The 72,089-nt window shown below is 35.5% G+C and overlaps 2 protein-coding genes across 3 annotated transcripts; one reads left to right on the top strand and one right to left on the bottom strand.

The window, feature by feature from the left end:
- The first annotated feature begins 15,262 nt into the window (after window positions 1-15,262).
- On the top strand, window positions 15,263-21,918 carry LOC131161263 (uncharacterized protein At2g23090). 2 transcript variants are annotated; one of them, XM_058116905.1, is made up of 3 exons: window positions 15,263-15,476; window positions 15,619-15,659; window positions 21,398-21,918. In XM_058116905.1, the coding sequence occupies exons 1-3, from the start codon at window positions 15,401-15,403 to the stop codon at window positions 21,515-21,517; spliced, it is 237 nt and encodes a 78-aa protein (XP_057972888.1). In that variant the 5' UTR covers window positions 15,263-15,400; the 3' UTR covers window positions 21,518-21,918. The 2 variants fall into 2 exon arrangements, with proteins under 2 accessions (XP_057972888.1, XP_057972887.1); XM_058116904.1 differs by lacking the exon at window positions 21,398-21,918 and adding an exon at window positions 19,100-21,253 and having other exon boundaries at window positions 15,271-15,476.
- Window positions 21,919-24,106: 2,188 nt separating this feature from the next.
- On the bottom strand, window positions 24,107-64,634 carry LOC131161262 (casein kinase II subunit alpha-2). The gene is made up of 10 exons (XM_058116903.1): window positions 64,263-64,634; window positions 59,155-59,284; window positions 56,188-56,382; window positions 43,391-43,548; window positions 31,551-31,641; window positions 31,355-31,420; window positions 25,744-25,826; window positions 25,594-25,657; window positions 25,432-25,500; window positions 24,107-24,586 (listed from the first exon to the last, which is right to left on the bottom strand). Exons 1-10 carry the CDS (start codon window positions 64,346-64,348, stop codon window positions 24,527-24,529), a joined length of 1,002 nt encoding a protein of 333 aa, XP_057972886.1. The 5' UTR covers window positions 64,349-64,634; the 3' UTR covers window positions 24,107-24,526.
- Between the last annotated feature and the right edge of the window lie 7,455 nt (window positions 64,635-72,089).

Here is a 72,089-nt window from a genome sequence, read left to right as displayed (position 1 = left end):
GCTTCGTGTGAACTAGGTCATTTGATTTTCAAACTTTGTATTTTGTTGGTGTATATCTTGCATGATATGGTGGTTGTTATTGTAATCCGATATCTCAACTGTAAAGTCTATATAAGCTTAATGATACACACGATTTCGGTATCTTACCCAAACCATCTTTTCTATTTTATCTTTCAAACCATTCCTAAAGTTTCAAAAATTCATGTCTCTCTTAACCTTTGATTTCTGGATATTTATATTCCCTTTTTAATTTACCCTTAAGTAATCAACTAAAATTAAATATTACTACTTTTCCCATTTTGCCTTTGACATATATAAAATGGCATATATTTTTGAATTTTTTTAAAAAAATTGTGTAATTCTCCTTCCAAAATGCAAAGTTCATCATTGGAGATTAATTTCTATCAAATATCCAAAGAAAAAAAACAATGCTTCTCCCAAGAAATGTAAATTTCCATCATTGGGGATTAAAATTTTGCCGATGCGAATGCGTAGTGGAAACCTCGCAAACTTGAATCAATCCAAAACAAGAAATGCAAGCATGTAACGATGAATATACGTAACAAGAAATGACTCACAATGAGAATAATGGAAAACAATAAAATCGATGACACAATAAATTACGTCGTTCAATAATGTGCCTACGTCCACAGGAGCAAACAACTGATTTTCACTCTCACATTGTCTAGCTTACATCAAGGGTTACAAATATTGATTAAATACTAACCATATGTGTACAAAGGACTTAGACTATATCTAAAACATTCCTGTAGCAATTTGCGAAGGAAAATCCTCTGAAATCTCCCAATCTACTGATCTCTCGATTTAAAATCCGTAACCTATGCTGAAAAAAAATCGTTGATGGTTTCAGGCAAACCGTCTACGGAAAGATACAGAGAGCAGAAATCTATAGACGATTGAAACCGTCGACGATTTCAGGGAAACCATAGATGGTTTGATACTAAGAGCAAATTGTTGATGCAACCGTCAAAAGTTTTCCTCCTGCAACCTCCTTCCTTGTTCTTTGCATCACTATGATTCCCCGGTGCATGCGTCCCACTCAAATATGAGCCACATCTCCAACAATCTCCACCTTGGCAAATATTCACTACTTATGAGAAATATGAAAGCATAACCCGCTGCTCCACCGGGACAATAGATTGGGACCGCCTCCCATCTAGCACTTGGAGATGTAAACCAAGTCCAAAAGACACTTAAACTTTTCTGTGGTAATAGGAACTCCACCTAACTGAATAACCAACTCCTTGAATGATCCTTTAAACCAAAATGCTACCTTGGCAGCCTCAGCCACTGCCAAGTACTTCGACTCAGTTGTTGAAAGTGCAACCTAAGACTATACCCTAGACTTCCAACAAATAGGCTCTCCCACAACATACTCTGTTGTAGACCTTCTGTCATCCAAGTATCCCGTGTAGTCTGTATCTGCAAATCTCACAACTAACAGATGACTCTACTGCCTTCTAAAACACCCATTGCACTGGCGTAGGGGATCTTTGATATGACCCGAGCATCACCATCCATCCTTGGGTACTGAGTGGTAAATAGTTTACATCGATTCGCCACTGGTGTGCCACCCTAAGATAACCACAATCTCCTGTAGTTATGTCCACAAAGCCACTCTGAGATAACCCCAATCTTCATGTAGAAACCTTCATGTTAAATTCCTTTCTCAATAGAGTTTCTAACTAATTAACCTCAGTTAAAATGTTCCCAACAATTAGCATGTCATACACATAAAATAATAGAATAATTACCCACTTTCATTCTATCACCCCCTCACATTTGATTCTTATGCAGTAACTCCATCTCCTCTACAATAGCACTCATCCATCTAATTTTTCCATTTACTGTGCACTGCATTTTGAAAAGTAGTAGGAACCTTACTGGTAGTAATGAATGTATATGAAATCAGATCATCAAATTTATACCTAGGTGTTAGTCTGATAGTGCATTTAGGCCCATTGTGATCCTGCTGGTCCCCCGAGCTAAAACTCCCTACAATATGAACGATGTCATATCTGCCTTGAGTCTGTAACTCTACCTGCATCACAATCTCCTTTCTGTTGTAGTTTATATTGTGATACTGTAGGTCTCCTCAACTAGAACTCCCTACACTTCTGCCTCGAGTCTCCAACTCCACTTGCACAAAATGCTCGTTGCTATTGCGACTTTATGGCACCTATTTCTCTTCATTTACCTAAGTACGTTGCACCATAGCTTTAACATCAAAAACCATGTCTCCAATGATCACCACCTTGTTTGTCATTGGATCCCACAACTTGAACCCCCCCCCCATCTCTGATACCCTAAAAAGATATATCGTTTGGACATTACACCAAGCTTTTGTCTCACCTCACTTAAAACGTGCATGGCTGGACCTCTAAACTCTCTCAAACCAAAGAAGTCTATCGCATAACCTGTCTAAGTCTCTCTTGTAACTCTCTCATCTAGTGATACCCTTGGCGATCTGTTAATAGAGAAACACGTCATGCTCGCTGACGTTATCAAGAAGTTACTTGTAAACCCTGTATACAACCAGCCATGCTCACAAAACTCCTTGAATACTAGCATCCAATGTTTGACCTGAGGAACTTTCTCTCGGTTTGGTAGTCCACCTCAACCACAAGTTAAACCTGGCAAACATCTCCAACGTTATGTCCAACTCGTGATGTTGCCCTCACCAGTCCCCAAACATCCAAAACAATATAGTTAAGAATACCATCTGTTTTGTATGTTGTTGTTTTACGTAAAATGGTATTATCTAATTTAGAACTTTCAGCTACAGCTCCACCTACAACTATGTTACCCAGTAGTGCATAGAGATTCCCTGCTAACCTCTGTCCTTTCATCACCATCATGACGCCTTTACACACCTTCATTGTCCCACTTTCAGACTTGTAACTATACTTGTTACAATCCAAAGTGCCCAATGATATCACATTCTTTTATAGATCAGGTACATGCCTTACACCACTTAACGTCCTTACCACGTCATCATATATCTTGATTCTGATATCCCCCATTCCAACAACTTTGCATGTAGCATCGTTTTCCATCAGAACGGAACCAAAACTCACCAATTTATAAGTGGTGAACCAGACTTTGTTGGGCGTCATGTGAAAAGAACATCCTGAGTCTAGGATCCAAAAATTCGTGAGGCGTTCTGAACCCGATGAAATAGAAAGCATATCACAATCATTGCTCCCTAAGTCTCTTTTTTTCACTACATTTGCAAATTTTGACGAACCCTCTTGAGTTTCTGCGTTCCCCTTCTTCCAATCCAAATACTTCGGTTTTATGTGCCTAATTTTTCCGCACTTAAAACAGTGAACGTCCTTCCTTCTCCTAGATAGTGACTGAGTTTTATTATTACTCGATCCACTCCAGGAGTTACCTCTCCCATGATCCCGATAACCCTTCGCCATGAACCCTTCGCCATGAACCCTTCACCTTATGAAGTCTCATCGTTGGCTATCATCGCTGGCCTTCTTCCTTTAATGGAACCCCAACAATGCACTTGTGATATCCTCCAACTCCAAGGTTTCTTTCCTCCATGTCAAAGTTGTAACCAGATTCTCATACGTAGGAGACATAGGTAGGGAATTAAGTAGCATCAACGCTTTGTTTTCTTCCTCGAACTTCACATCAATTCGCTTCAAATCACTAATGATCTAATTGAATATGTTGATGTGTCGAGTCAGGTCTGAACCCTATGCCATCTTAAGTCAATATAATTTTTTCTTAACATACAACTTGTTCATTAATGACTTGGACATGTAACGGCTCTCCATTTTCAGTCAAATCGCTGTCGGCGATTCCTCATCCATTACGTGATGCATCACGTCATCGGTTAGACAATGTTTGATAGTGGACACAAGTTTCGCTTCTAACTCCTTCCAACTCATGTCGTCCATGCCCTTTGGCTATTTTCCATATTGTGTCTTCACCATACCTTGATGTACCAACAAGTCCTTAACTCTCCTCTACCAAAGTCCAAATTTTATGTTCCATCGAACTTAACAACATCGAATTTCATCGAAGAGATCCCAACCATTGCAACCTGGTTCTAATACCAAATTGTTGATACGAATGCGTAGCGAAAACCTTTTAAACTTGAATCAAGTCGGAACAAGTAATGCAAGCACTCAACGATAAATATACAAAACAAGAAATCACTCACAATGAGAATAATGGAAAGCAATAAAATCAATGACATAAGAAATTACGTGGTTCGGCAATGTGCCTGCGTTCACAAGAGCAAACATCTAATTTTCATTAGCAAATTGTCCAACTTACATCAAGGGTTACAAATATTGATTAAATACTAACCCTATTATTAGGAATGGTGTGTCCCAAAAGGGGGGTGTATTCCCAAAAGGGGGGTGAATTGGGTTTTAAAAGATTTTTGGCTAATTTAAACATTTCATCGATTCACCACAATTCATATCCCATTGAAAGTACATGCGTGTATGTAGAATAACTTTAGCAATGAACACCAACATACACATATGCATTCAATCTTATTTAAATTAAATGTGTGTATTCAAATGATTATGACAATGAATGTAAATAGGCATACACGTGCAAAAACTAAAGTAGGGGAATTTAAATAAGATAGACAGAAAGAGAGACACACATAGATTTGTTATCAAGATTCAGCTAAACCAGCTTACATCCCCACCTTGGGCATACCCCCCAAGGATTCCACTAAATGCTTACTTAAACCGGGCGAAGCAATGCCACTTACAATCCTCTCCTCACTGAGCGAGGAATACCCCAGATCACATTACAAGGCTGATCCCAAACTACACACCTCTCCTTACGGGGCGAGGAATACCCCAACTCAATTACCAAGCTGAGCTAAATAGGTCCCCCTTACGATGCGGAGACTTCCTAGTTCAATTATGGGCTGAACCCAACCGGTCTCTATTTTGGGGTAAAGACTTCCTAATTCAATTAACTGGCTGAACCCAACTAGTACATAAAAATATTTTTGTATATATAAAAATGCTTATGAAAATACAATTAGAGATGTACAACATTAAAGCTCAAATATACACTCTATGATGAGATGAATTTATGCTTAGTAGAGTAGGGGTATTTTTCAAAATAATTTATGTAATCTTTGAATATGATGTATATGATAAAAACTTCAAAGGTTTAAACCCTATAAAAAATTTCTTTGAAAATATTTATCAAGAAAATAATCGGGAGAAACCAAGATTTACTCTCAAAATTGATTTTAAAACAATGAAGGCATTAATGAGAGTAAAATGTTTTTGATGATATAAATGCCCTAAAAAATTTGTCTTTCAAAAATAATGTTACAAGAAAATGGATAAGTGAAAGAGAGATGGAAAGAGTGTTTAAAAATTTTCCCCAAAGAAATTTTTGCAATGAAAACGCAAGGAACTTTGATTAAAAAAATATTTGAGAGAATTTTAAAACAAATCAAAGTTGCTAATTGAAGTTATATGAGGGGTATATATAGACTTTTGGAAAATTATGACCGTTGGGGACACGCTCAGTATTTTGAAAATGTTTAATTACGAAATTAATTACATTTTAGCACTTAAAAAATTTCCAACCCAAGAGGTTCGGTTGGCTGACCTTTAGCGTCGGTCGACTGAACACACACAACAACTTTGAATTTTAGGACAGGTTTGGTCGACTGTGGGAGGTGGCTGGTTAGCTGGCCAAGGCGATTTCTCGAGCCTTCATAAGTTCGGTTGCCCGGGCAAAGGTTTAGTCTGCTGAAGCCCTTTTGACTTATAAGGTTGGTCGGCCGAGGAGCAGAGAACGAACCTAAAATGTATGTTTGGTCGGCCAAGCATTTTAGTTCATTTAGGGGCCGGTCGCCCGAGCTTGACCGAAATTACATATTTGCCCTCAAGGCGAGTTTGGTCGGCTAAGGTGTTTTAAAATGAAAAGAGTCGGTCGATCGAATTAAGCCTAAAAAAGCAATGTCGGTCAACTCTTTGTAAAATAAATTTTGGCCCTATTTTTGCCTCAGTTTTGACCCTATAGTTATTTCAAAAACCCTGTTTGATTTTAACTTTTATGAAGAGGATTTTTTATGAAAAAATCAGTGCCCTAAGGTCTATGACCTTTGATTCCCTACGGTCAGTCTATGGTGCTGTATGAGCATTCAAATCATATCATACAAGATGTATGCATTATTACAGACTAGATATGAAAATTAAAATGCAGATACAAATTAAATTAAATGTCTTCTTTTCCTTTGTTTTTCAAGTCTTCATAGAACATGCCAGGATGAGGTGAGCTTTAAGCGCTTCATTGCTTTCATGTTTCCTTGATCTTATGTGTGGTCTGAAATATTTACCTATTCACGCACTTAAAAACATACATAAGATACGAATGTTTTGTCAGCATCAAAATAAGGATCAAACTTAAAAAAGTCAACACCTATGCATACAGAAAGTTAGACTATATCTAAAATACTTCTGTAGCAATCCCTAAAGGAAAATCCTCCAAAATCTCCTAATCTACTGATCTCTCGATTCAAAATTCGTAACCTGCATAAAACAAAACTGTCGACAGATTGATACTAAGAGCAAATTGTCGATGCAACCGTTGATGATTTTCCTCTTGCAGCCTCTTTCCTTGTTCTTTGCATCACTATGCTTCCCCAGTGCATGCGTTCCACTCAAATATAAGCCACATCTCCAACAAATTTCAAGTGGTTGTTATGTTATTTTATGAATGTTAATGGCAAAAAAAAAGAAAGCAAAATAGTCATTTAAAAAAATAATAATAATAATTTGCTTGTTTGACGATAAGTTAACAGACGGGGTATAATTGTTTTACAAACCCAATGTCAAGTCAAGTTCATGAGATTTTTAAAATTTTAGGAGAGATTTTTTCGTTTTTTTTTTCTTTTAGCAAACTTTAGGGAGGTCATTGTCTCTTATCCTTAACAATATGATCATGTACAACTTATAAGGAATTACCTTAAGCATATATAAAGTATACATAGTATTAGATGTGCGAGTACTGAATCACTTACAAGTGATTATAGCACATTCTATGTGCTATGGAGTTAAGAGACCAACTTGAATATGAAACCTTCAAGTTTTTTTGGTAGTTTCTCAAATATTGTATTTAATATCCAAAACCAAGACTACATAAAAAACATTTTACATTAGGTGTTTCAAATTCAAAACCTTGGGAATAGAGTAGAAAATAAAAAATAAAATATAAATTATTATGTGTATAGTTTAAATCCAATGAACTATTAGATGAATTTAAAAAATAAATAAATAAATTCTATGCCCTAGAGTCAATTAGTGAAATTATTGAACACGTGGCCTGTCCCCAACATAGAGCTTCCAATAAACGTTAGTCAAAAGTGGTTGGGGCATAAATGGGAGATGACCTCATCAATGGCCAATGGGTGCGGTGGGCATTCTTAGTCTATGCATGTTCGGTCATCCATCATTCATTGTCCCTCAAATTTCAACAGCTCAAACTCAATTTCAAACACCTATCCTTCGCCCCGAAGAAATTAAAGTTGAATTCAACCACGAAGGGCAAGGGATGTCGATGACTGGCCCAACTTAATCTCGCTAATTTAATAATAACAACATTATTATAATTATACATATATATATATATATATATATGTATGTATGCGTATGTCTGTGTTAAAACTTGATATGCATTGTTGGTTCACAATCTAATAATTTAAACTTTTATATAAAATGATAATTTAATATGGTATCAAAGCTAATTAGTAGAAGGTTTTGGGCTCTAATCTCGTTGTCCGTATTTATTATATAGGTTAAAACTTGATATACATTGTTGAAATTTATAAGTATATGTACATATTATGATCGATGTAGATCAGCCTTGCCGGTAGGAATGTTCATCCATGTTCTCCAAATTTGATAAATGAGGCACATTGAAATTATAATTAACGCCTATTAAAATATATTCATTAACAAGTGTTATAAAAATATAGTCATATCAAATTTAGGGTGACTTATTTTCGAATATTTAAGTTTGTGAGTTTGAGAGTATTGATTTAGATTTCGAATTTAAATAAAATGTATTTGTTAGATTTATGCGAGTTTCGATATCTAAATTCCAAAGTTTGAAACACAATATATATATATATATATATATATATATATATATATATTTCAAACTCATTGTTTTTTTTTTCTTTTCTTTTTAATGAAAATTAGGATGAACATTTTTCATTGCCCTATAAGAGTAGGGCCCTGACCTTTCTAAGGAATAGTTATAAATAAATAAAAAACTTATTCAAATTGTATTATGAGATGGTATCTTTAGAAAATTTTATTAATAACACAAATATTGTTGTAATAAAATTTTGAGTGAAATGATAAGTTAGCGCTTATACTATTAGTTGAAATAGAAGAATAGAAATTAACATAAGATCTCTTCGCCATTGGATTATTTGGTCAATTCGAGGCTTGAATATAATTGATTATGAAAAAAAGTATATATTATATTTGGATTATTTTATTCTAAATATACACTTGAAACATAATCAGTTCAAGTGTAACGCCCCGAACCCTTAAACTCGGGTCCGGTGCGTTATACCTGATAGAATTCCTAATAATCCATAATATATGCAGCGGAAATATAACCATAATCTCCACATAACATAATACCAGAGTTTACTAATTCTAACTACCAACCATAATAAATTAATCATCCACCAGTATTCAAATATATACATGTCTCCAAAACATAATCCACTGATACCAGTATGTTTCACAACCATCCATATCTTATAAAACTTAAAACATAAATTATAAAACATGAAATATACACATCAAAATTAACATAAAAATATACCATTTTCTCTTTCTATTTATCAAAAATGCTATAAAATCTCGAGTTCTCTAAGCTCGATCTCGAGAAAATCTTGAAAAAGATAATTTCATATTCGGGTGAGACACATCTCAGTAAGGGAAGAAACAATATATTAAAACAGTGTGTGGCAAACATGAGTTTATATATGACATATTATTTAACATTTGAAAATCGTTAACATAATTTCTGAAATCATTCCCTGAACCTAATCAAACACATGTAAATGTTTAACCCACGAGATTACCCGAGAATAGGGGTGATTACCCGCCCATACAAGTAGCACCCCTCTGCTCTGATACCTAAGCAACCCAAAGGGCGTAGTTAAAGCATACCAGGGCACTCACCTTACTCAGTAAGCCCTCAAATGTTAAATTAATCCCGTACTCACGCATTCAACAATAGTTTACCGGCAAAGGCCCCAAGGATAGGGAATTCTACCCGCCCATACAAGTAGGTTCCCTCTGCCCTAGTACGTTATGTAGCTACTGCCACATCTGAAACTATTAGTGCACTCGCCTTACTCAGCAAGCCCTCAACCGAAAGGTACGCCTCACCCAATCGTGACATGTTCTACGTACATACATACTTCTATTATCATAATACATCATTCTTTTCTGTCATTATACATTCATGCACATTCATTCATGTTCATGACTTAACTTTGCATTTTGTTTCACTTTAAGTGACTCTTTCCCATTTACATCATTTACATTTTTCATTTCATTTCATTGCCATTTCATCGTCATTTCATTACATAACATTTCATTTCATTACTTCGTACTACAGCTGGTCTTTAGCCATCATCGGTTAGTTTACGTAGAAACGTGCTAAATCTGCTAACACAGCTCCTTTTAACTGTCATCAGTTAGTCTACACAGAAGTGTGCTAGATCTGCTAACATGACTCTCTTTCAACTGTCTTACGTTTACATGGTTGCATTTAACATACACAGGCAACATTGTCCATATTATATTTTATTCTCAATGTTTTACTTACTTAGCCTACATCTCATACATTTAACATATAATTTGCACAAATTCTCATGCCACACAATTTAGTAATAAAATTCATACACTGCCTGTAAAATAAGCCAACCAATATTTAGTGTTTATATACTGAAAATACCTTTCATTTCTTACTTAATTATCCTGAAAATATTTTTCCACTTTCATCAGTTCATTTTCGTATATATATATATCTAATAAACAATCCTAAATTTGAAAGAAATATAATTTAAACAGTTGGCATTTTACCCATACCGAAACATATACACGTACATATAACACAATTTATTTTTTCATTAAATTCGTAAAAATTCTGATTTAATATCTATTTTTCCCCTTACCTAATTTCTTGAACTACGCCAATAGGGACTTCGAAAAATACCTATGGCCTTCACCCGGATCTTAAAATTAAATTCCTAATTTCAATAAATTATTCTTGAATAAAATATTATTTAAATATTTCTTAGGGTCATAATTCTTAAATAAATAAATATACCCTTAAATTTAGCCAAATTGCCAAATTTTCCAAATTCTACTCTCGCTTTGGAGTAGGGCCTAGAAAACCCCAATTGAAAAAATTACCTACGTCAAAATGACGACAACGACGATTAGGACCCAGTGGTGGTGCCTGATCGTCGATTCAATAGTAGATTTTACTAGAAATTGAGAAATTGAGAAAAAATTACCTTTCCCCAGGAGCAGTGCCTAAGCCGTTCTCACGACAAATCCGCTCTAGTAGAAATGTCGGTGGCGGAGTTAGGAACCCAACGGCACCTTCTGTTTCCCGATCGGTCGAATATTTATCAAGAAATGAGGGGAGAGAGAGAAACGGAGACGGAGGAGTGGAGAGGCGCAGGAGAGAGTACAGAGAGATGCAGAGAGAAGCTGGCGCAGAATTTTGCTTTCTGCAGACTTCTTCTTCTTCTTTTATCTTTTTTTTTTTTTTTTTTTTTTTATACTTACTTACTTTAACTTAAGTTATATATATATATCTTTATTTCATTTTTTTTTACTATTCCTTTATTTATTTAATTAATTTAATAATATTTAATTAATTAATAATTACTTTTTTTATACTATATATATATTTTTATTTGTTTATTTAATACTTTAATTTTATAGTGTTTAACCAATTAATTAATTACTTTTATTTTTATTTTATTTTTTATTTTAATTTTTTCTCGGGTTGTTACATCAAGAATTAATTTTTTTGAGGTTTTTTTAAGGTTAAACTCATAAAAAATAATAGTGATACAATGTGTAATGTCAATTCAACAATTTATACATGTAACGAAGATTCACTAATATTTTTAGATTTAGTTAGGAGGATAAAAAAGTAATTGTGCGAAACCAGTATGCGCAAATCCTTAATTCCACTAGTTAAAAGTATAAAGATTAAATTAAATTTTACTTAATAGTATAAAAACGAAATTTTAGTTTCACTCTAAATTTTTAATTGAACAATCTAGCCATTTTATCATTTTAAAATTTTAAATAACTAATCAAATCTTTAAATCTTGAATAATTTTAAGATTGATTTAATTTAAATATTTATACAGTCACCTAATATTTATAGATTTAATTAATTGTCTGTCTAAACTATAATATGATCAAATAGCTTGATTTAATAGTTTTTTATTTTCACAAATTAAATATATATTTTATTAATTTATTAGAGACCCATCAACTTGTGCTCTATGCAAAGAGGGTCATTCCATCTTACTCTATTTAAATTTTACGAAATATTTTAACCACAAAAATTTCAAATTTTATCCATTAAAAATATTTCCTAAAAAAAATTAAATTATGATTTGTTTGGTTGGAATCCAATTTTGATCGGAATGAGCATTGTATCCGATTTTGATACACTTGTATTTAGGGGTGGAAAAATAAGTTAGCGGGCTAGGTTTGGGTAGGTCACAAACGGGTTGGGATTAAACAGGTTCAAGTTCGGTTTGACCCGTTTATTAACGACTGACTATTATATAAACTCAAACCTATCTGTTTAATAAATAAATCACCCGTTTAAAAAAATATAATTTATTATTTTAATTTTTTGTAAACATTTTATATAAATTGACATTAAAAAGAAAAAAAGCACTTCATTCTATTTTTAAGCGGGTAACCAATCGGGTGACCCGACTCGAAGCCACCTAACCTATTGAATAAACAGGTCAAGTCTGAATTGATCCGTTTATAAATGGATCAATTTATATTAAATTCAATTTCGATTTAAATGGACGGATCGTAAATCATCCATCGAACCATTTTACCATCCCTATCATTGTGTCACGAGTTAAGCTTATTTCATGGATAAATATTGGTAAACGATAGACTAGCTAACTAAACAAGAGTGTTTTAACTAGCGCCGCACGACCCTTTCATAATGGTATGAAAATAGTTCGTGACACATTGTTATTCCATAATTTCGCTAATAAATTAATAGATTCCTAAGATTTTTGAAAAATTCCCAACCGACACCAACCCCGCGGCCCATAAAAGCCCAATTGCCATTTACTTCCGCGACCCGAAAAAAGAAAATAAAAACAAAAATAGGCTCTTCATTTATTTATTTATACTGTTAGAGAGGCCCACCACATTGTTTGTACAAACCCGGCGAGAGCCACTCACAAACAAGACATTAGTGAGCTCCAGCTGGCGGGCAGCCTCCTAACCAAAGTCAATCTAGGCCCACCGAATCAGTGTCAGCCTCCTTGACAAAAATGAGTCGGTGCCGATTGGGTGATCCCTTTATAATTTAACGGGTTACATAATTTAAAATAAATATTAATTAAGATACTTGAACCCATATTTGTGCAAATACTGAAGAAAAAAATAGCCAAAATATTTATTTTGCTTAAATTCTAGCTCGTATTTATTAAATAACTAATATGTAAAAATTAAATTGTAACCATTCAAAAATTCAACTATTTTTTTTCTTTTTTTTATACTACTAAAAATATTAAATTACTCTGATATTAATAATAATATCCATAACGTCATCCAGGACACAAAGTGGGTACCGGGGATACCTGTCCATAAATACATACTATCTATGTAGAGAAAAACATAATATACCTGAACCTTATATACAATATTAGAGTTTTACTATCTCCATAAATATACATGTGCATCCCCAAAAATCGTAAAACGTCCTAGAGATTATACAAAACACATCTCTCAGCTCAACACTTCCCTTGAATTTAGAACTATACCAATACCTCCTCTATCTCAGAGCTCGTTCCACTCGCCTGTCAGGATATCCTGAAATGTTAGAATTGTGGGGTGAGACACCTCTTAGTAAGTGGAATAGACTATCATTAGTGTGTGACAACGAGAGTTCTATTGTGCATTATAAATATATGTTTTACATAATTAACTATAACATAATTATCTGTATCTGATAAATCAGATAAAATTGTACTCTTATATAAGTCTAGAGAAATCATATTTTCAACATAAACATACTGTGCTATAATAAATTATTAAAAACATGTAAATCATCTGTTATAACTGTATAATACTAAAATTTTTCCCTAAATGGATAATTAGCTGATATCATGTATTACTCCCACATGATTAAGTTGTGCAACTCGTAAGCGGGACCTAGCAATGGTTGACTTACCATGTTAAGTCAAAACTGACTCGTCTATAAGTACGATTAGTCTGCCCAGCCTGGTCCAGACTGTCAGGGGGGCACACTACTCTTCTTTGGACTCAACCGAATATCAAATCACCAACACTCTATTTGAGACGTGTGGTGATATTAATCTGAACTAATAGTTATGGTACCATGCTCTGAAACTAAACTAAGTTATCAGAATTCTGCTATCATATAACACTTTTCATAAATAACTGTAACATAACTCGTTTCATGTTTCTGTGTAAAATTTGTCATATTAAAATTTATGAGTAAACTGTTATATTTATCTGATCACGACACTAAGCCAGCTGAATTGTCATGGCACTGGGTTAGTTGAAATATCACGATACTAGGTCAGCTGAAATATCACAGCATTAGGTCGACTGAACTGTAATAATATACTGTATAATGTTATATTTTTTGTGATATTTATATCATTTCCGAAAATCTTTATCAAACTGCACTGGTTCTGTATAAACATAAAATATGTTGGTTTGTATATACATACTACAAAATAATCATACTCATGCCACACGAGTGAATATTAAAAAAATAATATTAAATCTGTTTCTAGGGTTTACTCAGTTCAAACAACAAATTTCCCAAAAACGTACATTAATTTACAAACATCATTTCCATATGCCTTATTATTCAGAAAAATTATGCATATACTTTTTGAAATCCAAAACTGCTTTTTAACTGGTAAATTTCCTAAAATACCTGACATAATCTATTATCTTGTCTGATTCTTAAAGAAAAGCTTGCAGGGATCATAAAATTGTGCCTGCGGCGTACCCACAGGGCCCTGTATCCATAAACCCTAATTTAATCAACTTAACCCTAGAATAACAACCATTTAACAATCATAAACCCACATACTTTCAACAATTAACTAAACTTTTAAAACAACTTTCTTATCCTAGTTTTGGAGTGATGCCCGAAATGTCTGATTCACGAAACCGCTCTGGTTAAACTGCGGAGAATCGTCGCCAGGATCCTGAAATGACGTTTATCCTTTGATTCGGACTAAAATCGGGTCAAAAATCTAAGAGAGAGAGAGCTGATTGTAGCCCTAGAAAGAGAGAGGGAGAGAATTTAATTTTTAACAAATAAAATGATTTCAAAACCTTTATATAGGTATGCCAGCGTAGGGGAAACCGTCGACGATTTCCCTTTTTAATCAAACCATTTATACTGTTTTACTTTTATCCAGCCACGGTAACTCAAAACCATCAACGGTTTTCTGAATTGACGGTTTTCTGAACTCCACCAAAATCATCGACAGTTTGGTCTTACACCAAATCAAAACTTTATTTTTCTTTATTATTATTATTATTATTATTATTATTATTTTCCAGATCTCTACATAAATTGTCATACCTAAACATAAATAACCGTCAAATTTCTCTATTTTTATTAAGTCATAATGAATAATTTGAAAAATAATATTTTTATCTCACTCATCTTGATCCTTTCTCACATAGATGAGAGCTTTGTGCCTAGACTATCCATTTTTTTTTTTATGCATGATTAAATATTAATTATTTTAATTTTAAATTATAGTATAGTACATTTTCATTTCTAGTATTATTTAATATAAAATAATATAATAAAAATAAATTTTTTTCTTATATTTTTTTTAAAACAAAGCCTTTATACAAACGAGTCCTAAGGGTTAATTGTGTAATTTACTTTATTTATTTATTTATTTTTAAAGGGAATGGCTGCGTATTTCCGCTATATATATACACCGGGCTTTGTCGAAGACGATTTCTCATCTGCTTTTCTGCCTCTTGAGTCGGCTTCTGCTCTGCAAAAGACCCATCTTCCTCTATCGGCCGTCTGTTGTCTGAATCTTCCGGGACAAATGGGAGGAGGCAACGGTCAGAAGTCCAAGATGGCTCGCGAGAGGAACTTGGAGAAGCAGAAGGCCGCCGGCAAAGGTCTCTCTCTCTCTCTCTCTCTCTCTCTAGGTTTATGCTTTTCTGTTTTTGCTTGCGATCTTTTGTTTTAATTTTTGGCTTCTGAGTTCTTGCGGGGGTGTTTTGTTTTTTGATTTGATCATTTTTATCTGATCCAACGCAGGAAGTCAGCTGGATTCAAATAAGAAAGCCATGACCATCCAGGTGCTTTCTTTTGCTTGTCTGATTCATGTAGTTTATTTGGACAATTTTGGTTTTCAATATTGCCCTGTCGAGTGCTAATAGAAGCTGAAAATTCAAGCTTTGTATATTTCAACTTCAAGACTGTAATTACCACTTGTTTCAACTAAGCATGTAGAGTTTCTAGCTAAAAGACATCGACCTAATTAATTTATAAATACGCAACTATCACTGTCATCAGTAAAAATCAGAGCAATGCAATTGGCTTCGGAACCTCTGATGATGCAGAAATGAGTGCATTTGAGTTGGGTTTTTCTCCCTACAAAATTTTCGAGGCTTTATGATCGTTGACCATTTATAGGAGAGTACTTTTTTGGAAAGAAAAAACATTTATCTAAAAGTAGTCTGAAATTATTGGAATTACTTGTAAGTAATTTTCCAAAATATTTTTTATTTTTTATTTCAAAAAAATACGTAAATTGTTTTTTAGAAAATTGTTTAGAAAAAAATGTTTTAAAATAAGTACTTACTACGTACTCATTTAAGTGTAAATTAAATTGATACAAGTACTTAATTTAAATTTTTTTTTTAGTAAGTACTTATTTTTTTAGACCTTTCAAAAGGGGCTTAGCTTATAGTCTCTTTGCCCCATCTTTGTTCAGTAATATTCTTTGCCCCTATAATCTCTGTCATACTTTGTCCTCCTTTCTGAGTGTGGAGTGGACCTGTTATGTTTTTTTTTCCCCTTAAATTCATTGAATAAATATTATTACATAATGTTAGCATTATGTATAGAGACAAGACTTTATGCTAAACCAACAACAAACCCTATAATTAGTGAACCAACATATGAAGCATGGATACAGTTATGAGGGTCCAGATATGAGGGCATAGATATGTAAAAATTAAGATATGATACAGTGGGAATATGTTTATTTTTAGTTAATTCTTCAACTGTTTAGCAAGTAAGGTTTTTTTTTATGCGCAAAGATCAGATACTGATATGTTTGGTCAGCAATATCTGCATCTTAAAGATATATATTTGATGCAATTTCAAAGTGAAAATATCTATTTGCTAGAATTGTGTACATTGTGGATATGTTTGGATACTTTTTGGAAGTATTCAATATGTCTCCAAGGGGTATAGGTATTTGATGTGAATGCTATACATGTACAGGAACCCTTTAAGAGGTAACTGTGCATCTAACCATCAAAACTTGCAAATAGTGGCAGACTGAGAAATTTTGTTCTGTGGGGGCAAATGCAATATGCATAAAATATATTATTGTTGTTTTGATGAAACTCCAAAACAAAATAACTATTACATAGATAAAATTAATATACTGAAAAATATTGCAAAAGCGAACACCAAGATTTACACAGTTTTGATTTGAAAGCCGATGCAACGGGTGAATGGAATTTTTACTAAGAGTCTATGAATCAACAGAGGGTACAAATGAAGGATTCAAGACAGACTCAACATGCTCATGTAATGTATCAGCACAAATACACAAGTATTTTTTTAATACCTATTAAAATGATTCATTTTTGTGTAGAGTCAAATTCAACACAAGTAATAGTTGTTTCCAGTATACTTCTGTAGAAGAGACGTGGAAAGAAAACATTTTCTAGCATATATTCTACAAGACATGGAAAGAAAATGTTTTCTAGCATATATTGAGAGAAATTGGTATGCAAGAATGAAAATAACAGTTCATATGAGAAAAAAAAGGTGAATGATAAAAAGCACATGAGAGAGTGGCAGCAATTGCCTGCCCCTAGATACATATATGTGAGTCCGACAGAGCCTGCACACTCTAACCAGCCATCCACGCCTCCATCTAAACAAATCCATAACCACAGAGTCATGCCTCATGACACCACACAGCTGAACCTCACCATCATAACCACCAACCCGAGGAACATGATTCTTTGGCTACACACCAACTCAATCTCCCATCACTAAGGCTTAGTGTTAGTTAGGAGTCCACGTGGGAGAAGCATGCTGTTGGCTCAGATAGGCACCCAAAACGGGTGTAAAATGGGGGTTTGAATTGCTTGTAACAAATTATAGTTAAACTTACAATCAAATTAATATGCAAAAGCCACTATATCAAATATACCACAAATTCACACATGATGTAACGAATAAACTAAGAAACAATACTAGAGAGAGTCGAGCACATTTAGCAATCATATTACCAGTCATGGTCCATGTCCACTCCTAAAGAACTCGAATCGAGTACTCCATTGGCAAAACCAATTACAAGTGTTGCACCTATCACTTCACCATGGGTTCTTTGCCAAACAAAATCATAATAGCTGTGGGTTTTTGACCCAGACAAACCAAGAAGTGTAATTACAAGGACAACTTTCCTGATTTCAAAGTCTTTCTCAAAAGATATTACAGGAAAAGATGAATTCAATTCAGCACATTGTTTAATCTGAGATATCTCATACTGTGTGTATGTGAGGATGTCCTTCAGAGTTTGCTCGTGGGATTGGCTTTTCATACATATTTTATTTTAGGCCTCTCTTTTGATTCGTCTATATTTTGCACATTAAAACACTTACTGTTGTTAAGATTTGAAATAGCAGTTGGAACTGGAAAACAATAAAAATATATGGTACTATTTATGTGGAAAGTAGTTTTTATTTTGTATTTTCAATATTTCAAATAATTACAAAATTGCCATCTTGTTTCCCAATTTTCAAAATTTGTATAGGAAGTTAGAAAAACATATTGTTATTGTTTTCTAGATTTCTGATATCTTGTATAATCTTTGAAAAATTGGAAAATAATCCTTTATTTCGACTTTTTTAATACAAATTTTGGATAACAAAAAAATAAGTCAATATTTTTACAACTCTTTGGAAAACTAAAAGTGCAAATTCAAAATTATTTTTGACAATTAAGTGGGCCCTTAATTTCTCCAACATTGCCATCATTTTGTCTCGACTCTTCCGTCATTCAAGCAAAAATTCTGCTATAATATTTTCCTTTTAAATTTCAACAAACATTCTTCAAGCTTGTAAATGTTTCCAACATCATGTACAATCCTTAATTTGAAAAATTAGTTTTTCTTTTCTTCATTAATGATTTCAAATTTTAATATAGAACATATTATTATTATTATATGTTTGTGTGTGTGTGTGTATATATACATGTATATATGTATGTATGTATTTATATATATATATATATATATATATATATATATATCATAATAACATTCCTTTCGACATTATTGAATAATTTCTTTAGTAGTGTATGAAAACTCTTCAGATACCCACAATTAATTTTGAAACAATAATTTATGAATAAATCCTTTGGTTCATCTCAATAATGCATTCAGTAAATTTTGCAATCATTCGCTTGTGAATCAGTGAGATGTCTTATAATGAGACATCTTATTTTAATAGTTTATTTTTAATTTTAATAGTTTTTTTTTAAATTCTAAAAGAGGCCGTGCCTTGGTGCGATGGCAAGTGCCTCTGCCTCGGTATCGGTGGTCTCGGGTTCGAGACTTGGGAGCGACCTCTCCAAAAATGGGGGTAAGACTTGCAGAGATCCACCTCTCCCAGACCCCACTCAAAGAGGGAGCCTTGTGCACTAGGTATGGCTTTTTTTTTTTTTTTTTTTATTCTAAAAAATTTCCTCCCATGAGCTTTTTATATTGTTAAATTAACTTACAAGCAAGAAATAAAGTTCTCGATTGAAATAAAGTTATCCAAAAAAAAGTATTGTGCTTGTTTATCATAAAAAAACACAACTATTGTGGCTTACACTCTTAATAATCAAATTAGTTCACATAATGCAAGTTTTATTATCATCAAAATTAGTTATGGAGGCAACGCATACAGTGTAAAAGTTCTTATGATGTGTTCTCATAGATTTGTCAAATAAGTTGAGGAGAAATAGGGCAACAGAGAAATTGAAATTGTGAAAGTAAGAAAATATGCAGCATAGTCAAATTGGACGTTGTTGCTGATTAAGACGATTGTGGAGAAGAAGAAACAATAATGCTTTGGGTTCATGCCTGTTGAAAAAGATGATTATGGTGGCATTTGGTAGATTGAATTTAGATTTGAAGGAGGTAGATTATAATCTTTTTATGGATTACTTGGTGGCATAGGGGATGAGATGGCAACACCACAACTCATAGTTGTTGGCTTGGTATAAGGGTAGAATGATCCAGCCACTCCTACTTTTCTAAAAAAAGGCCGTACCCAGTGCACAAGGCTCCCACATTGAGTGGAGTCTGGGAAAGGTGGATGTCGGCAAGCCTTACCCCTATTTTTGGAGAGGCTGCTCCCGAGTCTCGAACCCGAGACCACCCGTACCGAGGCGGAGGCACTTGCCATCGCACCAAGGCACGGCCTCTCCACTCCTACTTTTCTCTATTTTCAAAAATTGCCATCTTGCTTTTTGCCAAAACAAGCTTATTTTATTTTAGTTGTATTTATACCAGTTTAATTAAGTCTTAGAAATTTAAGGAACGTATCATTTCCGTCTCTTGTTCTTTTGGTTTCATAGCAGGATAAAAAAAAAAAAAAAAAAACAGGTGGCAACAACATATTTGTTTGCATTGCTAGTTTTATGTGTTTATTGTCTGATTTAGCTATATTAGCAGCTCTTCTGTTGCAAAATATTTCTCTCCTGATTTATGTTTCCTGAGTCAATTCTTCATGTCAGTCAATAGTTGCAGCAAAATAAAAAATGCACTCTGGTACAAGTTTAAGGTACTTCTGCAATGGATAGGTTTGCTGAACATAATTTATGAAATTAATTATTATTCTTTCCATGTTTAATGTAGAAGTCATCTTTAAATAATGCAAACAGTTAATCCAATGCAGTTTACTGAACAGGCATGGAGAGTCTCCATTGGAGACAAATTACTGACCTGTTTAGTGCATGGGTTAGATCAGAATTTTAAAGAAGTTTTCCAATATATGATTATTGTTGTTTGATATCCCTCCATTTGTTAACAGGAGTCCTCATGTTTTTTGTGTCTCTGTGCAAAACAAGTACTCTGGTAAATAAACAAAGACACACACAATATAAAGATTTGAGACTTCCTCTGCATGTTTGGATGCTTTTTCCAGGCAGGGGTTTTTGGTTGTTTGTGGATGCTGTTCATGTATGAAAAATTTAAATCAAAGCAGAAAGAAAACTTCTACAACAAGCTAGAAAGTAAATTCTTAAAACTAGTGAAGGATTTACAATGGAAGAACCACAAAAATTAAATAAAGAATATTTGAAAGTCATTGGGAACAGCTACAAAAAGGTTCTTGTGGGATGCATTTTTTTTTCTTGTCCATTGGGAAGGTCCAGAGGCCCAACCACATCCAACATGGCTATTTTGCTAGCTGTGTCAAGATCTTGCTCTCCCATCCATTGGGTCTAATATTTTTCAAAATAGGAACATGCACAGTTCATTCCTCTGTTTCTGAATTGTTACATTAACTTTAGTAGTTGATTGGATTGTACAAAATCAAAGTTCACATTTTTGCAGAGCAAACAAATGTGTTAAATACATTCACCCAAACATGGGAGGTCATTGGATTTGTGGATTTGAATGAAATGCTATATAAGATTTTACTGAGTTTTATCTAAATTTGTACAAATTCAAATCCGGCGCCCAAAATACGGATCTCAAAGAAACTTGAGTATTGATTGTGCTGATGTGGTTGCCCATCATTTCTGGAGTTGTGTTTCTCCGTTCATTTGGGTTTTTAATTCATGTGAATGTTGAATGCAGTGCAAGGTGTGCATGCAGACATTTATTTGCACTACTTCGGAGGTGAAGTGCAAAGAACATGCAGAAGCAAAGCACCCAAAAGCTGATCTTTATGCATGTTTCCCTCATCTGAAGAAATGAAGCAAGTCCGGATTCAAGAACTTGCATTGGTTTGAATTCATTCTCAAATCAAATGTGATAAGTTAGGTGTTACCCTGTTGGGATAGTAATGAGTGTTCCAGTCTCTCAAGGGTTACTTTGCTTGAGACTGCATGTAAAACATGTTAATATATGTTTCGGGTCCTCTTCTTTTATTCTGTGTCAGATCTCTGTGTCGGTGCAGTTGGGGAAGATTTGGATACTGTCGTAAATTCATGCACTTCACGTGGTAGCACCAAGTTTAACCCTCTCTCTCTCTCTCTCTCTCTCTCTCTCTTCTTTTAGTAAAGGGTGTGGCTATCTACAATTGCCACTAAAATGACAGTCCACTGTTAATGTTCCACATTTATTTTATGATTGGACAGCTTAGTGAGGAAGATCCATAATGATGTATTTGTTAGTAGAATATGAATTTTTGTGGATTTAGATAAAATTTAATATATTTTATATTATATATATTTTAAAATTTAGAGAAATTCAAGTTCAAGATCCCTCAAACCTAAAAAGTAATTGTAAACTGAGACATGGCATGGTGGCACGTCTTTCATTTGTGAGGTATCTTGAGGAAATATTTTAGCTGGTTAGAAGCTTTTGTGTTGCCTGTGTTGATCATTTGGTAGACACACATGTCCAAGTGATTAACATCAACTAATTTTAAATAAAATTCTAATGCCATCCAAACAAATAATGAGCTTGACTTCAAAGATAAATGTTAAAAAAGAAAAACTATAAATTTAGAAAGACTTGCTGGATAGAAAAAGTTGAATTTATTTTAGATTAATTCAGCGTGGACTAAAATATAGTATCTGAAAATGTTGGACAGGGAATCACAAATCACAGCAATGTTCAATTGCTAACAAATAAACGAATTATGTAACAAAATTATTAAATTTTACTCATAGATATTTTCTTTTCAAACAATGTAAGTAAATTAAATATTATTTTAACATTTTATAAATAAAAAGCATATATTATACACATGTTATGCAAAGTGTCATGGTCCGCCTTTTTCACACCGTTGTGAAGGGCCGTGCGACGCTAGCTAAAGCACTCTAGCTTAACTAGCCAGCCTATCGTTTACCAACATTCATCCACGAAGCAATTTCATTAACATTCAATCAGATAGCAGCGTAAATAATAATCAATTCATGAAAGCCGTATCAACCAAGCAGTAAATATTGAAGCAAACGTAATTCATTAACAAATCCTCCGTTGACATGTTGTACTTAGCAAGGGAGGCAAGTAGGCTAAGCACGTTGACAATTGCTAGTGAATTTTACAATGATTGATGAAAACTCACCCTCCCCTAAAGAGCTTTCTAGGCCATTCTCACTCTGGCACTAGAAAACACCAAAGTGACCGAGGAGTCATATTGCCTTATTTGGCTTACAATGAAATAAATACTAGAAAATAACCCTACACTAGTATTTACATGATGGAAACCCATCCCAAACACACGAGATAAGCGGTCATAGGCAAGCATAATGCCCTGAACAAGCTTAGCCCGTGACACAAAGCATTAATATTGTTCTTTAAAAAAATTAATTTGTATGCTATATTATAAATGTTTACCATGACAACTTATTATGTCAACACCTCTATTAAAACACTGTATTTATATATGTATGATAATAGACTAATATATATAGTAAACTTAATTGACCTTTTTCAAGTCCTTCACAATCCTCTTAACATGAAAAACAAAAAAAATGATCTATTAGTAATTATATCATAAATATCAAATGAAATAAATATAATTATTGCACAACATTATTAATTTTTTTTTTAATATATAGGCTAACACTAGATAATTATAGTGCAAGTTTGTTTTTTTTTTTTTTAATATATAGACACACTACTTGACCAATTTTCTTACTTTCCTGAGAACAAAGATAAATTACTTCAAAATATCTTCCCTAATATTTCCGGGTTCCCTCTGGACACGATTTACCGTTTGGCCTATGCTTCACTGCCCATAAACCCCTCCCACAGCTTCAATCATGCTCTACCGGTGAAGCTCGACTAAAATAAATCTTTGCTGTGGTAATATGTGAAATCTATCGTCGCCTCACTGGATCCATTAATAGAACAAAAGCATATCCAAGGTTCATCAATCAAAGAATTATGGCAGTACAAAATTATAGAACTCAGTAATCCCTATTATGCACACTTGGCGCCATTATCAGCATCAACTGGACTAATTATTGTCATCTCTAACATAGTGCCTGAATGAGCTACCGTTTTTTTGCGTCCCCATTGCAAACAATGGAGCAGCCACAAAGAAAAAGAGGAAATCATGGCCTGTTCAATACCAAACGTGCATAAACGTGGACACACTGCAATGAGGCAATAAAAACGTTTCCATCACATCTACACTACTGAAACGCCTACACAATTGGCTGTAATGTTTTCTTGGTGTCAGGACCCAAAGCAACAATAGTCATTATAGGCATACATACACGCCAGTTCTCCAGTCGTCCTAAAACTTCTACAGCAACACAATCTAAAAACTACACGATTAAAGTCATACACCATAAAGACCATAGCAAGCATCAAATAAAGGCAGCAGCGGAGAGGAAACTACTTGCATAGTGGCAAATCTTAATACATAAAAAGTTTGTCCTGTAATTCCCAACATCTCATTACAACAAACAGAATGGACGTACTAAATAACCACCAAGATCACAGTAAAAATAAGCATTTAATATGATAGCATTGTCACCACAAATTTCACTGGGAAGCTACCATCTACAATGCCAAGATACCGCAAGCAATAGGTAATGTTCATATTCATAATAATTCACTATGAAATTTTAACTGAGGCATAATATACAATCTGGGAAGAAGTTCAAGAATGCCATCTTACGGCAACCGAGAATATCCAACTACCTAAGCAGTTGTCATGTCAACAAGCAACCACTAACTGCACCAAGACTACTGATTTGATGCGAGTACAACCTGGTTTAAATGAAAATGCCATGGGAGCTATTACTACTGTGTCCGCATCCTGCTATTCTCAGCAGCCCTCACTTGGAAGAAATATGGATGGGCCTAAAAACAGACAAATGGAACTAATGAAGTCAAATCCAGCATGCCTTGAAATTGTTACCAGAGAAAGAAACATGACCTGGATCCCTTTTGAGGCCCCATCTATTTTGTTGAACAATGCAACCCAGGGAAAAAAAAGGAGTAGGGGGGAGGAAGAGAGAGAAAGGGAAGCCATTCCAATAATTTTCTAGTTCAGAATTGTCATCAGTTAATATCTACACTCTTGTGCAGCAAGAGCAACAAAGGAGTCTTACAATACCATTTTGACAATCCCCAATTACTCAAAATTCAAAAAGAAACTTACAAAATGAATTCTTACAAATTAAAAAACAAGGAAGCTGTCTCGAGAGAAAATCTTAAATCTCACATCAAAAGTACAAAAAAAGATTCTTGATGGAACAGAAATAGTGGAAGAAACATTTATAAAAGTAAAATATATATATATATATATATAAAGATAAAGGTAAACAATGATAAATTTAAAGAGATGGAAATAAAATGCTCAGCAACTTACTATGTCCACATAATTAAGATCTGATCCAATCCAGACAGTCAACAAAAGAACTTCAGCATGGAATTGAGAATTTTTAGGCCCACAAAGTAGCACAAACCCCTTAAAGACGCAAAATTACAAATGAAAACAATGACTACAACATCAAGAAAAAAAAGGGGCGAGGCGGCAAAAATGGAGGCCTTCATCTTATTTATGTACTATTTATTATTATTGGGAGGAGGAGAATCTCATTATAGAATTTATAAAGATGCAAAAATGAGAGGAAAGCAAAGCCATTTCAGTGCTGTAAATGCAGTTAAAAATCTAAATCAGCCAATGGAAAATTTAGAAATACCATTGCTTCTCTTGCTGTGAGCCTATCCTGATGATCATAACGAAGTAGCTTATCAAGAAAATCAATAGCCTGCATGTCACACGCATAAGATGAAAACAATCAACAATGAAATAACATAATGACGAAGCTTATAATGATTTTTATAAACACAAAATAAATGACCTCTGGGGAAGCCAGATGTTGATTATCTGCATTAATAAATCTGGACCATGGCTTCCTACTGTGCCTGCCAGATTAAAAAAAGTGAAAAATTAATCCCAGGAATGTCATGCAGCAGGACTCTCTCTCTCTCTCTGGTCAGTTTCTTCATACCTTCCAACCAGTGCCTCAAGTTGTGGATCAAGCTCCAGATGATACTTGTTCAAATATGCATTCAACTCATCTGTCCCAAGAACCTGAGGAAATAACCATCCACAAAATTTAAATTGCATATTACAACTAACAGGGCACTCTCAACAGTTCATACTGTAATGACCCGGAATTTAAAATAATTAGAAAATACAATAAATGAAATGGATTAATAGAAAATAAAGGAAAAGGAAAGAAATTAGAAGAGGAACAACAGGCCTCGTCGACGAATGTCCAGTCCTCATCGACGAGTGTCCTTCTAAAGCTCGTCGACGAATTCCAGTTTCTCGTCGACGAAGGAATCCCGAGAGAGTATATTTTGAAACTCTGAATTTCAGTGACGAAGGTATCTTCTTGTCGATGAAGTCTTTACAGAGCCTTGTCGACGAATCCACATGTCTCGTCGACGAAGCCCTGTCTATAAATAGGTTGTTCTTCATTTTTCAGCGTAATTCACGAACCTTCTTCACTCTCTCTCTTTAAAAACGGTTTTCCTATCGTCTTTCTTCGATTTCGGGCCGGATTTGACCCGGTTTGACAATCCGGAACCACCATAAGGTTTGTAAGATCGTTCTCTACAAGGTTGTAAGAGCTGATCGTTGGTTTGAGAGATTTGGGAAACATCCCAAAATCAGGGTAAGTGAATTATTTTGGGATTTTCTTCATGAATAATGTTATTTGGAGCTTAGGAAATAGTAAATAAGTGTTTTTTCTAAGATCTGAGTTAATTGGAATTTATTTTAATTAAGTTAGGATTTTTGGATTCAGGGTCCAAGTGAACGCTATGGGTATCAGTTCGGGGATCCTACAGGCGTAGTTTGAAGTCAGGTAAGGGAGAAATTTATGTATTAAATCAGATTTTCCATGAATTAAAAAGAATTATGTGTTATTTATGTATATGTTTTTATGTGGATTTAAAATGTCAGCCATGAAATTTATGTTTTCTAAGCCTAAGATTGCTTATATAGATATGTATATGTGAAAGTAAACGAATGAGAGTGAAATGAATTTTCTAAGGAATTAAGTAAAAAATGAAATGTATTTTCAGCATATAAATGTTATTTATGGATTGGCTTATTCTGTAAGGAATGTATATGAATTTTATTGTTAAATTGTGTGGCATGAGATTCTGTGCAAATATATGTTAAATGAATGAAATGTAAGCTAAATAAGTAAAGTATTGAGAATAAAATGTGATATGAACAATGTTGCTTGTGTATGTTAAATGCAACCATGTAAATGTAAGATAACTGAAAGACAACCATGTTAGCAGATTCTAGCGCATTTCTATGTGGACTAACAAATGATGGCTAAAGACCAGCTGTAGTACGAATGAATGAAATGAAAATGTTATGCAATAAAATGACAATGAAATGACCATGAAATGAAATGACAAATGTGAACGAAGTAAATGGGAAAGAGTCACTTAAAGTGAAATGAAATGCAATGTTTAAGCTATGAACATAAACACATTTGTATGAATGAATAATGACAGCAAGGACTAAAGTAATATGATATTAGAAGTAGCTATGTATGTAGAACATGTTACGTTTGGGCGAGGCGAACTCTTCGCTTGAGGGCTTGTTGAGAAAGGTGAGTGCATTAGTAGCTTTAGATGTGGCAGTTGCTCCATAACGTACTAGGGCAGAGAAACCTACTTGTATGGGCGGGTAGAATTTCCTATCCTTAGGGCCTTTGCTAGTAAACTATTGTTGAATGCGTGAGTATGAGATCAAGTTAACACTTTAGGGCTTACTAAGTAAGGTGAGTGCCCTGGTATGCTTTAATTGTGACCTTAGGATTACCTAAGTATCAGAACAGAGAGGTGCTACTTGTATGGGCAGGTAATCACCCCTATCCTCGGGTAATCTCGTGGGCTAAATTTCTACATGTGTTTGATTAGGTTCAGAAAATGATTTCAGAGTTATGTTAATGATCTACAAATGTAATTAAAATGATATCTATTTACCTCATGTTAGCCACACGCTGTTTTAATATATGTATTTCTTCCTTTATTGAGATGTGTCTCACCCAAATATGATTATTTCTTTTCCAGGACATCCTCGAGGTCGGGCTTAGGGAGCTCGAGGGTATTTAGTCTTTTTGAGGAATATAAAGAAACAGAGTATATGTTGATGTCATTTTGGATGTAAATATTTATGTTTTATGTCGTTATGCTTTAAGGATGTTGAGGGATGAATGATCGTGAAAATACTGGAATGTTTTGGAATTATGTATTTATGGAAATGCAGGTGACGGATGAATATTATGGAATAAAGTTAGGAATAATAAACTCTGGTATTACGGTATTATGGTATTACTGTATTATGGATTATAGAGATTATGTTTATATTTTTTGCTGCGTATGTTATGGATTATGATTTATCAGGATATTATCAGATATAACGCACCGGACTCGGGATTATGGGTTTGGGGCGTGACACACATGGTTTGAAATCGCGGTAGCTGGTAACGTCGTGTAACGGTCGTGGGTGTCGCGGGACGCGAGAGACGCAGGTGTTACGTAACGGGAAGCGGGCGTAACGGCAGTGAATTTTTTTCATGCATGCACAACCATGCAAAAATCGAAAAATAAGCATGAAATCCATTAATGCATGATTTTTAATGAATTTTGACAACCTTCATTCAACCTACAAATGCTTTTTAATAGGCATTATGATTTTTATATTAATTTTAGTGCGCTGTTTACAAAAAAAGGCATATTTTTTTAAACTTTGCAATAGTTTAATGGGTAAAAAAGATGTAGACATGTAATTAAAATGAAGAATCAATTGATTAAAGACAAAGTTACTTAAAATGAGTCAATAGACCCAATAATTTATATTACAATACAATAATTTATATTACAATTTACAATTTAAAAAAATAAATATGGAATTGTAAATCTTACAATTTAATTATTAAAATGGTAGTGTACTTGAGTCACTTGAGACTTGACTAATTGTGTAGAAATTAGGATTTATTATAAATTTTAGATCTAATATTAAATTATTAATAGTCAAGGTATTTAAAAAAATAATTATGTAGAATATTAATTAATAATTTTTTACTAAATCTGTACTCTAACTCTCTAAGTAACTTTATAAATTTTATGTTTTAATAATTTTATACTAATTTTTTTATTTTAATTAATAAATTCTACTTATATAATCATTTATAAATTTGCATACTAATTAAATAATAAATATAAACTGAAATTATAAAATAAACTAAATTATCAATTTAGAATAAATTGGTAATTTACAATTACATTAACCAATGAAGTAGAAGAACTGAAGAACCATACCCACTCCCGAGTCCCGAGTCCCCACTGAAGCTGCGAGAGAGCTGCAACCTGGAAGCCCCCAAAATTTGGGGGAATCGAAGGCTTCAAAACTTATTTTTGGAGCTGCGACTGCGAGCCTGCGAATGGAGGTGACCTGCAGAGCACAGCTCCTTCAAGTGACAAATCGAATATTGGAAGCTGATTTTTGGGTTCTTACACTGGACAAAGGAGACGAACTGACGAAGAGGGAAAAATCGAAACACCTTCAAGGGAAAAATCAAACACCTTCAAGACGAACTGCAAGTCAGCTGACCTGCGATGGCTGCGAACTGTGAAGAACATCTTCAAGGCAAAAATCGAAGCTGATTTTGGGGATTTTGAAGCTTCAGATCAGTAGATTGAAGCTGTACGAAAGAGACGAAGAGTGAAAGAGGGAACAGCACGACAAATCGAAGCTTCGAAGCTGCTTTCGTTTCTTCAGAGGCTTCAAATGAGGAGATCTAAGCTAGATAATGGAGAGAAACACACAGAATGGAGCAGATTTGAGGAGATACGGAAGGTACGCAGTAGTGTAAGGGGCTGTCGGCTGTAATGTGTCGTAACGGACGTTACGGGTCGTAACGTTAGTGTAACGGCCGTTATGGGCTGTTACAGTTCTGTAACGGCCGTTATGCACGTGAATTTTCTGCTCATCGCTAATGCGGGCTGTAACGGTATCGGAGAGATGATTTTCCGTTATGTAACGGCCGTTATTTAATACCATGGTGACACATACAGCCAAGATTGCATGTCTGGCACTCGTAACAATCACAGAATGAAGATAAGCATCATTGAGCAAAAAGAAAACATGTCACTGATGCCTCACTGGAGTTCGCACATTCAATCATACTCAGCTGCGACTCAACATGAAAGCAGCCATCCAGTGTTGCCTACATCAGTTACAATAGTCTTTCATTTGGCCCACTTTACTGCTCAAGCATATGCTAACTATTTCAATTTTCAAGTCTACGATTAACTTACGCTTTTTATTTCCAACTAATACAACTTCAAGAGAAGACTACCACTCTTTAGCATCCAACAAGGTTATGGACTAGATCCAGAAAAATAACACAAAACCCATGGGCCAAGGAATGAGCAGCAGAATTCATGGAATGACGATCATATTGCACAAACAATGCCAAAAGAAAGCAATATTAGCCCTATAATTTCCATATAGTATATAGATTGAAGAAGCCCAGCATGGGGGATCACTTACAAATAGAACCAGTTAAGCAACTGGGAGTGAGAAGAATGCCCATGAAAGCAGAATTCTGGAGTCTCTGGTTTTGACATGATTAAATGGCGTTAATTGTTTAGTAAAAATGCCCATGGCATTGAAAGGCAAAGTTGGTTTAAATGGCACTGGGTAAGTCACTGGGTTTAGGAACTCTGTCAAACAGGAACATGTTGTCAGTAGGAACATCCATGAGATGCATGGTGTTGCAGGTAGCATGGACCACGACCAACTTTGCGGCAGTACCTTTGGCAGTCACTGGTGGCAAAAACAGGTACAATTGAATTTTTTCTACCCAAGTAGAGCATAGATTGTATCGTGTTTTGGGTTTGGGTCAGCAACCCTAGCAGCTGGCATGTTACTGCTCACAGCATGGGAGTACAACCATATAATGATAAGGCCTCCTTTTTCCGATTAGTAACAGCTACGCTTATATTTAAGAGAACCATTTTCATGGCCCTTGCTGATGATGTTTGGAGTGAAGGCCATAGCTTCAGTTGGAAGCCTAGCAACTCTGAGAAGCTCTTGATAAACAACTTGTTGGATTGCATAGGGTGCTTCCATCAGGCATGGTCAAAAGGCTCAACTCATAGGGAAAAAATGAAAATAAAAATTAAGGCCATTCCTAAGGCCCTGTTACAGTCAAAGAACTGAATATTATAAATACATTGAAATCCAGTGAAAGTAACAAAGGTGGGGCCTAACTTCAGTAGCAGATACAAAATATACATTATGGCTGTATGATGACCAAATATGATAATAATATGACGAGATTACCTTGGCAATTTTCACAAGCTGGTCATGGTTGTCATGACCATAAAACAAGAGATAGGGAAAAGATAGAAAATAAATATTAAGGCCATTCCTAAGGGCCTGTTACAGTCAAAGAACTGAATATTATAAATACATTGAAATCCAGTGAAAGTAACAAAGTGGGGCTTAACTTCAGTAGCAGATACAAACTATACATTATGGCAGTATGATGACCTAATATGATAATAATATGACAAGATTACCTTGGCAATTTTCACAAGCTGGTCATGGTTGTCATGACCATAAAAAAATGGCTCCTTACGAAAAATCTGCAAGAAATCATTTAGGAAAAAAAAAACTCTTAGCGAAGTCATCTATGCCTAAAAGAATGCGGAACTATTCAAGCAAGGTAACATGCTATATGATTATAAAATAATAAAATACAGAGTGGACACTCACCATTCCAGCAAACATACAACCCAGGCTCCACATGTCCAGAGAGTAGTCATAATCTTGCAAATCAACAAGGAGTTCAGGCCCCTTAAAGTATCTGGGTTGCAAACAATAACTCCATTAAACTATGATGAATCAACTACAATCTGTGCAGGATTATCAAATAAAGCAACTAACACTATCATAAAGCTTCAAGCTTACAAATTTTTAAACTTTCTCTGCCCAACAAACACCACATATCTTATTTCAGCAACTAACATGGTGTCCTAAACTATTTTTCAGGAAAAAAAAATTGTCGTTGTAAATAAAAACACAGTATTAGACACAGGGCATGAAACAATTTAATAAAATTTACTTGTTCTATATAGTAGAAGATATTAAAACTTCATTTTAAATTGAATGCATGGCTTTAACTTCTAGCAATTTCCATGAATCATTGATGGGTGACTGCAGATAAACCCTAACATACCTATGCCTAATGTCTCCATCACAAATATTATATACTTCCAAAAATATGTTTTTTTTTGCATCAAAACAAAGTTTTACATGAAGCTATAATTCACACTTAATCACTTGGCAAGGATAAATGCAACATTATTGTCATTTATCAAAAAAAAAAAAAAAAAAAGGACTAAATAAAGAAAGTGAGAAAATTCAGAGAACTGCATGTGACCATGTTCAATAGACACAAGTTGCTGAGACATGAATAATGCACGGTGCATTAAAAAATGTTCAAAATGCAATATCATGCATATCAACTGACAAACAATGTTGGAAACAAATATTTTGCAAGAAAAAATTTCTTGCATACCATCAGGCCGTCTACATAATATCAGAGTTTGCTTCAGATTTCCTGTCACAGACCAAATATCTAAGATTGGATGTGTTATACCATCTACATAGCAGTAGCGTGGGTACCTCCAGAGGTATCCATATCCCCAAACAGATATAATACTCACAGTAAATCTATATATGTATCCAAAAATTTTTTAGCATGATAAGCCTAAAAACAACTTTTGTAAATATAAGATTTCCCTTCGCAGATCAAATATCTAAGATTTGATGTGTTATACTGTCGATTTGACAGTAGCATGGATACTCACAGAGATAGCCATATCTCCAAATGGATATAATACTCTTCCAGTAAATCTGTGTGCGTATCCAAATTTTTTAACACGTTAAACCTAAAACATAACTTTTGTAAATATAAACTACAAATTATTCTGTAAGTTCTTGCCCAAGAGAATATTATACAATTTTCTGACTTTCTCATGAAATTAATCTACAATAAACTTTCAACTATAGAGTAATAAACAATATATTAACAAAATATTGCATCAATCTTAATAACTAATATGCCTATCATATTATACCAGTGCGCCATTGTATGGGAACAATACAATAACATATTATTGTACAATAATTGCCATACCACATACTATCTTGTACCTGTATCCTGGGTCTCTACTGATCCTGCACAGTTTGCTATCAATAAAACATACACAACTAATCAACCGAAGTATTAAAAAAAAATGAGGGCAAAAATGATCAATCTTCACCATGGATAATTCCTATATCTATAGACCAAAGCCATGGGCTTCCCCATCCTCACGCGGGGAAAAAAATAAAAAAAAAAACAAATGAACCAAAAGAAAACATTTCTGACTAAAGGACATTGATCATACTGAGAGGCCAATGGTGTAGTTCTATTAAATAGTTGGTTTAAAGGAGCACATTGCATATATCTGGAGGTTATCCTTTATTAGTGTGGTAAATGTGTAAGTTACATGGACTTGTGTAAGCAAAGCTTCACCATCACCTACTCCAACTAAAACAAAAACATTTAAGGTTGTAATTCATGAGCATAGATACAACGAGGGCAGAGTAATTCTAATACTACTAATACTGCTGTTGCTACTGCTATTACTATAGTAGTATTACTATCTGCACTACTACACTGGGAACTTCCCAATTATAGAGCATTTGAAAGAAAGCCAGTGAGCATGCAAAGAAGTCAGTGCCCACAGCTCGTTGTTGTTAATGTCACTGTTGCTGCTATTATTCGTATTATTATTATTGTTATTATTATTATTATAATTAAAATTTCATTTTATTTACAGGAATAATTGTTAATAAAAGAAATTTGAAAGCTTCTGTTAGACTACAACTTTACTTAAAAACTTAAGCTATTAAGTTGTGAGCCAACAATGTAAATCAAGCTTTAACAGTTTCCAATGAAAAAAACAAAAACAGCACTGTAATTTACAAGAAGGCCGTTTAATAAAAATAACAAAAGAAAAAGGGGTGTTCTAAAGAAATGATTATGCTAACAAAATAATTTTTTGGAAGGAAAAGAAAATTTTAGAAAGGAGAAAGCTACAAAAGGAAGGATAAGGTGCTCTACTAGAATGATAAAATAGAAAAGGAAAAGAAAAAGAAAAAGAAGAAAAGGACAAAAAAGCTGAAGACATCAAGTCAACAACGCTAACCAATCACCCAAAAGAAGTCTGTAAAACAAAACCCTTTGAAAGAACCAAAAAGTGTTAGCCCAAACAGAAGAAAGAAAGGGTATCTCTCCTGAAGCAGCAACATGATTGGAAAATGGCCATTGAAAATACACGAGCATCCATCTCCAACCAAAGCATGTAAAGAGTACACAAATCCACGACGACGACCTGCTAGTGTTCTTACCTCTTTCAAAACCTTCAAACTGCGCAAAAAAGTCTCCAAGGAGCCTGACCACACCCAATATTCTCTAATTTAGAAGAGAACGTAGTTCATCACTATCAAAATGGATGCGGTAAGGCCAACTGGGAAATGAGAAAGAGAGGATACAAAGATTTGGGGGCCAAGGAGAGAGAAAAGATACAGGAGCATGCACTGAATCAAGTCCAAATAGTCTAACCTAAACAACCCAAATACATTATAGTAATTTATGGGAAAATGAAAATTACAAAAAAATTAACCAAACTAATATATATTAATTATAAGTTATTCTATATATCCACATCAACATACATTATACATACATACATACATATATGTATGTATGCGCACGCGTGTGTATTACATGGTTTTGGTAATCCATTAGGAAATAGGAGTACCCAAATACCCTATAAGTCTATAACCATTAGTCTGTTACTCATAATGCAATTTAGAGTGAACTATATTTGGTTAAACTCAGTTAAACTGAATTATATTTCAGTCAGTTGACAAATTGGTAATTGGAAGAGTTCGGCTCAGTTCGGTAGAGGATTTTCTTTAACAGAAATTTTTCGGTTAATTGTAGCGGCCAAATGCTCTCCCTAACCCAGTGCAATACGCACACAAGTGTGTTTAAAAACTGAATATCTAGTATATATATGATCATCTGATACATATTTTCAAAAAATGTGTCTATCTTCCTCCTCCAGTGCGCGTATGTGCTTTATGCTTTGTGCTAAGTGTGCCTTGAGCCTTTAGCAACTGGAAAAATTAATTAAACATAACTCTATTGGAGTTAGGACCAACAAACTCTTCACTCCACAGTTGACCTCCAGGTAGGATCAAATAAATCTATCCAATTTTCAGCTTCTCACCCTATATCAATCCTCATCTGCTGGAAAGAACTCAAACACATTGGGCTGGAAAAAGAACTGAAAAGACCATCATAAATGGAAGAATCATCACACTTCATAAGAAAATACAGCACCTTCAACCTGGCCAATGGAAGATCTCGGATGACTTCAAGTTTTACTTCTTGTTGTCTGTTGATGAAAAATTTATGGGGATTTTCATATAAATCATGCTATACCCTCCTATTAAACTGTGGGCACCTTAAAAGAATGTGATAAAACTAGAGAGGAAGAACTGCTCCACAGTCAACCAATCTTGAAGGTGAGCAACTCATTGTGGTCCCCGCTCAATAAAAAATGTTCAGTATTTTTTTTTTTTTCAAATCTGAAAAGTCCCTCGAGAAACTAGAATTTTAGAAAATATTTTTCTAGAATTTTTTTTCCTTAAAACATGAAAGAAATTGGGATAAAAAATGAATTGGGGCTACCAATTGTTAAATTACCACTTTACCTAAAAGCTTAAGCTATTAGGTTTTGGGTCAATGCATATCTAGCTTTAACACCCCCCACAAGTGCAGCCCAATAGCACATGGAGAAAATAAACACACAATAAATAACACCCGTTACAGGAAATACAAACATTTTTTTTATTTAAACGTGAGCAACAAGACTAAAACCCAGGACCTCCTGGTAACTAGCTCTGATACCATGTTAGGTTACCACTTTACCTAAAAGCTTAAGCTATTAGGTTGTGGGCAAACAATGTATATCTAGCTTTAACAGCAATATCCATCATCCTTAAATTAAATATGCCAAGTGAACAAATCTAGAATAGGCCATCATTTCTCACATCATTAATTTGAATGATAGGAGCTTCATTGACGTAGCCATTAGAGGACCACCACTTCTAGGTAAAGAAATCAAGAAATAGATACCCCACTAAGGAGCCAATACCTCTAACACACCAAAGTGATAAAAAATCCTATTAGATTTTGGATGGATACAGGAAATATTATTATTTTAGGGAAAAATGGAAATTTTGTTTTTAGATCCGATGCTAGGAAGGCATCCTAAAGAGAATCTAGGATCCCAGAAATAATTTAATAATTTAGGAAGTCAAAGAACTTTCATAAAAGCCCATTGACTTACTCAATTTGCCAATTCGGTCTTCTTTATGGTAATTGGTATTTTAAATCCTCATGTAAACATAAACTAAACACCCCAAAACAAACTAGGAAATTAAAAAAAAAATTATAAATTAAAACCCACCAACCTCAAATGATAAAAAAAAAAAAGGTGCCTTTTCATACATTAACTACAGGCTCCATTATTGCATATATGTTCTGCATAAATGTTCAACACCTAACTCAACATGGAAGGCTTAAGTTGAGCAAATTGTGGGTTTCAAATATAAATAAATAAATAAACTCCTAGGTAATGATTCAAGGCCAAAGCCAATGTGCAAGGCTTAAGTTGAGAAAACTTGTTCTGCATAAATGTTCGACACCTAACTCAACATGGAAGGCTTAAGTTGACCATACTGTGGGTTTCAATAAATAAATATACTTCTAGGTTATGTTCAAGGTCAAAGCCAATGTGTAAGGGTTAAGTTGGAAAAAAAAAACAAAGACACTTTTTTATGGAAAAAAGACACTTTTTTATGGAAAAAAGAGAATTCATCAAAACAGCATCAAGGGGATGCCACCCATTTACAAGCAGGATAGGAGGAAAAAAACAAAAGAGAGCGATCATCAGCATGACATTATATACAAAGAGTATTCATATACATTCTGCAAAGTGTTCATGGAATGTCTGACCCTTGTCAGAGCTGTATCTAACACAGGCGCAACATTAAAGCCATGTTCATACTTTATAGCCCCTAACTAAAAAGAATATTATATTCCTCCCATCAACAAATGCAGCCTCTTTTTTTGTTTGAAAAAAAGTGTATGTTCTAAAAGCATTAAAGTACTAAAGTTTATCTAGACTGAAGAGGCACACCACTTTTCAAATTAACAAAATAATACTAGTCAGTAGTTCTTTTGGAATAAATATATAAAATGGCAAGTCACTTCACTAAGCATAGTGTCACGGTCCGACTATTTTCACACCATTGTGAAGGGCTGTGCGGCGCTAGCTAAAGCACTCGTGTTTTAATTAGCCAGCCTATCGTTTACCAACATTCATCCACGAAGCACTTTCATTAGCATTCATTCAAATAGCAGCGGAAACAGTAATCAATTCATGAAAGTCGTGGCAAGCAAGCAGTAAACATTGAAGCAAACGTAATTCATTAACAAATCCTCCGTTGACATTGTGTACTTAGCGAGGGAGGCAAGTAGGCTAAGCACGTTGACAATTGCTAGTGAGTTTTACAATGATTGATGAACACTCACTCTCCCCTAAAGAGGTTTTTATGTAATTATCATCCTGACACTAGGAAACATCAAAGTGACCGAAGAGTCATACTCCCTTATTTGGCTTACAAAGACTCTACTCGCAAAAAATAACCCTACACTAGTATTTACATGATGGAAACCTATCCCAAGCACACGAGATAAGCGGTCACAGGCAAGCATAATGCCCTGAACAAGCTTAGCTCGTGACATTCTCCCCCACTTATGCGGTCGACGTCCTCGTAAACTTTTGGCGGTAGGTACATTTCAAATTTTTCCACAAACGGTTGAATATCTTCTGCAGAAATCCAGCTGATTTCTTTGTCATCAAGGAATTACCACTTCACTAGGAACTTCTGCCGCTTCTTCCTTGAGGATATGAACTTTCTGTTTGCAAGGATCTCTTCAACGTCATGTCTGTCAGGTTGCACTATCTTCAACTCTGCTTTGTTGAACTAACTTCTACTCAGGTCAATGGTGTTGGCGTTGAATGACTTGAGGCAGCTGACATGAAACTGCGGCCTTCTCCCCTTATCTGCCCACTTCTTCATCTGCTCAGAAGCTTTCTCCAGATAGGCTTGGGCAAACTCTGCATTCTGTCTCCCTTCATTGGTGAAGATGTATGCTCTAGGACTCTTTTGTATGTACGGCTCGCCCACTGTGTGAGGTAACAGCAGCAGCTGGCCTGTAACAAGCTCAAAAGGGCTCTTGTTGGTTCTTGAGCGCTTTTGGGCGTTGCCAAAGAATGGAGCCGCATCAAGTAGTTGCACGCCATTCTTCTGGTTGTCATTGACAAAATGGCACAAGTACTCATCTAGCAGCTCTTTGAATCTCTTCATCTGTCCGTTTGTCTGTCGGTGAGAACTCGAAGAGATGTCAATATGTGACCTGAATATCCTGAAAAATTATGTCAAGAAGTTGTCAATGAACATTAAGTCTCGGTCACAAATAATAACTTGGGGAACACCCCAATGTTTCACAATAGTCACAAGGAACAATTGTGTCATCTCCTCTGCCGAATAGTACTTTGGTGCGACCATGAAAGCACCATACTTCTTCCGCTCCCCCTTGTCTTGTTGGCAAGTGAGACAAGTTTTGGTATAATCAACCACATTATCCCACGTGTGCGGCCAATAATACCTCCCCAGTAGTTCGGTCATTGGAGTCATTCTCCGCAAATACCCCTCAACGAACTTCTTGCAGTATTTAGTAAGGCCAAGAAAGGAACGCAACTCCTTCACTATCGTGGGGATCTTCCGTTCTTGAATCATCCTTAGCTTCTCCATACCCCTCCGGATACGACCTTGTTCAACCACTTGACCAAGGAATTTGTTACTCCGCCAAGCGAAAGAGAAATTCTCCTTCTTCTCATCCAGATTGTTTCCTCTCAGCCTGTCGAACACCTTCCGTAGATGCTCTTCATGTTTCCTCTGAAACAACACCGATGCTCCCAACGGTGTTTTGGAAGGGTGAACACATCTCGCTTCCAATTCATCAAGCTGTTTCCCTAACTCTACTATCTCAAGAGGCGCAATCTGACATGGCCCTTTAGCAGGTGGTTTCAGTCCTGATAACAACTCCATCTTATGCTCCACAGTTCGTCGTGGAGGCAAATTGTGAGGCAACCAATCCAGCAACACCTCCTTATACTCATCCAACACCGCTTGGATGGTCATAGGCTCCAGCACTTGGCCTACTTCCTTGTCTACCACCACCGTGGCTAGACGTGTCTGCTCACCTTGACCCAATCCCTCATTGAGTTGTATGGCTGAAAGGGACTTCCCATCGTCTCCTTTCATTACAACGACTTGCACCATGCACGAGTGATCTCCCATCAGACACAGGGGAACCAGCCGAAGGCATCAACACTACCCTCGTCCCCCTTAAGAACTCCATTCCTAGAGTGACTGAAAAGTCATCCAATGGCACCGCTGTGAAATTCGCATGACCTTCCCATTGTCCAAGCTTTACAGTCACTTGCTTGGCTACTCCCAGAGTAGGCTGGGCTACAAAGTTAACTGCTTTCATGCGTCCTGTATCCTTTTCTAAGGATAAGTTGAGTCTCCATGCTTCCAACTGCGAAACAAAATTATGAGTAGCCCCCGTATCCACCATAGCGCGAGTACTCTTCCCATTTATCCTCAAGTCCACAAACATTAACCCTTTTGCTCGTGTAACTTTTGGTGTTTTTTCATGCTTTTCCAATACGCTCACCAGCCGCACTGAACCCACTCTCGGGGCATCATACTTTTCCTCCTCGCTTTCCACCCCTTTTCTCGAAGTAGAAGCTTGTAAGGCATTGAGTAATCTCTTGTGTTGACACTCACTCATTTTGTGAGATCCACCACACAAGTAGCATGAAATTTTACTCTTCCCCTTTCCATTGGGTGTGTTGAACCCTTGAGACGATGAAGCTTCCTTTGAGGTTGATGATTTAGAGTCGGCTCCCCCACTCTTGGGTTTGCCATTCTTGAAAGACTTTCACTGTTTCCCTCTCCGCCAAACCGTTTGGACAAAGTGGTATCATCACCAGCGTAGTTAGTCAAGCGTTCTGTAGCTGCTTGTGCAGTTGACAAGTCTTGAACCCTTTGCCTATGAAGTTCAGTTCTTGCCCACGGTTTCATCCCCTCAAGAAAATAGAACAACTTGTCCTTCTCTGACATATCCCGAATATCCAACATTAAAGCAGAAAATTGTTTCACATATTCGCTGATTGACCCCGTATGCTTAAGATCTCTCAGTTTTCTCCTTGCATTATACTCAACATTTTCAGGAAAGAATTGGGCCTTGAGCTCTCTCTTCAAGTCTGCCCAATTATCGATAACACAACGTCCATTTTCAATTTCTCTATACTTGGTACGCCACCACAGTATGACATCACCAACCAAGTACATGGTCACAGTATCCACCTTTGCCTGTTCTGAGGCCATCCTCACAACGCGAAAGTACTGCTCCACATCAAACAAGAAGTTCTCTAACTCCTTGGCATCTCGGGCACCCCCATACGTCCTTGGTTCTGGCACCTTGGTCTTGCTAACTCCCGGGGTGTTGGAGTTCCCCATAGCAAGAACCATCACATTCATCTTTGCATCCAGATCTGCCATCCGAGCTTGCAAAGTTTCCACAGTGTGGTGAAAGTCCTTTGACATTTCACTTGTCAAACTTGCTTAATGCTGCTATGATCCCATCACTTCATCAACAAGTCCTCTTAGTTGGGCCATCTCGTTGGCCATATTGTTGGTTGTCTCTTCAACCTGTGCTTCCAGTGCACTGAGTCTTTCAGCATTGTTTGGTGCCATGGTCACTTATCAAAGCTTCCCAAATCTAACAACGAAGGCAATCGAATTCACGTAGCAACTCAACCTTCAGTTCTCACCAAGTGTCACGGTCCGACTATTTTCACACTGTTGTGAAGGGCCGTGCGGCGCTAGTTAAAGCACTTTTGTTTTAACTAGCTAGCCTATCGTTTACTAACATTCATCCACGAAGCACTTTCATTAGCATTCATTCAAATAGCAGCGGAAACAGTAATCAATTCATGAAAGTCGTGGCAAGCAAGCAATAAACATTGAAGCAAACGTAATTCATTAACAAATCCTCCGTTGACATTGTGTACTTAGCGAGGGAGGCGAGTAGGCTAAGCATGTTGACAATTGCTAGTGAGTTTTACAATGATTGATGAACACTCACCCTCCCCTAAAGAGGTTTTTATGTAATTATCATCCTGACACTAGGAAACATCAAAGTGACCAAGGAGTCATACTCCCTTCTTTGGCTTACAAAGACTCTACTAGCAGAAAATAATCCTACACTAGTATTTACATGATGGAAACCCATCTCAAGCACACGAGATAAGCGGTCATAGGCAAGCATAATGCCCTGAACAAGCTTAGCTCGTGACACTGACACACAGCCTTTCAACTACTCTTTAGATTCAATATTCCATAAAAATATCCCTGAAGCACCAAATAGAAGATGTTATGATAGCTGCACAAGCATCGTGGTTCCATTTAAGGCCAATTATTGGATGAATGGCTTAGGTTGATGTTAAATAGTAATAGGGCATGAAAATGAAATTCCATTAAATTTTAAAAAAATATATATATAGATTATAGAAGAAACCTCTAGTGTGTACTTTAATGCTCACATCTTAAATGACCCTCTAGCACTGAGAGAAAGAAATAGGGAGAGAGAGATGTTAGATCAGGAATGCCTGCAAGCATTCATTAATTTCATGTACAGACTCCCAGTGCCTGCAAAGCTGAAGCTGATTAGAGAAGCATCAGTCTAGGAATCTACAGCCTTTCAACTTCAGTGCAAGGGTGATCCTTCTCTGGTAAATAAGCAATATCAAACATCTACTCAAACAAAACATGTATAATTTTCAGCATGAATATTGACCATTTCTTCATTGCATTTTTTATCAGCTAATGAAAACCTAACCTAATAGGCAGAAGCCTGACAGGGCTAGCAAAACCATCTTTCAAGGTACTTCTCAAATCTAACTCTTCTTCATGTCATGCTAAGGGTGGAACCTAGCTCACAAAATCTTTCAAGGTGTCAAAATTTATGTACTTCTTCCTCAATTCATTAATCAGCTAATTAAAAAACCTGCCCTAATGGGCAGAGTTCAACTCATTCACAAAACTATTCAAAGTGCTCATCAAAATTTATCAATTTTGTTCTTCTTCAAATCCTGAATACAGGATGATCCCTCAAACTTTCAAGAAATACAATTGGATGATTTTTCTTTCCACTAATTTTCCATTTTTTTAGCATTGCTAATGCATCTCTCACTCCATTTATGAGATTTTTCCAATATCAAGGTGGACACAGTTTTTCTATAACAATTACCTGTTCTGAAGATATAGAGATCCTTTAAGGTTCATACACATAAGCCAGTAGATGATTGATCTAAGTATGAATTTCAGAGATACTTGGAGGTTATCTAATATAGCAGATCTTCAATCTGGCTACAGGATTTGGGCATCCCATGATGGAAGCAGAGTCCAATTGACTCCTAAGTACATTTCCTTGCCAGCTAGAAACATCTGAACAACCACCATGGGGTCACGAGCCTAGCTTATTCAGGGTATTATGCTTGCCTGTAACCGCTTGCCTCGTGTGTTTGAGATGAGTTTCCATCATGTAAATGCTAGTGTAGGGTAATTTTTAAAAGATAATTTTTCCCTAGGCTAAAAAGGGGAGTATGACGCCTCGGTTATATTGATGTTTCCTAGTACCAAAGTGAGAATAGCATAGAAAGTTCTATCGGGGAGGGTGAGTGTTCACCAACTTGTAAAACTCACTAGCAATTGCAAACATGTTTAGCCTACTTGCCTCTCTCGCTAGACACACGTTGTTAACGGAGGTGTTGATAATGAATTACATTACTTCAATATTTACAACTCAAGTGTCATTGCTTTCATAAGTTGCTTATTGCTTCCACTTATATTTACTTGAATGACAATGAAAGTGTTCTATTGGTGAATTGTGGTAAATGTTAGGTTGGCTAGTTAAACAAGAGAGCTTTAGTTAGCTAGCGCCACATGATCCTTTCACAAAGGTGTGAAATATTCGGCCCATGATATTTCTTACCATTTAATACTTTTCTTTCAGTTGCTTCTAGCCATTATTGTGCCTGTTATTCAATAAATGGTTATTTGTTCTTCTTTTGTCTCCTTGAAGGACAAATGACAAAATCTTGTGTCCTGTATCTAACTGTGTTGCAATAAAAGTCATCTACCCCAAGATGCAATAAAAAACTCACTTAACTATATATACGTACTCCAAAATTCAAAAAAATCTCTACAAATATTGTCATAATAAACTGAAAAAATTAAAGCATGCAACCATCTAAGATGATAAAAGATCCAATGGATACATTAAAGATTACCTTGACGCTACACGGACATTGTATTCCTTGCCAGGATGGTAAAATTCAGCTAGACCCCAGTCTATTAACCGAAGTTTTCGGAGCTCATGATCTATCATAACATTGTGTGGCTTGACATCCCTATGCATTATGCCTTGGGAATGACAGTAATCTAATGCCTGCAATTTTTTGAAAGAAATGCCTGGATTAGTCAATAATGCAACATAATTCAGTAAAACTCTAAAGCGTGAAAATAATATACGATGAATATACACCCACCCAATAAATCAAAATTGCAATACTTGACACATGCAGTATGCCCTGCTGATATTCATCACTAATTTACAGTCAAAGGTTGTAGATACCAAAATTTTTACCTACCAAGATCCATCTCATGAACAAACCACGTATCCAGGATTAAACTATCCTAAAGTCAAATTCCTTAACAGACCAGACACTGGACAACCCAGACCCTTGCTCATGCCATCAGAAGGCCAGAATGGTTGTCAGATGTGAAAGAGAGAACAGCCCGCAACATTGAGCAGCGAAGAAAGGGACTTACCAAAAATATATAGACTTATCTAAAATATAGAGGCGAGAGGAAATACAGTACACGCATTCGTATGACTACTTGTAGAGTTAGCTGATTAATACAGTACATCTGAAATCACACAAAGTCACAAACCACACGCGCACTTGGAGTATTTAACCCAGTAAAAGTTCCTGAATGGCACATGTGAGTATGTGATAGCACACATCTACACTTGGGTTACAAAGGCTTCATTAAGATATACTCACATTCACAGAAGGCTCTGCAAACAATCCCAGAAGATATCCAAAAGAGAACGTGGACACGATAATAATAATAATAATAATAATAATTTGTGTTCATACCAACCACCAACTCACAAAATTTACATGTCAATCAGGAATCCAGTATGCAAAAAATGAATGTAAGTCAGTTCTTTTTTTTTTTCGGAGTTCTTTTCTTTTCCATCTCTTCACATTTTTTTTCCATATATGCAAATATTTCTTCTTTCTGTCACATATTAATAGACGTTAAGGGCCCGTCTAGTTGCAGAAAATATTTTTCATTTTTCATTTTTCATTTTTTAATTTTCCAAAGAACTATAAAAATTTCAAATTTCAGCTTATTTTTTATTATTTCAAGATTTGTATTAAAAAAATAGAAAATAAAGATTTTTTTGTTGTGCAAAACAACTTTTTATTTTTTATTTCAAGATTTCAAAATAATTACAAAAAGGACAACTTTTTTTTTTTAATTTTCATAAAATTATATAATGTAGTGCTTAGCATCAAGAATTTTGGGGCTCGAATTTAAATTTGTGTGGATTTTGAAGAAACTCAATACATAATCCACACATATCAAAACTCAAGATCCAAATTCCATGCTCCTATATTCATAGTTAAAATATGAAATCAAGAAAATTAAAAAATATATAAAAAATGATGTTTTCCAAATTTTCTATATAATTTAGAAATAGAAAAATATGGGGGCATTTTTGTAATTATTTCAAAATTAGAAATAAAAAATAAAACTATTTTCACAAGAAAATAATGCCAAAACCTTTTATTGTTGTTCATTTGTATAAAACAAAAATGCAAAATTAACTAATATTTTCATAATTATTTAGAAATCTAAAATGGAATGAAAACTGCTTTCCACAATTAAACTGGCCCTAATATTCCCTCTCATAATCACCCAGCACACTTGCAATAGAGCCACATGATTACTAGCTCAAAATTTCAAAAATAAACAAATTAAAGAGACATTTTGAACATGTTACACGCTTACACTTACACTTACACCACATGTGAACACTTGGGTACTTACACAAGGCTTAACTGTGATGCTCACAATTACAGAAGCCTGAGCATAGGAGACAGAGGCCATCTAAATTAGAAAGAAATCTGTGCTAAGTATATAAGATATGCCTGTTGGATATCTCTGTCTAATGTTAGATACAAGGTATTTCAAAAATTAGATCAGAACTCTGTTGAACAAACTGGTATGACTTCTGCAAGAAGCTTTCATACAGGGGAGGAACATTGCAGTTAACTCAATATAAGCATAGAAGATTCCATGTTACGAGGAAGAAGAAAGGAAAACGGTCTATTATGGCTCTGAAAGTTGATATTTTAAAATTTTATGACCATATGGAATGGAGTTTCTTCACTCAATGACCACAACAGATTTAATGAGGTAGTCCTTAAATGCACCAAGCACTAATAAACACTTTCTTCATACTCAGTTCTTATGAATGGAGGGTCAATTGGATATTTTCAGACCATCCAGAAGCTTGAGATAAGGTGATCCACTTTCACATTTCTTATTTATCTACTGTACTGACTACTGAGGTGCTTTCTCAAATTATAAATTGAGATAAGGCTTGCGTGTGAGCATTGATTCAATGGTAAGGGCCATGGAGGCAAGATTACGTGCATCATGTCCTCCCCAGACCCCCAATGGTGTGGGAGCCTGGTGCACTAGGTGTTATACTGAGGTACTTTCTCAAATTCTCCAGAGGAGGAACAGTGATAACAGTGATATATTCATGGAATTTAGTTGCAAGGAATTGTCCCCCAATGAGCCATTTCATGTTTGTAGCAGACTTGTTTATTTTCGGCAGATTGGAAGAAGACGATTCTGAGGTCATTCTTTGTCTTAAATCTTTTTGGAGAATGCTCTGGTCAAAAAGTTAATATTGGAAGTCCTCAGTGCATTTTAGCAAAACATTTCTCCACAAAAACTTCAGGTCCACAAAAACTTCAGGCCTTGAAGAATTGTTTGCATCTCAAAGAGTTGGGGAAGAATGCACTCTACCTGTGGCTTCCACTTTTTCTATGGAAAATGAATATAAGAAGCTTCTTCTTACATTACAGACAGGATTGCTTCTAAGCCTAGTGACTGAAAGGGCAAACTTCTATCCTACAAAGCCAACCTTGTCAAATCCGTGACTTTTGCCCTACCAACCTATGCAATGCAATCCATGAATATACCAACATTTTTTAGGGGTAAACAAGATGCTATGGCATGGAAATTCACAGAGAGTCATTCAAAGGATTTTAACAAGTCACTTGTTTAGAAAAGCTGGGATGCTGTTTGCCTGCCGAAGTAACTAAAGACTGGATTTCAGGATATTCAAGGCTGTCAAAAAGGCTTGCTTCGGGAAACATAGTTGGCTGATTATGTCTAATACGAAGCCCAAATGGGTTCTATTCTTGGCTCTAAATACTGCAGAAGAAACAAATTTTTAGATAACTAAGAAGGGGTTTCATTGATAAGAGGAGAATTTACAGACAGGAGAAAAAGACTTCTTTCATCAAAATTCTGGAAAAATACAGAAAAAAAACACACTAATAAAACAAAACTAGAAAAAAACACAAAATTCAGCACAGAAGATTACTCCGAACTCACCAAATATCCAGAAAACTAACTCCCTTAAAGCAACCGAACCCAACAAGCCATAAAGAAGCCATGTAATAAATCTTCTCCCAAACCAGCTGCAAATTCAATTTTCTCCTTGAAAAAATGCGTGCATTACACTCAAACCATAATTCCCACAACACTGCAAAAATACCACATTTCCATAGTGTCATCCTTTCCTTCCTTCTACCAAACCCTTTAAAAGAAATAGACAACAATTCCTCCGTCAACTCTGGACAGACACAAGATTCTCCCATCACACCAAATAAATTATTCCAAATTCTCCAAGCATAGTCAGTGTGAGGTACCATTTCAGAGTTTTCACATAGCATAACAAGCATACGTCTGAAGATGAGGCCATCAAAGGTCTCCTTAGCTGCAACAGGTTATTAGTGTTATTTTATTAGGCACAATCAGCTATATGAAGGCCTTAATTTTTGGGGAGCTTTCGCCTTCCAATAGATGAATATGGGGGAAAACAAGAATTAGAATAGATCAAAAACTCCAAAAAAAAAATGTTTACAAGATATACCCCTGATGATCCAAAGACCAAGACCAAGTATCCCTAGCAGAAAAAAGATGACAGTTGCTCAATAAAGATAACAAGGATGAAAGTTCCAACAGTTCTCTTTCGTTAGAAGGTCTTTGAAATGAAAATTCCAAGAAACCAAAGGGCTACTTGAATCAACCACAAAGAAATAACTCATACTATATTTCCCAGAGCTCAAACAAAAGAGACGTGGAAAAGATGTGGCTAGAATATCATTCCCCAACCACAAATCTTTACAAAATTGAATCCGAGAACCCAACCTCACCACAAAATTAGTGTGATGAGTAAACAAGGGATAAGTTTGAGAAATTGACCTCCAAGGGCTCTCCAATGAAAATCTCAAACTACCATTGGTACCCCACCCATTCTCACCCATCCCGTACTTGCTTCTAATCACACTATGCCAAAGGGAGTGATCTTCTAAGGCAAAATGCCATAACCATTTAGCCAAAAGGGCGATCTTTATAGACACCAAATTTCCAAGACCCAGCCCTCCCTCCAATTTAGACCTACAAACCTCATCCCATCTTACAAAATGATCCCTAAAACCCCTCGACTCCGGATCACAAGAAATCCTCCATGATTTTCTCAATCTTCTTAGTAATCCCCACTGGCATTCTAAAAATACACAAAAAAATATAACAGAATACTATATAAGCAGGCCTGGATGAGAATGATTCTGCACCCTAAGGGAAAAAGAGCCCCCTTCCAACCATCAAGCCTCCTAGCAACTCTCTCCACTTTAAGGTTCCAAAAATCCGCACATCTAGAATTGCTCCTCAATGGGATCCCTAGATAAGTCAGAGGCCACTCTAACAAACCACACCCCACAACAGTAGTTCGCTCCTAAATTGATCAAAAAGCACATTAATATTCTCTAATCCACTTTTTCCCATATTTATTTTAAGACCCGAAATTCACTCAAAAACTTTGAGGATATCCAGAAAACAATTAAAAGAAGAGTTGTGATCTTCTAAAACTAAAATGGTATCATCTGCAAACTGCAGATCAGAGACCACAACTCCCTCTCTCCCCACTTCCAGCCCTCTCACCATCTCCCTATCCACAGCCCTATCCACCATTCTACTCAACACATTAAGACAAACAAAAAAGTGGAAAGAGGATCCCCCAATCTAATGCCACTCAAGGCCCTGAACCAAGACTTAGGTTCCCCATTCACTACTACCGAGAACCATCATTAGACAAACAACACCCCACCTGCTCAACGCTCACCGAAACCCTTACAAAAATTTTATCCAGAAGACTCCAACTAATTCTATCATAAGCTTTTTCAAATCCAATTTAAAAATAAAACCCCTCTTCTTCTTCCTACGAATATCCTCCACTACCTCATTGACCATGAAAATAGCATCCACAATTTGTCTCCCCCCCCCCTCCCAAAAAGCACTCTGAGCTATAGAAATAGTCTTCTTATCCAGCACCACAATCAACCTATTAGCTAGAACTTTTGTGATTTTTTTTATCAGAAAAAATAAAATATATAATTATTTTAAGGCATCAAGGGGATGCCAACCCGCGGTACAAATCATCAACCACCCTATAGAGTCTTGCAAACATCAAGGATAGCTAGAACTTTGGTGATGAACTTATTAACACATGAGACTAGACTAATAGCTCTGAAGTCTCTACCTTAATGGATCTAGATTTCTTAGGCACAAGGATAATAAAAGAGGAATTAATGCTCTTACTCAGCCTCCTGTTCCCATAAAATTCAGCCAAAATTTTAAACAGGTCATCCTTAATAATATCCCAGCAGCCTTGAAAGAAAGCCAAATTAAAACCATCCAGACCCAGAGCCCTATCCCAGTCCATCCCAAAAACTAGCCCCCCTCACCTCCTCCTCAAATGGTCTCTCTAACCAAAGCATCTAATCTCTAGAAATGGATTTCACCCTAACCCTCAATCATCAGTCTCCAAGCCTCCACCTCAGAATAGAGATTTTCAAAGACCTTATAGATCTCAGAAGCAATCCTATTAGGATCTTTAATAATAGTCCCTCCCCCCTACTTCCAGCTCCCTAATCAATTTTTTCCTCATCTTACCATTAGCAAGCCTATGGAAGAAACAACTATTACAATCACCTTCCCTAACCCATTTGAATTTAGTTTTTTGCCTCCAGCTTCTAAAAAGGGCAGCCTGGTGCACAAAGAGATCCTTACCTTGCATTTTGCATTTTTTCCTAAAGCCTCTCAATCCCTTAAAAATCACCTCTTCCAGCTCATCCTTTAAAGAGATCCTTCTAGCCTCCTCATGCTCTAAGAAATTTGTCTTCTCTTCCTTTTTATCGAACAATTCCAACTCACCTAGGATTCTGGATTTTTTAACTGTAACATCGCCAAACACCACCTTATTCCAAGATTTTAGCTTTTCCTTTAGATGTTTCAATCCTCATAAACGTAAAACCTTCCTAACTCCTCCCTATATCCTCTCCCCAGGCGCTTCTCACTAATGGCTTCAACAAAGCATTATCTAACCACACATTTTCAAAACTGAAAGGAGTGGGATCCCAAGCTACCCTACTAGATTCTAGCAGAACAGGAAGGCGATCAAATGTAGGTCTCAAAAGAATAGTTTAGGAGAGAGAAGAGAATCTGTTGTCCTTGTCACTAGTGTTAGCCTTAGTGGCTACACCATCATTGTTTAATGTGTTTTGATGATATTAACCTATATGTTGTTCCTAGTGTTTTCCTATCTTTGCAGATCATGTTTAGTATGGGTACTCATACATGAATTATTGGATCGAAGGCAAAGATCGGACTGAGTAGACGTCAAGAAGGAAAGTTCAAATGGACACATACTCGGAATGACCCAAGCAAAACCAAAGGAAGCTTAATTGTAGAATTATTTGTAATAAGGGTTGTGTGAGGTAGTATGTTTTGTAACTCTTGTGAGTGTGTTTCTTGCATGATTTCTGAGCAAGAGTTGAGCAAAGCACATGCATACTACGACATATGAGTTTATAGGATTGCACTAAAGACATAAACACAAACTCACCTTTCATGGCTTTCTAAGTTAAAACAAGAGTTTGTCAAATGAATCCTAAAACTCAAATATATTTTCAAAGGGACAAGTTTTTAACATCCTAGTTTTAAGAACATTTTTATACTTAGTCCCGATTGTGTTAAAACAAGTTTAATGTCCTAAAAGTTCAAAGAAAGTCAAGTATATTTATAAAAGGACATACTGAGCATATAAGATATCAAAATGGGTTTTCAAACGTGTTTTATTAATTAAAATATCTTATATTCAAAAGGAAACTCATTTGGACAAGTTTTAATCTTCATTAGACTTAATATATTTCATATACTTTTGTTCAAGAATGTTTTGAGTCATTAAAACACTTTTTGACAAGGAAAAACAAAGCAATCGTCACTACCGTAGTGCAGCCTTGAGTCCTAAACACCTTGCAGTATTTTGGGCATAACTTTTTCTAGAAAAGTCCAAATGGGACGATCTTTGTGTCCTTGGAAAGCTAAGACAAAATGCCACAATTTTCATTTTTATGACTTTTTCTGATTTAGGGACCTCGTTGATGAACACAGGGGATTCATCGACGAGTCCAACGGGCAGAATGACGCTAACGGGCAGAAAACGGCTAGTTTACCAAATAAAATAGTTTTTCTTCCCCCCAACGGCTCCTTTGGCTCTTGGGCTATAAATACAAGCTATTAGACTTGTATTAACATGGTTTTGAAGGTCTTTGATCATTGTTAGTAAAAAACACCATTTTATACAAAACCTAGCACATTGCATATTAGTTCTTCATTACATGTGCTCATTCTCTCTTGCTCACTTATTGTGTTTAATTCAATTCTTGAGAATAGTGTGAGGTTTGAGTAGTAAATCATACTTGCTCATTGTAAGGAGCATTCTTTGTAATCTTCCATTTTCTTGTGAAAGGTTCTTTGTGAACCGAGTCGATAAAGGCTCTTTGTGAGTGGTAGGGATTTGTTCCCAAGTTTGTAAGGCTTGCTCCACTGCAGAAGGAGCGAATATATTGGATTGTGGAATCCTTGGCTTGGTGCTAAGGCGTGGACGTAGGCTTGGTGCCGAACCACATAAAAATACCAGTGTTGTTCTTTCTCTCCCTTACACTCTTTATTTTATATCTTGCGCATGATTTATATTTATATTGCGATATAATTTCTTGTATCTTGCCAAGAGTTTTTATTTTGTAAAAAAATACATATTCCGCGAAAAGAGTCTATTCTTTTTCCCTCTAGACTATATACTCCGGCTAGGACTCCCAACAACTAGAAAATAGGAACCTATCCAATCTACTAGCCACAGCCCTAGTCCACCCCACAGATATAGGTAACATTGCTCAACGGCAAATATCTAAGATCACACTCTCAGATCAACTAGTCAAAAAGCTGCATACTAGCACTAACTCCCCCCCCCCCCCCTTTCTTCCCCCCTAGAAATCGCACCACATTAAAATCCCCGCCAACAACCCACCTAGGGGAACAACACCCAAAACAAAGTAAAGCTCAACCCAGAACGCACTCCTGAAAGTAGGCCTAGATGGACTATACAATGAGGAAACCCACCACTGACCCCTCCCTTTCACTTCGACAAGAACCGAGAGGGAAAGAGAGTATCTAATTAAAAAAGGCATGTGCATTGTTGTTAGAAATGAAGACTCTTAATATTGGGTTCCAACCTTGATACTAGCAGCCCATGATTTTAGAATTAAACCCAAGAGCAATATCTCTGATCCCCTACTCGCTGATCCTATCAGGAAAACTGAAATAACAGATTAATTTGGGAACTCTTCAAAGGTAATGGTGCAACTTATTTACATAAAACCAATCACTCCAGCCGTTTACAAGGACTGAGCAATTTGGACTCCTCGTAGCTCAGTAAGTTTTCTGTCAAATCTGCTTGAACCTCTGTTTTTTTTCCCAGATGCTAGCATCTCAATGCCCCCTCTCTTTAGAAGAGGATCTGGAGCTCTAAATTATATGAGCTTTTCAACATCCTTCTTTGGAGGATTTGCCAATGATATTCCAGTAAAGCTACTCTCAATAGTAGAATTGAAGGAATTGACCCTAGCATCCAGTGAAGAATGGGAGTGAAATCTGCTAAAAATTTATTCTTCAACTGTCAGCTGGCCATGATGATATGGTTTGATAATCGAGGTATTCATATGGCAGTCCTTGAAGCCAGATACTTGATGTCTTGGTTTTATGGTCTTGTTAATCCTCAGTGGTGCTCCCATATTTAAGTTTCAAAGTCAGAAGAATTCTTGCTCTTTCTGGCAATGTTGTCCGATGGAAAGCAAGAAAGAGATGTGTGTTTGAAAATGTGGAGAGGTGAATCATGAAGAAGTTTTCTCATTAATTTTGGAAAATTTCAATGAGTTCTATGATATGCTTCGACAGAGTTCATCCATTAACAGCAGGAATGTTCCTTCCCAAGGTATGCCAACCAGAGCCCAGTTCAGGTGGAGTCCAAGCAGGGCTCTGATTGCGCTGAGCCAACACAGGGCTCCAAGAAAAAAGGAACTTTCTCGAGCAGAAAGGAACTTCCTCGCTGCACCTCATAATGGAAGAATCTATGCAGCTCACATTGCTCGAAATCACCTGGGCACTGTTTTGGGTGCTTTGGCATCATCATTTGGAATTGATTTTGTAAATTATGGGGAAACTTATGCTGCACAATTAGCCATCTAATTTACAACCCACCATCATTCGAGTCGAATAATCATTGAAAAAGATGCAAAACTTGTAGTTGACATCTTAAAATGAGCTTGGGGCATTGATGTACCACTCCTACCTTAATAAAACTCCCTCAGATCCTTGGTCTTCCATTTTCTCTTAGACTTACCATTCAGCTTGCTACTCTTGGAGTTGAAGATCTCTTCTTCACTGCAGACCAACTGCTCTTAAATACGCAGCTCTCTGTTTACCCTGATGGGGCTTTTTGTAGTTGCACTCTTTTGTTAGTTGTTGGTTTGTGTTTCGGTCAATTGCAAAGGCTTGGAGCAGCATCCAGAAAAAAGTTAAGCATAAATATTTTTTATTTTCATTTTTATTTTTTAACTTTTTAACCAGCTGATACGCTTTGCAATAGGACCACATGTTCTCTGGCTCAAAATTTATGAATTAAACTGACAAAAATTATATTGGCTCTCCTTCAGCAGTGAAAAGATAAAGATTCAGACAAAACAAAATTTTCACATTACACAATCATTGGTTGCCTTAATTTAGTTAAGAAACTAGAAATGGAGATAAAAAAAATTATAACATCAGATTATGATGCCAAGCCTTAAATCCATTGAATCCATTGCATGAGACAGTAACACTAGCAAAATAATGAGAAGTGTAAATGTTGATTGTTATAAGGCACTCAGCTAACCAGTTCTCTTTTTCAGATATAAAGAAAGAAACCTAGACTAGCACTATACAATGTGAATCCTCAGAAAAGAAAAAGGCAAATTGAACAGGACACTTGTCAAATTAAATAGATGTAAAGATTTAAATTAGTTTTTTAACAATATTTATGTAGTAAGGAACAAACATATCTACAGAAAGGCAGGAGTAGCACTGATAGAAAATAAGAGAAGGGCTGGTAAGATGGTTTGGACACTTGTAATCATAGACCAAACTACAGCCTATAGAGACAGCGATTTTGTTGATGTTAGTGGTTGAAAGAGAGCGAGTGGTACACCTAAAATAACTTGGACTGACATGGTAAAAAAGGATTTGACAGCACTCAACTTTCAAAGGATATTGCCCAAAATTGTGTGAAGTGGTGGAGAAGGATTTGCATAACAGACCTCTGCCCAGTAGAATGTAAAGATAGGAAATTTGCACAGTAACTTTTTTTAATATCATTTTTAACCATGCACTTGGCTTATAAAAAACTTATCGTTTTAACCATGTGTAAGCGCACACTACAGATAATTGCTTCTTAATTCAATAGATATCTTTACTATCATAATTGGAACTTTTTGTTATATTTAAGAAAGTTGTAGCAAAGCTTTTACCAACATCCCCACACATTTAACATACCCATGGTTTCACTCTGCCTTACTATGAATTGGCTAATTAGTGCACAATGCATTGCATCTATTATTATTTGAGTTTATTTTAGAATTTTATGGATGTTTTGGCAGAGCATTGCCAGCCTATTTCAACAAAACCATAATTTTTTTTTGCCATGTTTCTATTGTCGACAGATCTAAAACTTTTCACCACAATATTTTCAACCACAAGCAAACCATGAGTACCACACAATGAGGAGCCTTTAATTAATAATAATATATTGAAGAAGGTGTGGGACCCGAAGATCCTACCCAAGTGCAACCAAGTAAACGAAACAATGCAAAACGGAAATTGAATCATGAAAAATTAGGCCCAATAGAACTCTGTAGCAGTCTCCCACCATAAGAAGAATGATGAAGAAGAAGATCAAGAGGAACGCTTCCAACTTAAAAGACCTATCAATTTGGTGACCAAATGACTGCAACTACAACTTATTCCCTCCTATTTAGTACTGCTAAACCATTCCTATTTTCCCACTAAGCTCTATCAAAAGGCAACATTTGTCTATATCACAGCCATCATATTTTTTCTAGCATCCTCAACCAACATGCTTTTCTAGTGCCTTCAATCCGAACCATATAACGGCTCACACTCCACCCAAAATTGCTGCCTCAGCTTGACACATAATGATATACAGGTACAAGTCCTACACTCAGTGATCTGCTTAAAACATTCTAAATCCTGAATCAAATGCATTCAAATTTTGACATGTAACTTAACCAGCATGACGGCTTAAAACATCAGGTTATAATCTGCTCCAATGACAAGACTAGTACTAAGCATATTATCGTGAAACATTGGGTGCACATGTTCCTTGAATGAATCGTCATTTAATGATATATATACACTTTATACAACTGAGGAAAAAAAATTTAAAGGGAGCATACATAATGGAGGAAACCTGATAACAGAAATGAAAAAGGGCAAAGCCAATGCATATCTCCATAAACAAAAGATGCAGGAAAAGAAATCAAAAGAAAGGGGAAAACAAGATCAGGAGAAAAATGTTCCGACTCTTAATTACTAATTATAAGTCAAAGCCAACCCCTTAAATAAGAAAATTATAATACAAAAAGACAATGCCAACCAATAACAACAATACAGGAAAGAAACCCAAAACAAGACCAAGAAAAAAAAATTGTCCTAGATTCCAATCATAAGTCAATGCTGCCCTCTTAGTTAAGAAATTAGAAGTCAAACTACATGCTCTCATGGAACAAAAAAAGTTGCACCAAAACCCTGTTGTTCTGAAGTGTATAAATCTCTGCAGTGCTGGAGAAAATTTATTTTCCAACAAATGGGTACTCCATTTCAGTACATCCCTCCTAATATAATCCTACAATTTTAAAGAAAAAAAAAATAGAACACCCAGATGAATGTATCAATGCCATAACTTTTGCAGCAACACAAACTTCTGTGTTTCTTTCACATATCAAAATTGTAAATACTCAACATATAGGAATAGGAATCAATGTCTGCACTGGGTCACTCCAATAGAATGTCTCTCCTACTTAAATCATAAGCTTTAGCAAACAAAAAATTTGATATCCTGCTATTGATGATTTGGTTTCAATATAATGTGATTCAAATTCTTTCCTTCAAATAAATGAATAAGTTATTCTGCAAAATCTCATGGTTCCAACACAATTGTCAATTTTAGTCTGCAAACCTATGCTTCAAGCATAATAGCAAATGTCAACAAAAGAATGTTTAAAAAAAAAATGGCAACGAAACAAGCAAAGAAAGAAACCTTTAGAAGCTCATATATGTAGTAGCGTATGTCATAATCGGTCAGTGTGGGGTACAAAACTTTGAAATCTGTGCTGTTCACATATTCAAAAATCAGGCTAGGAGTTTTTGAGTGCTGATCTCTAACAATATCAAGCAGCTTCACAATATTTGGGCCTCCACAGAGGTTTTGTAGTATTTTTATCTCCCTCTTTATCTGCATAAAGTACATATACAACATCAATGTCTGAACAGTTATCAGGACATATGAATGAGGAAAAAATTTACCCAACACATCAAGGAAGACTTAGCATGCAATTAGGTAAAAAAACAAACAAAAAACCCTGCAAATATTAAGACAGCAATCTTTCCAATCAAACGCAAGGGGGAAAAAAAAAAAGGGAAAAACAGATGACTTGCACCTCATCAAGACATGTAATGAAATAGAAAATAGTTCAAATATTTGTTTTTACATAGAGGGTGTATCCAAACTATTCATCTACAGGGGAAAATGGTGATTGAGTACTAAAACTACTAAATTTCTTCACAGAGAATTGACAAAGGCATGCCGTAAGACACTCAGATCTCAATACAGAATAATGTAATGTTATGGAACTACAAGTTAATGGAAGAGCCAAATACAATTCCGTCAACAAAAAAGATGGAGAAAAATTACAAAATCCCTCTGCTGTGTAGTTAACATGGCAATAATGTGTCCTCAAAATGCAACACATCCTCATTAATCACATGATCCAATTATTTAACTAATTGTAAAGTCCAACAAAAAGTAATGACTTAGACAATTGTCATCATAATTCTGCCAAACAAAACGTTATATCTAAAATCTGTTCTCCAAACCATTTTGAAAAAAAAAATGTGTACATTGATGACAGCATCTGGTGTTCTAAACAGAAACTTCAAAAACAAATCACATTTCCATGGCTGGTTGTCACAGGCCAAGCACTTCACAACTTGCGAAAGGCCATGCAGCATTAACTATAGCACACTAGCTTAACTAGTCAGCTGAAAGTAGACCACGGTTTCACCAGATGAATAAATTTATAACCACCATATGCAAATAAAGCTGAAACAATAAGCAAACAAGGCCTACATGGTAAACTGTAAAGCAACGCAATTCATTATTTACACCTCCATAGGCAACGTGTATTTAGGCTAAACACAATTCCAATAACTAGTGAATTTTACAATGGTTGAAGAACACTCACCCTCCCCTAAAGAGCATTCTATGCTATTCTCACTATGTCACTGGAAAACATGAAAGTGGTCAAAAAGTCATACTCACTATTTCCACCAAGGCATTATACTACTCCAAAAATAAAACCAACAATACTACTTATATAATCATTACCCATTCCATGTACACGAGACAAGAAATCACAAGCAAGCATAATGCCCTAAACAAGCTTGGCTCGTGAAACTGGTTCTAAAAATAAGAACTATACAGATAGGTTTGTCTATTGACATATGTATTCCCATATATGTCGTCGACCATTAAGGTTACAAATGGTTCATGGAATGTCTTTAATAGCTTACAAAAGCACACGTGTTGTCATTATAAAGCAAATGACATCACAAAAACTTTTTATGAATATATAACATGGAATAGACACATAATGACTATTCCCAATTTTCATAATGAATGTTTATTCCTATCTATTCCATGTTGGAAGGAATAAGTTTAGTAACACAAGCTTTAACATAAGGTAATTTTTTTTTTTAAATTATTATATTCCAATATGATTTTAATTACATTCCTATCTTATTCCATTTACTCCCAGGAATAAACATTCTGTGAACCAAACATAACCAAAAGGTAAATGGTAAAACAAACAAATTCTCCGGCAATTCGTGATACGTCTCGATTATATGGAATTCCACAACTGGAAACATGCTCTTACACAAAAAAAAAAAAAAAAATTATAAATCACAGCAGCCACCAGATAAGTTAACCAAAATATTTGAAGTTACTAAGCATATCCTAGTGGGATTAAACATTACTAGCACAGCTATTGCACTGAGGTTCTGGGCATGATCACCTGATCGCAACAAAGTCTGTAAAACAAAGTGAGCTGCTCTAGTTTGGCTCATTACAGGCTAGTTTGAGATTAATGAGGCCATTTAAATAAGTTATAATCCAATTTCAGGGAAAAAAAAAAATAAAGCAAGCTACTTAAGGTCAACCGGAATTCGCATGTGCCAGAATGTCATCCAAGATTGTTCATTAAACACAAACCACACTCAATCTTATTATGCTAGTTAAATTTTTGAAGTTAGCTCAATTGGCCAACTACTTAAATCCAGTCTCTAACAGCCCTAATCATCTTAGGGCCATTTTATAGAATTTTCCCTATTTTAAATGCCAGAAAGTTTATAAAACTTATTAAACTTCTCCAGCCATGTTTCCCATGTTTACACGATAAGCAATCTACTTAAACAGCAAATATACAATCTAAGTTTTAGCAAGAAGATGCAGAGGCAACAGAAGAAAAGAATAAACTATTACGAATTTGAACTCACTAATAAGTGTTTAGGATGACTTAAGAGAATAATTTACATGACTTCTGATTCAATTAAATAACTTTTTTCTCATTTGAGTTATTATGAAACAAGTTATAAAAATCATAAGTTACATAAGTCATTTTACCCGCGCAACTGAAAACTCAAATTTAAGTGCATCACCAAACAATGAGAACTACATATTAAACAGTCTGCTGTCGTACAAATAATGAGTAGAACATAACCTCACTTTCAAAGCTCAAATATTCTGTAAGATGTAACGTAGCTTCCAACCCTCACATGATTGTCAAATCTATCAAATAAAAAAGGGTCCTATATATCAGGAATAGCGCACATGAAACATATGTTAACATTCAGAAAACTGTTTCATAAAGTTCAGCTAAGATTCATATTAAGCATCACAAACACTCATAAATTGCAAAATCCCATATGCAAAGAGATTAAGAATCACCTTCTTCTTTTTGACGGGCTTTAGGATCTTGATGATGCATCGCTCATTGTTGGTCACATTTATACCTTCAAAAACTTCACTGTACTTTCCCCTTCCAACTTTCCGAACAACCTCATAGTCATCCTGATCACTATGTATCAAAAGGGAAAAGAAAAGCTTGGAACATGCACCCTTAAGAAAATACCATTCTCAAAGTTAAGACATAAAAAAATCCAGTTCTTTTCTGTTTTTAATCTCGCCATGATAAAAATCCAACATTCATTTAGAGGCAAAAAATCAGCAAATTTGTGTGTGTGTGTGTTTGGTGCAATCAGCAAATCTTAACGGCAGAAATTCACAGGATATAGTTGTAGGCTAATGGTTTCACCCTACCCTCACCTGGGCAGTCATAAATACTAGCATGTGTTGTATTGTGGCACCACAGGCTTACTAGCAGATCTATGACTGTTTTTACCTTTCGCTAAATATTATCCTTGTCAGTCATACTTATTTTTTAAATAATATGCAGAGGTCAATGCGATCTAAGGCATAATGGCCCATCTCATAGGAGTATAGGACCACACAATCAAAGTTGGAAAGAATTTGCAGTTCAACACAAGTAACATGCTTGTAGAAAGAAAAACAAAACAAAACAAAACACCAAGAACACAATGGGGATCCTTCCCAAATAACCAAAAATAATAATATGAAGCTGCAAACAAATGAATCCACCTGGTGCCTTTTGATACAATTTTATATTTATCTATCAAATGGGGGAAATTGAAGTAGTAAAAATAAAATAACAAACGAAAGAAGGTCATTTGTTTGGACCAATCAAATTAGACCACACAATCTCTAACACGGAGTCTTGGACAGAATCTGTACTTCAAAATGAGTAAAAAACTTTTAGAAATGGAGGGAAAAACAGCACAAAACCCCAATAAACAAATATAACAATTAAAAATAATATGAACAGCAAAACAAATGAGTCCCCTTGGTGCCTTCTTATACAACTCCTAGAAGTTAAAAGCGCGCCTCAACATGAGGCGCAGTGAGGCGACCAAGCTAGCGCCTCATTCTTCTTCAGGCGAGGTGACCTTCAAGAGGCACAGGTAGGCGCAGTGAGTAGCGCCTTGAAATTTTTTAAGCTGTTAAGAAATAAAACGTAGCCAGAACCAGCTCTAGCCCTCTTCCAGCAATCCAGCCTTCGACAGTTCAACTCGCACCAGCCCTAGCCCTTCGTCTTCGACCCACACCAGCCCTTCTTCTTCTTTTTCAGTTCTTCTTCAGTTCTGCTGCCTCCTGCCAGCAGCTTCTTCTTATAATATTAACTTGCATTAAGCCTCTAAGTTAATATCATATAATGTGTAATTAATTATGTTTAATGCAAGTTTATACTTTATAATTAATATATAACATTTTTTACTGAATTTAGCTGCTGTTTTATTGTACTCTTTTCTTTTGATATTGAAGATGCTTTCGTGCCTTTGGCCTGGCAATTTCATTTCATTTCTAATTTGAAACTTGAACTCTTGCATGCCTAATTACTTATGTTGAACTATGTTTGTTTAACTTGGAACTTGGTACTTGGTTGTCATAATTATTATTAAATATTTTGGCATTTTAAATTCTAATATACCTATTGATGTGTTTTTATATCAATTACCCACCAAATAGGCATTGTACACAATTTTAATAATTGTGCGCCTCACTTTTGTGATGTGCACGCCTTCGCCTCGTGCCTCGGCTCCAAGTACCCTCTGTGCCTCGATGTGCCTTGCATCTTTGACTACTATGATACAATTATCTATTAACCTATAAAAAGAAAATAAAAAAATCAAATTAAAGAAAAGTGAATGAATATATCACAAAATCCCAAAAAAGAAATCCATAAAATATGAGAATCTTGGCGCTTCTTTCAGCTAAAACATCTGCCACAAAGTCGGGGCAATTTGACCCAGGAGCAAAAGCTAATAGTTGATGAAAGGGCTATAAGAGGCAACATAACTTTTTTACACAATTGTAGCATTAATCAAATCTCTTTCTAGAATTATTCCCAAGAAAGCCCCATTAATAACTTTGTAAGACCCAGATCAACTGCAATATAATTAAGCCATGACAAGAATCAGCATAGAGCTTCAGTAATCTCTGCAAACACCTCTAACAACATTTTGCCTATATTACCTAGTCACCATCAAACCCAAGCACCCAAATTCAACAGAAATCTTCGCAGACAACTAGCGAAGCAAAAAAAAAAATCCTTTTAATGTTCATCCTGACAAGGTCAAAAACATTACTTTCACTCATTTATTCCCCATAAGACATGAATATGCAAAACCACTCTGGATGTAAATGATGTTCTCCATCAACATTAAAGCTTTTCCATCATTTTCTTGATCTTTATATGTAACCAATTTCAGAATACTGACAAAAGCCTTTAATTATCCAGTCAATTAAAGCATAAAGTCAGAACAGTAATGTCCCCACAGGCCACATCTTCTGGTTCTTTTGTTACAGTGTACACTTGCCCATTGTAAACAATGCTGAAGTTCAAAGATCATGAAACGGCCATATTAATTTAGCAGGCATCTAGGGAATTTCAAGTACAAGCATTCTAATGCAAGAGAATGAACAGCCTAAAAGGCCATGTCTATTTGGAAAGGCCCTCCTCTATCTTTTGAATTCCAAGATTCAAGCATCCCAGCAGGCTTATCTATGAGCCCAACCAACAGGACCAATGGTTTTTCATGCCAGGATCTACAGCACACTTCACAAAATTGGCCTCCCACAGCTCAATCCCAGGAAGTGGCCGCCACTCCAAAACTATGGCTGATGCAGGGAGAACTAATGCTCCAAAAGAAAATTTTGTTTGAAATTGGGCCTACTTTTGCTTTTGTAGACAGAGATACTGCCATGCTTCCAAATGCAGGCCTGACCCACAGGGCCCACGTTCTACAGCATACACCAAGATCACTAGTGGCTCTCCGACAACTCAAACAAAGGACTTAAGCGCCAGTCTAGTAATAATACATGCAGGAGGAAGGTGCTCAAAACATAAAAGGAGGAGGTTATTGAACCAACCTTGGTCTTTTTGGAGCATTAGTCATCTCACATCCCACCTCCATAACCACGATTTGGTTCCCACTCTTCATAAATCAGTACCATTAGGAGGCACAACAATTTTTAAAAAATTTTGTAGTATAAACTCCTCTGAACCCACCCATCAACCAACCGTAAAGAATATTTCCACCTCAAACAAACCAAAGTGAAGAAGTCATTCCACCCTTTTATCATCCTCTTTCAAACCCCGACTCCAAAATTTCTCTTTTCCCTAGTCCGGTCCGATTATGTTCAGAGTCATATATAGCAACCATAACCTTCCTCAACAACTAATCATTTCAGTCATAAACTTCCAAAGTCATTTCAAAAGAAGGGCCTTGCTCAATGAGGTAATGAATTTAATCTCTAACCACCCATCCTCCCATTTAACCAAATGAAATTTTCTCATCCATGCTACCCCAAAGGAACCCTTTTTGAATATCTTCTAAGGTGAAACATGATCTTTTAATACCTAAACATTGGCGCCGTTTTAATTTCAGGATTCATGATACTCGAATTTTCATTCACAACTCAGAGCATTCAATTGTGTTCTAAACAAGGAAAACTATTAATGTCCTTAGGGAGTAATGTGACAACAGTAAGGATGATTATCAAGGGGAGTATCAGATTGAGGGGAAGATGAAGAGGAGGTGGAGGATGAAAAAACAAAATAGAGCTTTAGAGAAAGATAAACAGATGACGCTGAGAAAAGGAGTTAAAGGCAACAATAATTGCAGTTGTGCAGAAGCAACAGTGCCTCAAACCCCCATTTAAATCATGTGATTTTCAATCCTCTCTAAAAATTTCTCCCTATCAAATTCTCATGTCTTGTTGAAAAGTTAAAAAGAAAAGGAACATGAAGATGGACATCAAGTGAGGACAATAATCCATCAACTAAACCCTAACAGCGCTAATTATCTTTCTTCATAGGAACAAGATTCAATGTTTGAGTTTTTTATTAAATTTTTTAATGCTTTAACCCTCAAACTAAATTTATCCTAGAATTAAAGACCTAAAAGATCATTTGTCCTACCTTCTAATCATTCAGCAACAAAGGGATCGGAAAGAGAGACACAACGTTCATGGGGAGATTATGGGTGAATCATCCACTCTTAGTAATGCAATGTCTTTTCTATTGAGCAAGTTTCTTTTCTACCACCATGGTGTCCCAGATACACTTCTCCGAATTCCAGGTGAGAGATCTAAGAAATTCAAAGGAAACCACCAAACTCCTCACCCCCAAAAAGTTCCAAAAACATACTTTACATCCCAAGATACCAACTATGAGATTTCATTCAACTCCTTCTCTTGGCAGGATCGGCTTGTGCCTTTCCCAAATTAATTTTCAGCTTAGAGACAACATCAAAACAAAGCAGAATAGGTGATAGATGTGTCGGGTTAAAAATTTTATTAACCACTGCCTAACAAAAGACAATTGTGTCATCCGCAAAGAGGATACAAGAACGGAAATTTCTCTACCATTTGTACCCACCTCAAGCCAGTTAAGAAGTCCTCCTGATTTGAACTAATGAATCGTTTTATTTAAAAAGCCAAGAGGTAACTGGAATAACTGCGCCCCCCCCCCCCCCCCCCCAAACAAAAGAGAGAGAAGGGTGGCAAATAAAAGAATGCTTCTTATAACGAAGTAATGACTTATTAGTTTAATTATTTCTAGCCATCAGGAATTAGGAAGAATTTTCATACAGCTTGAAATAAGCAAAAAGACTTGCATGGTTGAACATTTCATAAAATACACCGCGTGGACCATTATCCACGGCTAAATATGCAGACCGCTTCAAATTGCAAGACTCAACTCAACAATCTAACCCTAAGCCCACTTCAACGCCATTCTTCATGCAAACTACTAATTTTATTTTTTTTTTAAATTGATGATAAAAACAAGCATTCACGCACAAACCCTAGATCATCGAACAGGAACCCAGAAATTGGTGAATTGAACATATTACAAAACGAGAGATCGTAGACCGGAATTTAAATCACAAGCAAACAAAAAAAACAAGAGCCGATACCCCCATTGGACGGTGAGAGACTCGTAGTCCCAGTAATCTCTCGGGCGGTGGACATTGATGTCTGCGTAAACTCGAGCCTGGGACATGGCTTCGACGGGATCTCGACGAGATTGACGGGTAGATGGAGTGGGTGTTGTTTCGTAGGTGTGTCAGTTGACGACGGTGAGGATCTCTTTGAATGAAGCAGAGGTGATGAGCTTGGAGGAAAGCACTGAATGCAAGCGGCGCGTGCAGTGCACTGACCCTGTTTTCTTCCTTTTCGGACCGTCGAGCAATCTAGGCATGTCGATTCGGCGGCTGTGTTTGGACATATTTTGTTCAAACAGCCAATATAAGGGAAATTAAAAATAAAATAAAATAAAATTCCCTCACATCCACTCACATTTAAAATAAATATATATATATATATATATATATTGAATTTTTATATTTTTAAAATGACTGATTAAGTGTACTTGCAATCTATCCAAACTTAACTCGCTATATAATTCGAGTCAATACGATTATTCATAAGGATAAGCTACTTATGTAGCTTAACAAGTTGAGTTGTACTACTCACAAAGATAATCAAACTTTTATAGTTTTTTTTTTTTTTTCATATATATTATATAAGTGATGTAAAATATATTTTATATATATTTTTAATATTTATTTTTATATTAATTTATAATCGAATCAATCTCGAGTTTTGAGAACTTGCAATGAAGTCGAGTTTGAGTTTGAGTTCGGGTTCAACAACTTTGTACTCGATCGAGTTTGAGCTGACTTTTGAACTCAACATCTTTTAATCGAATCAAGTCGAGTTTGAGTATCTCACTGTGCTCGACTCGACTCGACTTGAATACACCCCTAACTTGAGTTTTTCTTCTTTTTCTTTTTTGACTTTTATGCTACTGAATTAATGACTAGTATTGCGTTTGTGAGTATGAGTTTTCAAGTCTCAAATTAAATTTACGTGAATTTTGACAAAATGCGAGATGAAATTATATTAACTTTCTTTCAAGTTTACATAAATTCAAGTTCATCCTCTCAAACATAACTAATTTATTACTAATTCACGATATAAACTCGGGAATTTGTTTTGGGTAAATGTACATATTATCCTTTTTTATGTTTTGGCTTGAATACTATTAGAGAATGGAGGAATGCTATTAGTTGAGCAAATGTACTTTGCACTAAGCATGTTATCCCAAAGCCTTCCTTTTATTGTGAGGCTTGACATACAAGAGACCACCTATTCTTTATTCAACTCTTGATTAGGCCTACAAGAAAGTTGGTGTGTATAAACTCGTATTTGCACAGCAAAATCTAAACATAGCAACTAATGAAGGACAAATGTAGAATACACACACGCAATATATCTGAAAGCAAGAACAATAACAAAAAATTTACATGGCTCCGTAATGCCTACATCCACGGGAGTAATTGGCAAAGGTTTTCACTATGTAAATGTCAAAAGAGATAATACAATACAATTCACAATGATCTTATTGTCTAAATACACTTAGACAAATATATAAATAAAGTTTCATTTGGAGGTTTCCCCCCAAAATCCAACCAACTTAACATTCATATTCAAATTTTGAATTTAGCCTCACTGCCCAAAACGACAGTTTCAAAAAATCCGAAGACAGTTTCAGAGATAACTAAAATACTGCATTGTTGCATTTTGATTTTTATTCAAGTTTTCCTTTTGAATGTGAGCCATAATTCACAACAAACTCTACTTTAGCGAACATACGCCCCTTAGGAGAAACCGAAAAACATGAACCCACTGCTCCACCTTGAACTTGGAATGTTAGGTTGGGTCTGTCTCCCTTCTAGCACTTGAAGACATGAAGTAAGTCCAAATAATATTTGAACTTTTCAGTAGTAATCGGTTTTGTCAAAATGTCAGCTGCATTTTCAGATGCGTGAATCTTCTTCAATACAAGTCCACCTGAAGTAATCAATCCCTGGACCCCATGGAACCTTACATAAATATGATTGATTCTAGCATGGTACACTTGATTCTTCACCAAGTAGATAGTGCTTTGACCGTTACAACGTAGCACAACCCCACTTTGCTGTATACCCAACTCTTTGACCAAACCAGTAAGCCATAAGACTTCTTTTGCAACTTCGGCAACTGCCATGTATTCAGATTTAGTTGTAGACAATGCCACCAAGGATTGTACCATGGACCTCCAATATATAGGTCCTCCCACAAGAGTAAAGAAATAACCCGTTGTAAACTTTTTGTCATCCATATCCTCTGCATAATCAGTATCAACAAACCCCACAACTGATGGACTATCCTGTTGCTTGCCGAACATGATGTCATAACTAGAAGTAACTTGTAAGTATCCGAAAATCTATTTGATGGCTTCCCAGTGTTGTCTACTCGGATTATAAAGGAACTTGCTCACCACACTCACTGCATGTGCTCAGTCTGGTGTTGTAAACACCATGACATATATTAATGTCCCCACAATGCTAGCATAGGGGACCTTTGACATGTCTTGGATATCGTCATTCGTAGTTGGACATTCAACAGTAGACAATTTAAAATGACTCGCTATAGGTGTACATACCGGTTTAGAATCAGTCATGCTGAACTTTTCCAACACTTTCTCCACATAACCACCCTGAGTTAGTCACAACCTCCCTACAATTCTGTCCTGGTGAATCTCCATCCCAAGTATCTTCTTGGTTAGACCAAGATCCTTCATGTCAAAACCCTTTATGCAACAAACTCTTTAACTGATTTACCTCAGTTAAATCTTTCGCAACTATCAACATGTCATCGACATACAATAATGAGAAAATAAGAGAACCATCATCCAACTTATTCACATACACACAGCAGTCATACTCACATCTTCTATAGCCTATCCTGATTATACAAGAATCAAATCTTTTATACCATTGCCTTGGAGACTGTTTCAGCTCATAAAGAGATTTCTTCAACTTGCAAATTAGATGTTCTTGCCCTGATTCACTGAATCCCTCTGGTTGTACCATATAAATATGTTCCTCCAAGTCATCATGAAGAAATGTCGTCGTCACATCCATTTGTTCCAAATATAGATCATAATGAGCTACTAACCCCAACACTACAATGATAGAAGTGTGTCGGACCACATGTGAAAAGATTTCATTATAATTTGTTGGCCCTAGAGTCGAGCCTAAAGGGGAGGTGAATAGACTCTTTTGCATATTTTCATTTTTCTCTACAAAATATAAAATCTTGGCAAGATGCAAATGATTATATCACAATATATATATATATATATATATATATATATATATATATATATAATATTTAAACAATACACAAGATATAAATTAAAGAGCAGGGGAGAAAAGCTCAACACCGATGTAAACGTGGTTCGGCCCCTTGCCTACGTCCACGCCTTGAGTCACACCCAAGGTTTCCATTGTAATGATCTACCTAATTTACCATATATTTTTTTTAATATAATAATCTTGATATCCTATTCAACTGAATAACATAATCAACCTGGACCCATGGGTACCAGGGATATACCCAAAATACAGCTCTGATACCTAAGCAGCAGGAAATGTAATTTACAACATACCATACAACCAATCACAATACCAGAGTCCTACTAAAACTATTGTATATATATATACAATCATCCACGAAAGATCAAAAGTATCCTAGGGTCACTTCCCAAGAATAAATCCAACCCTGGCTCTATAACTTACCCTTTTGACAGGGTAGCTCAGTTGGACTCTACTGTCGCGGAGCCCTTTCCACTACTCTACTTGGATTTCCTGAAATGTTTATATAGCTGGGGTGAGACACCTCTCAGTAAGAGAAATAAACTAATATCAGTGTGTGACAGCATGAGTGTTTTCGTGTTATACATAATATCAGTACATACATCATATCTGGTAAAAACTGTTGATATCATATCTGAATAAACACATGATTCCTGATAACAAAATATAACGTACTAGATTACAAACATGAAAATCATCTTATATAACTGTACAATACTCAAATAACACTTAGGATGGATAGTTAGCTGATATCATGTCTTACCCCCACATGACTAGGTTGTGCAGCCCGAAGGCGGGACCTAGTAATGGTTGGCCGATCATGTTAGATCAAACATAAGTCTGTAAGTAAGATGGGTCTGTCCCACCTGGTCTTGGACTGCCAGGGGAACAACTTCACGCTACACTGAAGCCACATCGACTACCGTCTCCCACATTACTGGTCGTGTGGTAGCACTATCATAATTCTAAACATATAGTTACGGTACCGTGCTTTTGAAACTGAACTAAACCATGTCATCCGGGTTCTGATAACATATTCTATATTTCATATACTGAACATAACTGTTTCATATTTTATAATAATATCTGACATGAAAATATTTCATGAATTCTGTTTTATCTAACATGATTATGCCATTTGCACAAACATGAATCATGACATCTGCGCCGGCATAACATAACATGAATCACGACATCTGCGCTGGCATAACATAACATGAATCACGACATCTGCGCCGGCATAACATAATATGAATCACAACATCTGCGCCGACATATCATAATATACTAAACACAATTTCTCTGTATTATTTAATATTTTAATCATGAAATCATGGTTCCTCTATTATTTTATAATTTCTCTGAAAACTATCATATCATGCTTGATTTGGGAAAACATAATATTCTGACATACATAATTATATGAAAATTTAAATTCATGCCACACAGAAATGGGTAACCTCCTGAATGAAAAATTTGTTCCCAAAACCATATTTTTCTGGTAAAACACGTTTAAATCATATCCTTGTTCATAACAGTATTTCCCAAATAAAATTATATAATATACATATTTTCCTGAAATTCAATGCTGTAAAATAATAAATAATTTCATGAAAAATTCTGACTTAGTTTATCCCCTTACCTAGCTTATTGAGAAGCCCACAAAACACTCAATCCAACACCTATAGTGTTCCCAACACAACACCCTAAAATTAGCATTTCCCTAAAAAAATTTCAGTATTATCTTCCTTAACATATTCTCCTCAGTCCAAAAACTCCAAATATCCAATAAAACTAAAATTAACTAACTTACCCAAATTTTGGGATGGTTCCCAAGTTAGCCTAACCAACAATCCACTCCTGCAGAAATGAAGAGAATCTTCCCAAGAGTAGTGTGGCAGCTTCGGATCGTCGAACCGGCAAAAATTCGAGCCAAAAACTTAAAGAGAAGGTAAAAGGAATGGATTCTAGAGAGAGGAAGAGGCTACATGCAAATTTTTTGCATTGAAATCCGAGTTTGAGCTATTTATACACCTGATTTCGTCAGCGAGGCCAAGAAGAGAGTTCATCAACGAACACTTATTTATCGTCGAAGAATTTCAAACCCTACAACAGCCCTCTCGGTAATTTCTCTTCGGCGAGACACGTGGCGTGCGACAAATTTAATAGGGTGTTCGTCGATGAAACCAGAGGGTTCACTACGAACCCTGCTTTTTCCTCTTTTTCTCCCTCTATTATTATTTAATTCTATAATTTCTTTACGTCTTTACATTCTTCCCTCCTTATAAAAATTTTGTCCTCAAAATTTATCTTTCGTAAGGACACCATCATTAAAAGAAAATGGGCTACTTATTTTATTACTTACCCTCACGTATGGTGGAGGAATACCATAGTTACATTCAAGGTTCTGGGAGATTACAAATACACATAAAATAAAATTCTCCCAAAACCAAAACACTACCTATAACTGAAAATTATTACATGCACTGATTAACCTGCAAAAGAAACATCACATATCTACTTGTATTTCTTCTTGATTACTGTTATTCCCCGCTGAACAAATGCGGTTATTTTTGTCGTATCTCTTCCTCAAGTTCCCAAGAAGTTTCTTCCACTGTGTGATTCTTCCACAAGACTTTTACTAATGGGATCCTCTTACAGCGCAATTTATGTTACTTCTTGTCTAGAATCTATACTAGAGTTTCCTCATAAGCCAAAGTATCACTGAGTTTTAACTTGGCATAACTGATGACAGAGGGATTTGGTGCAATGCCCCGAACCCTTAAACCCGGGTCCAGCGCGTTATACCTGATAATATCTTAATAGATCATAATCTATAACCTATGTAGCGGAAAACATAAACATAATCTTCATATAACATAATACCAGAGTTTACTAATTCTAACTACCAACCATAATAATTAATCATCCACCTATATTCAAATATATACATATCTCCAAAACATTATCCACAAATACCAGTATGTTTCACAACCATCCATATCTTATAAAACTTAAAACATAAATCATAAAACATAAAATATACATACCAAAATTAATATAAAAATATACTTTCTATTTACCAAAAATGCTATAAAATCTCGAGCTCTCTAAGCTCGATCTTGAGAAAATCCTAAAAAAGATAATTTCATATTCGGGTGAGACACATCTCAGTAAGGGAAGAAATAATATATTAAACTCAGCGTGTAGCCATCATAAGATTATACATATCATTTTATAATATTTGGAAATCATTAACATAATACTGAAAGTCATTTTTTGAACCTAACAATCACATGTAAAGATTTACCCATGAGATTACCCAAGGATAGGGGTGATTACCCGCCTATACAAGTAGCACCCCTCTACTATGATATTTAGGTAACCCGAAGGTCACTACTAAAGCATACCAGAGCACTCACCTTACTCAGTAAGCCCTTAAGTGTTAACTTGATCTTGTACTCACTCATTCAACAATAGTTTACCGACAAAGGCCCCAAGGATAGGGAATTCTACCCGCCCATACAAGTAGGTTCCCTCTGCCCTAGTACATTATGCGACTACTGCCACATCCGTAACTACTAGTGCACTCGCCTCACTCAGTAAGCCCTCAAGCGAAAGGTACGCCTCGCCCAATCATAACATGTTCTACGTACGTACATATTTCTAATATCATAATACACCATTCTTTCCATCGTTATTCAATCATTCACATTCTTTCATGTTCATAACTTAACATTTCCTTGTGTTTCACTTTAAGTGGCTCTTTCCTATTTATATCATTCATATTTCACATTTCGTTTCATTGCATTGTCATTTCTTGTCATTTCATTTCATAACATTTTCATTTCATTCCTTTGTACTACAGTCGCTCTTTAGCCATCATCAGTTAATCTGCATAGAAATGCGTTAGAATCTACTAACACAGCTCTTTTTACCTGTCATCAGTTAGTCCACATAGAAATGAGCTAGATCTGCTAACATGACTGTCTTTTAACTGTCTTACATTTACATGGTTGCATTTAACATACACAGGCAACATTATCCATATTACATTTTATTCATAATGTCTTACTTACTTAGTCTGCATCTCATACATTTAACATATATTTGCACAGAATCTCATGCCACATAGTTTAGTAATAAAATTCATACATTGCCTGTAAAATAAGCCAACCAACATTTAACATTTATATATTGAAAATACCTTTCATTTCTTATATAATTATACTGAAAATATTTTTCCACTTTCATCAGTTCATTTTCGCATATACATATCTAATAAACAACCCTAAACTCGAAAAAAATATAATTTAAACAGTTGGCATTTTACCTATACCAAAACATATACACGTATATATAACACAATTTATTTTTCCATTAAATTCATAAAAATTTTAGTTTAATATATATTTTCCCCCTTACCTGATTTTTTGAACTACGCCAACAGGGATCCCAAAAAATACCTGCAGCGCTCACCCAGACCCTAAATCAAAAATCCTAATTTCATTAAATTAATCCTAAATAAAATATTATTTT

The sequence above is a fragment of the Malania oleifera genome, chromosome 8 (genome assembly GCF_029873635.1).
Source record: "Malania oleifera isolate guangnan ecotype guangnan chromosome 8, ASM2987363v1, whole genome shotgun sequence".
NCBI lineage: Eukaryota > Viridiplantae > Streptophyta > Magnoliopsida > Santalales > Ximeniaceae > Malania > Malania oleifera.
The sequence above is the reverse complement of the archived record's forward strand: the minus strand, read 5'-3'. Positions and strand labels throughout refer to the sequence as shown.

What these genes read in the sequence shown, in the direction of transcription:
- LOC131161262 (XM_058116903.1), bottom strand. Translation starts at nt 64,348, where the DNA reads ATGTCCCAGGCTCGAGTTTACGCAGACATCAATGTCCACCGCCCGAGA. An exon ending in AATGTCCGTGTAGCGTCAAG is followed by an intron (nt 31,642 to 43,390) that starts GTAATCTTTAAT and finishes TTTGCAACCCAG; the next exon opens with ATACTTTAAGGGGCCTGAAC. An exon ending in GTTGTATGTTTGCTGGAATG is followed by an intron (nt 31,421 to 31,550) that starts GTGAGTGTCCAC and finishes GATTTCTTGCAG; the next exon opens with ATTTTTCGTAAGGAGCCATT.
- LOC131161263 (XM_058116904.1), top strand. Translation starts at nt 15,401, where the DNA reads ATGGGAGGAGGCAACGGTCAGAAGTCCAAGATGGCTCGCGAGAGGAAC. An exon ending in GCAGAAGGCCGCCGGCAAAG is followed by an intron (nt 15,477 to 15,618) that starts GTCTCTCTCTCT and finishes GATCCAACGCAG; the next exon opens with GAAGTCAGCTGGATTCAAAT. An exon ending in AGAAAGCCATGACCATCCAG is followed by an intron (nt 15,660 to 19,099) that starts GTGCTTTCTTTT and finishes AAATTCTAAAAG; the next exon opens with AGGCCGTGCCTTGGTGCGAT.